We start from the raw sequence: 72,089 nt of genomic DNA on the forward strand, positions 1-72,089 counted from the left end.
TCCCCGATATATACATACATACATGCATGCTACAAATATTGCGGAATAATAAAAACAAATGCGCATCTTTATAAATGAATATTCTCTAACCGAATAAAAAAATTATTTTCATATTGATTAAAATTAATTCGATATATAAAACCATTATTCATAAATATTTTACAACAAAAAATAAATTTCTAAATTTTTGCTTTAAAAAAAGTTTATTTTCTATAAATATAGGCAAGCTTATATAAATATGCAAATATTTGGTAACATTAGAAGATAAAATATATCAAATTTTCTTTTCTCATTTATAAATTACTAAATATAACTATGAATAATAATAAATTGTCATAAAGATTATATGTGCCCAGCAAGCAAAATGATGCAAACTTTGCACAAAGTTTGCAGCAAACCCGAGCATGTCTTTGCAGCAAACCCGAACATGTCTTTACAGCAAAATTGTAACAAGGTGTGTCCGGATAAAGCTTAGCTTTTGCTGGCAAGGCTTGTCGCAATAGTGTGATGCACATTTTACGCAAATAATAGAGCAAACCTTGCCGTGCACGGCATGACAGCAAATTTGTGGCAAAAACAGGACTGAGGATGATTCAGAAACTCTGCGACAAACTCTGAGGAACGATAAATCTCGCAGAGAGGAATATTTTTTGTGAAGCAATCTATCATGTTTTCTGACGCATCGTTTAAGAATATGCGACCGAGCAGACAAGAGTCTTAGGTGACATTTATTATAATTATGAGATGATGATAATATATAAATAATTGAAAATGAATTCATAATATAATGAATATATGAATTTTATATATATATACATATATATATATATATTTACATTTTAAGTAAACAATAAACGGATGATTTAAACTTTTTTAGACATTTATCTGTCCGATCTAAGAGAGACAATTAGTTCAATATCTTAATTCCCTATGTTTGGGATTGTATTAGTAATTGAACTGATAGAGAAATAATTATATTTTTAATCTTCTGTCAGTTGCTTTTTGCAAGCTTTATATACTTCTCATGACTAAAAATCAAATACGAGATGGATGCATATAGCGCATAACGATGAACAAACGAACTATCGGCTGAATACTATATTTTTGTAAAGTTTGTAACAAAGTAAAGTTGTAAATTTGCTGTCATGCTATGCATGGCAAGGCTTGCTCTGTTATTTGCGTGAATTTTGCATCTCGTTGTGCCAAAGTATCCCAGGCAGCACAAAACATCCTCAAGATCATCCTGAATATGTCCAGGACCGTTCAGGACATTTGTAGAATGTTTTAAGATATATTATTATAAATATATTTATAAAAATTTAATATGCATACATAATTATTTTTAGTTGTATCGGCTATTTAATATAATTTAGAAATCTTAAGTATTATAATAAGTATTAATGTCCTATAAATGTCCACTGGATAACCCCTGGATGTCTGTAGGATATATCTGCCCTGTCTATTATATTGGATGTCTTTTGGATTTCCAGAGGACATATACATGTGCAATTAATTGTTAACGTTAATTTCGTTTAATATTAATAATTGAATTTGATGCGCACATTTTCATATATCCAAAATTATTATTTATTTAATATTTCATGAGTAATGTTACTGTTCGCAATATTCCAAAAACTTTACAAACAATAGTATTCAACCGCAAGTTCGTTTGTTTACCGCTATGCGACACGCGAACTCGTATTTGAGATTTGGTCATGAGAATTATATAAAGCTTGCAAAGAGCAACTGACAGGAAATTACAAATGTAATTATTTTCTATCAGTTCAATTTCTGATGCAATCCCAACATAGAGAGTTCAGATATTGGATTGTTTAGAAAATATTACACAACTCAAACCCGGGAGCCAAACCTAAAATATTCATGTACAGCACGAAAGCCTCAAATATTAAAGAACGGTGAACTATTTTTAATATTAGATTTTTAATATTGGCAGTAAATAACAAAACATAATTTTAATTTATATTGAAATTTTAAAATTTGCTCCTTGAAACATACGAAAAATATCCCTAACATATCCTATAAAAATTCTTAGGATGTTCCACAGGATCTCCCTGGATTCTCCAGAGGTTAATATATGGCTGTCATTTATTCTTCCTCAGGACATCCAGAGGAGATCTGAGGATTACAATGGGATATCCTGAGAATATCCTACATGTATGTCCTGGATGCCCTTTGGACGTCCTATGGACATCCTTGTGCTGTCTGGGATACTTTGTTCTGTTCTTTTCGTAAATATGTTATCATATTGTGTACAATAAGGTTTGCTCTGTTCTTGTCGTAAATTTGCTATTATAGCGTGTCTAATAAAATTTGCTACTAATTGATGTAAAGTTTGTGTTACACCATGAATAGCATCCTACATGTTCTTCTTTGCGTAAAATTTACGATCAAATCTTTTTCTATTATTTGTAGCAGTGCTGGGATTTACTTGCACATTTCGGCCCGATTCCGTGACTCACGCCTGTTGCCCCCCACTCACCGCTCGTGCGTTAGCGACTGTCTGGGTATATATATATATATATATATATACCCAGACAGCACAAGGATGTCCTTAGGACGTCCAAAGGGCATCCAGGACATACATGTAGGATATCCTCAGGATATCCCATTGTAATCCTCAGATCTCCTCTGGATGTCCTGAGGAAGAGTAAATGATAGCCGTATATTAACCTCTGGAGAATCCAGGGAGATCCTGTGGAACATGCTAAGGATTTTTATAGGATATGTTAGGGATATTTTTTGTATGTTTCAAGGAGCAAATTTTAAAATGTCAATATAAATTAAAATTATGTTTTGTTATTTACTGCCAATATTAAAAATCTAATATTAAAAATAGTTCACCGTTCTTTAATATTTGAGGCTTTCGTGCTGTACATGAATATTTTAAGTTTGGCTCCCGGGTTTGAGTTGTGTAATATTTTCTAAACAATCCAATATCTGAATTCCCTATGTTGGCATTGCATCAGATATTGAACTGATAGAAAATAATTACATTTGTAATTTCCTGTCAGTTGCTTTTTGCAAGCTTTATATAATTCTCATGACCAAATCTCAAATACGAGTTCGCGTGTCGCATAGCGGTAAACAAACAAACTAGCGGTTGAATACTATTGTTTGTAAAGTTTTTGGAATGTTGCGAACAGTAACATTTCTCATGAAATATTAAATAAATAATAATTTTGGATATATGAAAATGTGCGCATCAAACTCAATTATTAATATTAAACGAAATTAACGTTAACAATTAATTGCACATGTATATGTCCTCTGGAAATCCAAAAGACATCCAATATAATAGACAGGGCAGATATATCCTACGGACATCCAGGAGTTATCCACTGGACATTTATAGAACATTAATACTTATTATAATACTTAAGATTTCTAAATTATATTAAATAGCTGACACAACTAAAAATAATTATGTATGCATATTAAATTTTTATAAATATATTTATAATAATATCTTAAAATATCCTACAAATGTCCTGAACCGTCCTGGACATATTCAGGATGATCCTGAGGATGTTTTGTGTTGTCTGGGTAACTATAAAAAAATTTCGATGTACAAAAATATAATTATTATGGCCGGTAAAACAGGACAGTCCGGCATTCTCTTAACCACACGATATAAAATATAAAAGAAGATATATATTTTTTGTAAATAAATTATTACAATACTATCACGGTGATATCACGGGAACGTGCTTTCTCTTTGGTATTTCCGGACGGAAGTGACTGGAGGAACTTTGTTTCTCTGCGCAGCAGTAAAACCGCATAGCTCAGTGTGTCGGCTGCTGATTGGCGGCTTGCGTTGGTCAGTTGCGTCTCTGGACTGCATCTAGAGATATTCCTAGGGAAGTTTCTAGTGGCGTCGCCACGGCTCGGCTGTTACCAAGGCACGAAATTTTAAGTGAAGCAATCGCACGAACGCCCTGACGCGTTCGCTGATCGGCTGTCGTCACACCTGCCGACCCTTAACGATACCGAAAATTGTCGATAGCAAGTTATTGAATCTCGCTATACAGAAATACAGATCCTTTGACAATTTGATTATGACAGTGAAGTTGAATCATACAGCTTATCTTGTCCAATCGATGCCAATTCAAATTGTAGAAAAAGAAAGAAACGATTTTGATTGACGGACTGATAGGAGGATAGGACTGATCTCAGTTAATCAATTTAAAATGACGTTTGTCAAGTGAAGAGAAATCTTAAAACTTTTTCTTTTTATATATTTCTATTGCACTTAAAGCGATATAATAGTTTCCACATAGGCTATCATGGTAAATACATTGTAGTACTCTTATTACATCCATGCGACAAAATCGATCTATGCTGACACGATCTGACGGAGTGTGCATCTAAACGTTTTATCTTTTCACGCAAAATTCGTCAAATATATACAATCGAAACAAAATTTGCAAAAGATGTACATAATATATATTTAAAATAGGTTTAAAATTTTTGCAGGATGACGATGTAGCTGCTCTGCAGAATCTGGAACAGCTTATGACAGAATTTTTTTCTCCAGAAACGACTAATGAAAAAAAACGTACGATTGAACGTAGTTTTCAAGAATTTGCCACGCAGATTGACTCCTGGAAACCATGTTTGCATTTCTTGTCCTCTACAAGCAATCACTATGTCAGTATGTTTGCTTTGTCCACTTTGGAGGTAATTGTATATATAATATTATTTTGTATGTAACATTGTGACTTTCTCTAATCTTTAATCTGTGAATTATTTGATAGACAACTATAGGAAGACGATGGCCCATTCTCCCATGGGAGGATAGGGCTCTCACGAGATCTACTTTGTATACATTATCGTTAGAAAGAGATGTTGTGCCCTTTGTAAGGAATAAAGTAGTGAAATTGGTAGTGGATATAGCAAGACATGATTGGCCACATTTTTATCCTGATTTTTACTCCAACATTTTACAGGTTTGTATGAACAGAATAGTTTTTTTTTCTTTTTATGTAAATGGTTTACAGTTAATGAATGTGACTGTTTAATATTGTTGAATTTTTATCACAGCTGTTAGATCACAAACATACAAGATTGTTGGGACTTGTATATTTGAGAACAGCTTCGGAGGAATTAGCCACACCGAGAGAAGATCTGCCGATGCACAGAAAAAGCGAGCTATTTAGATTATTGAGTTCACAAGTGCCTCTGACTTTGGATACACTTACTGGTAATTGTTATTGTTGGAATATAGAGTATACATTGTAGTATTATATATTAATGATTTTACAATCTCTCTTTTTTTGTTATACTAGTTCTTCTAAAAGAAACCACAAAATTGCAAAATCGTTCTGGAACTGTGACACCACCCCCATCACCTATTAGTGGACAAAGTCTTGCACCTGCGCGTACAATATTAGATGTTGAGGGATTGGCAACAGGCACCAGTGAAGTTTGCACAGCTACTCTTGAAGTTTTAGCACATCTGTTTAGTTGGATAGATCTATCAAGCAATATCTCTACTAATTTATTGGATGCTATTTTTTCTTGTGCGAAATATTATGATGCAATGGTAGGATTTTACTTATACAGTAAAATATGCGTTAGCAGGAAGAAAAATAATAAATTTGTAAACGTTTTTGTAGAATAGCAAACAAATAGAAATGGCTGTTCAAGCTTTCACAACAATTAATGAGCTTTTGTATAGACCGCTCTGCTCGCCTGACGCAACTGATATATTGTTACTAGAAATATTTCAAAATGGTGTTGGTTTATTCCAATTAATGGAACGTCTAGATTCTATAGAGGAGAGGTATGGCTTCTTAGGAAGAATCTGCTGTGATATTTTCAACATAAAATGCAAGATAAAATATGTTTTTTTTAGCTACATGGAGAAAATGACAGAGTTTTTACAATTATTTGTAACAAATCATCTGAAAAGAATGGAATCGAGCTCAAAATTTCCAGTAAATACATTATTGGAAATACTGTGTCATCATACATTTCAGCAAGCTTCTACTGTGAACAGTTATTTGCATTGTTTAGACATTTGGACTACACTTTTGGAGAGTATTCAGTCACGATATTCTGCCATCGCATTAGCCCTCGCCGAACGGATCTTGCATAAAATGAGTTTTAAATTTAACTCTCGAGTATTAAGGGAACTCGATACGGAAAGTTTAGACGAGAACGTAGGTGTAAACCTATATAATTTGTATAAATATAATTTAGAGATCAGAGATACATATATAATATCAAACGCTTTATTAAATCTTATAATTTTTCTTCTTGCAGGAAGAGACAGAGTGGCAGCATTTTCTGAGATCCAATGTAGAATGTTTAGCAAAAATCGCCGACATCTCGCCTGTTCCAGTATTTACACTATTGGTAATTTATAATAGTAATATACATGTCTTATATGTGTATTTTTATATATGACAAAATTATTAATATTGGATATTTTTGTTTCAGTATCGTTCGTGGAGAGAAGGATTAATTATTTTCGGAGAATTAGGCGCTGCTATCGTCAATGGCCAAGTTATTTTACTAAATGATGTGGAGGCATCAAATGTACATGCGCATTTGAGAGATCTTGCATCAACTACACAAGCTTTAACTAGACTATATTCTCTTTTCATCGGTAAGCTATTGTGAGCAATTTTATTAATTTTTGTGCGAGTAACAATTATTTGTATCGATAGGAGATCAAACAAATATTGATCAAACCTTAGCGGAGGAAGTTGTATCACAAACTCTAGGCGCATGTATATTCGCAAGAGATAATCAATTATATAAAGCGGCACTTCAACCAGCCGCCATCGTAATAGATCTTATAGAAGTGTAAGTTCTAACTATATCTCGTACATAATTTTTTAAGTATATATAACACACAAAACCCATTATATATTATAATCATATGAAGGCATTTGTTATATCTTTATTTGCGCTATTAGACATTCACAGCTTTTGGCTTCTCTTCAAGCATGGTGTCATTGGATAGTCAGGAAACCGGAGAAGACAAAGGAGACACTTTGTCAGCGTTGCATCGATTCGTGTATTTGGGCAACAACGTATACTGCATCCTGCGATCATCCACTTCCTTTAAATCTTGTCCATTCCGCCGTTCACCTTTTTCAAAGTATCACTGCCATTTTGAAACCAATCTTGTGGGACCAACCGATTTTTAGGAATTTAATTTCTACGGGCACATATCCGTATTTGAAGCCAGATACAATCAAAGTTCTGCGAAGGGCATTAATAAATGGAATTGTATTACCACTTGGTGATGCAGTGATAAGACAAAGATTATTGGGTAAGTTGCCAGATTGTAAAATCTATAACTATTGATATAAAATATTTATCGTTTTTGTTTTTATGAAAAGATATATAAAAGAAAAATATCTCATCTAGATACTATGATATTGGCATTATCTGCACCTCTGGGTATGCAAGGACAACCAGTGCCTTTAGAATCGACAATTTCAATTACAGTAATGCCTCTAACTCAATTATTAGAAGATTGTGCATCCTCATCTACGACTATAAAAAAAATGTTACATTCGTGTTTGGAATCGATAATAAATAGGACATTAGAGTTATTGTCTTATGTGATAAGGTGTCAGATTATATGCGAAGTGTTACTTGGCTTCCTACACTCGACATTTTCAGTATTACAACAACAATTAGGCCCCGAGTTTATGCAAAATGCAGTTCAAGGCATGCTGCAGCTTTACACCAGGTTTGTATGAAGTATTACATTACAGAGGCAAAGATATTTAATCAAAATGTAATAGTAGATTTTGCGTTATCCAAGATCATAATATCCAAAAATATGCCTTTTATTTTTCTTATTTTAATGAATTTATTTTTATTTATCAAAATTTTTCCTAAGATTTTTTAGAATTAAAATCAAGCTTTCTTATCACTTTTTCGTGAACAACAGATGTAAAAACTATATAATCAATATGTAATCAATATTATATTTATAAATATATATATTTATATGGTTTTATATAGAAATATACATATATATATATATTTTTTTTTATATTATGTTTAAAATTTTTCAACAGTTTTTTTCAATAGAGCATCAATTGCTTCATTTACAGGGAAAATATTTCTGCTGGTCCTGCATTGGATCAATTGCTGGAAATTTTAATACTTGTCGTATCAGCACCCAGCAATGCATTTAAGGCATTTGTCCCTTCTGTAACAAGTTTGTGTTTAGGTCAAGTATGGCCTGCAATCGGAAGCAGCCTAAGTGCTCATCCGGATACAACATTAGTTTTATTAAAACTCTTCCATAGGTAATATATTGGCAATGTATATTCTTTTATATCTATTTTAAAAGCCAGTTCTTTCACAAAATTATTAATTTTTAGTATTCTTATGCATCGATGGCATTATTTCTATAATACTTCAATATTGCGTACTCTTGGGCATCCCAATGAAGACGAACCTGTCGAGCATAAAGAAGAATTAGTGGCTATTTTAGAGGCATTTGGTCAAGCTCTACTTCAGTCAGATGTCAATATATTTCGACAGAGTTTGCAAAGCCTCGAGCAATTAAATATCAGGTGGCGACTTTATCAACGAGCCATATTTAAGGTTCATCTTCTTGAAAGATTTTTGATGGCATTGTTTACAGTTTTATTTCAACAGTAAGTATTATACTATATTATAACATATTCATTATTATTAAGAATGTGTTTGCCATTTAAAATCGTTAGATTTGTATTTATAACATACTATTTAATTTATACATACTAAATTTATATAGATCTCACAACTTGCTAGCAGACGAAATAGCCACGGCTATTCACAGTCTAGCATCTGTCAACATAGGATGGTTTTTTGGCAATTTTTTGCCAACGTTCTTAGCAACTTGTGAAGGCGTAGACGATATGCAAAGAGTCACATTGTTGGGAAACTTTGATAAATCCACAGTGTGTTTAATCTTTAACATTTTTTAAATATAAAAATATAACTGTAATACGTGCTTAATAATATTTTTTTTTCCCCAGGATCAACCAACTCTGACGAGATCAGTTCTTCAGCTTATTTCAGACTTAAGATGTTACCAACTGTGCAGACCAGGCTGAAACGTGTATTAGGACGAAAATTGCAATTTGAAGTTAAGACTTTTACGGTAGCATTTAAATGAAATCAGCATTTTTACCAAATCTCTTTTGTATTCGAGTGCCTCCAGATACAGATATAGGAGACATTAACCATGATAAAACAAAGAAAAACAAAACTTTTGTAAACATTAACTATTCTGTGTATATCACTGCCATACCATTTTTTTGTGATGTAAAAGCTATTTATGAAGCTATATTATGAATGAAAAATGTCTTTTTTGTTTATATGTCTATAAGAGCTTATATTTTTCAGATTTTCTCTTTATGTCTACTCTTCGACTTTTTATAGAGGTATGTAATTATAATATATGTATTAATAAAAATTGTAGCAAAAATAGAACTATTTACAACAGAGTTTGTAAACTGTTAATAACATGCCATTCATTACATATATTGTGATCATTAGTTGTTGGATTCGGATAAATTATCTACCATTCCTATTTCAAACAAAATTTTTGCAATATTGCATATATGGATTAATGTACATAAATTAAAAACAAATATTTGGTTCGTTCTTTTTAGCTAAACTGGTTGCACTAGTTTACGAAGTTTGCACTAAAGCGTTCTTTTTAGCTGAATCATGCAAGAGAAAGCGGTTTTTTTAGTAGTATAAACTGAACTAGTACAGCCAGTTCAGTGAACTGTCTGCACTAGATCCAGAGATACTTCTTCTTCTTCTTTAGTTGAATGGCTCCGGGCCTGACCACACTGGCCCACACGGCCAAGTCGATAGATGTTGGAGACAGTAATTCTGTAGAGATTAGATCAGATTATAACTTCAGATGTTCAAGTTACATTTCTTGAGGAAGGTGGCAAGGCATGAGATGATTCCAGCAGAAGGTGTTGAAAGAAGCTTGAAGACATCAGGAGAAGAAGGCTTCTTGGTTTTTTCCTCTAGTTTTTTAAGCAGGTGAGACCTGTGATCTTGGTAAAGAGGACAAAACCATAGAATGTGGTCTATGTCCTGTGATGGGTGTCCACAGTCGCATGCAGGCGAAGATGTAATGTGACAGCGAAATAGACTGGTCTGGAGATTGTAGTGATTGCTTCTAATGCGACAAGCCGTGACAATTTCTTCCCGGTCGAGGCCGAGCTTTAAGAACCAAGGACGGGGAAAGAAGGAAGGATGTAGGCTAAAATAATGTTTGCCTTTTAGATTAGCTTGAGCAGTTAAAGTACGGTTAGAAGAAGAGATGTAATGAGTACGAGCCAAGGAGTAAAAATCACTATGTGGTATGAGTTCTGAAACTAGTTCCCCTGTACGGATGGCTCTTTTGGCAAGAAGGTCAGCTGTTTCATTCCCTAGTATTCCTGAGTGGCTAGGGATCCAGATTATAGAGATATTGCAGTTTGAAAGATTGGCTGATCTAAGTCTCTCTTTGATTTCAAAAATTAGATAGTTAAGGTCTCTCAGGGGTTTCGCCGAAAGCAAAATTTCCACAAGGCTTCGGGAGTCGGTGAAAATAGAAGAGTTCGTTATTTTGTTTTCTAGAATGAAGTCGAGACATTTAAGGAGAGCAAGGGTCTCCCCTATGAAAATCGAGGCGTATCCGTCGATTCTATATTGACGACTGGTATGTGGAGAGTGAGAGTAAAAGGCAAAACCGACATAATCCTGGGAGTCAGTTTTAGAGGTGTCTGTGAAGAAGCATTTCCTTCCGTGGATGAGATGATTGTAGCCATGAATATTAATTGCGGGAAGGAAGCCTGCTTGATTTCTTCAACAATTGCCGGAGGAGTGATATGAATGTCTGCTGTGAAGAGAGTGGTTTCAAGGTCGTGATTGTACACGGGTAGTTGGTCAAAAGAAGCGATTTTGAATTTGTAGGGTTTAAGTTTAAGGAATGTTCTGTATAGACTGAAATTGGTCGAAATATCGAACTTGTTGTTGTTAATAAGGCTAATTTGGAGGTCGAAGAACTTGTCAATAACCAAGTTGTCATTAGAAGCAAAGCTTTTAAGTAAAAATTTAGAGGCTAGGTAAATGAGTCTGAATCTAAGGGGGCCAATACCAGATTCTGCAAGTAGAACGTTCGAAGGGGTTGTTTGTCTTAATCCGAGGCACAAACGGATAGCCTGTCTTTGAATTTTTTCTAATTTTTCCAAGTGGGTGAAATTATTGGAACAAATGTATGAAAAGCTGTATTCTATTGAGCCTCTAATCAAAGCTTTGTAGATGTTGAGAAGTAACCCGGGGTTGGCGCCCCACCAGACGCCTCGTAATGATTTAAGAATGTTTAGAAGCTTGGTGAATTTTTTAGAGAGAAATTCAGTATGTAAATTATTAAGAATAGCTGAGTTCAGCGCATTTCTGTTGATGAATGTACAGACACATATTCCCCTATGTGAATGTACAGAAAACGAGTCGAGCGCGACTCGGGTGGCTTCGGCAACTCTCGTGGCTCGAAGTTAGCCCGAGCGGCAATTATACTGTGTCGTCAGTCTCAAGTCTCAAGCCGATAAGAGAGGACACGCATAATACAGTTTTTTTAATAAAGAGAGTACGTTTATATTATACCGACTTAATTATTCCTCAGCCCGTTCTCACAATCCTGCTTTAACATTGCCATGGAGTTTAGAGTCTAGGATGATACTGTGAAATCTGTGAGACATGGATGATGTGATCACCGAGTCCTGAAGGTTGATTGAGTAGGAGAGAGGACTTTTTCTTCGTCTGGAAAAAACAATTAGAGCTGACTTGGTAGGCGAAATCGCGAGTCCTTTAAAGTCCAGGTGAGCGGCAAGCTTGTTTGCAGCTTGTTCTAGGGTCTTTAGAGATCGGTCGATATTTGAGGACCTGGAAAATATGGCTATGTCATCGGCGAATTGCAGAATTTCATATTTTTTATTGAAAATTTTTTGGTATTTTGAGATGTAAATGTTAAAGAGAAGAGGGCTTAGAATTGAGCCTTGGGGGACTCCCCTATAGGAAAATAAAGTGTTGGAAATTTCTCCATTGATCACGAATTGTAATTTCCTCATGTGAATGAGGTTGTAAATAAATTGACACAGTTTAGGAGGGAGACCGAGTTCGATTAAGTCTTCTATAAAGAGGTTAGGAACAACGTTGTCAAAGGCTCCGACAATATCGAGAAACAAGCAGGCTGTAGGTTGGTTAAGGGCAAATCCTGTGTAAATATCAGTGAGCAGAACACCGAGATTGTCGTGGCAGGATTTTCTTTTTCTGAAGCCGAATTGTCTTAATGGGAGTATCTTATTTTTTTCTATCCACCATTCGAAGCGAGAGTGAATAAGTTTCTCCATTAGTTTAAGAAGGCAGGAAGTGAGAGAAATTGGTCTAAATTTACCCGGTGAATTTTTTGGAATTAAGAATACAATGGAGTGTTGCCAACAGTCAGGGAAAATTCCCTCTTCAAATGCATTGTTAAGAATGTCTAACAGGATAGGAAGGTATTGGTCCGGCAAAAGGGAAATCATTCTGTAGTCAATTCGATCCATTCCTGGTGAAGATTTTGTTTTGAGGTTTTTGATGTGACTGATGAGTTCGGAGATAGTGAACGGTTTTTCGAACATGCTGCAGGATACAGAGTTAGGATAATCTGTAGGGGAAAAGTATTGTTTGCAGAGGGCGGAGGGAGGACAGAGAGCTGAAATTAAAGTTTTTATTCCTTCTGGAATCTCGAAGTTAGAAGAATTTTGAAAGAAAGGCAGGCCCAGATGCCTGGATTTGAACCTTTTAATCATTTTCCATAAGTGCTGTATAGGAGTGTGTTCGTTTAAAGTACTACAAAAATTTCTCCATCCCCTTCTCTTTGCTGATCGCAGAGTGCGTTTAGCTATTGCTTCCGATTTTTTTAAGTTTAGGTAATTGGGAATGGAGGGGTTTTTTCTATATAAGTTAAGAACGTTCTTGCGGTTAGAAGAGGCTGTTTCGCATTCGTCGTCCCACCATGGGGCGAGGAGAGTGGAGCGCTTGGGAAGGGGTGGAGGAGGTTTTTGATGGTTGGAGTGTCGGGGGTGAGAATGATGCGTTATGATATGTGAAATGAAATTTTCGTATGTCTATGGAGGAGAAAGAGGTGGAGATAGCATCTAGTAGAGAGGAATAGTTTTGAATGAGATTTGATGCGAATTGAATTTGATCCGTCTTTTTCATCTTGATTTTGTGGGAAAAGAAGGTACGTCTTTTTCATCTTGATTTTGTGGGTAAAGAAGGTACGTCTTTTGACTGCACAGTTTACTGAAGTAGAAATGGGGAAATGATCACTGAAGTAGAGGTCAGAGAGAACTTTCGATTCGCACAAACAGTATAGTGCAGGAGAAGCAAATGATATGTCGATGACGGACTTGGACTGATTAGGTCGAGTTAAGAAGGTGGGGGAGCCGTCGTTGAGACAGATAAAGGAATGGTCAACTGCTGAGGACAGCAGGGCTGCGCCCGAGTTTTCTATACGGTTAGAACCCCATTCCGTATGGTGACTGTTAAAGTCGCCGATTAGGAGGGAGATAGGGTAGGAATTGACAAAATTGAACAAATCATTCCATTCTGTGGCGCGAAGGGGAGAATGGGGAAATTTGAAAGAATTGATTTCCGACTGGAATGATTATGGATTGACATTCGAGTTTGTTGGGAATTTGAAAACAGTCGTTTAAAATTTTGAAGGGAATGTTGTGTTTGACAACTAGGGCTAGCCCCCCTGAGTTGCGTGACAGACTGTCTTTTCTGATAACGTAGAAATTTTGAAGAGGGAATATGGAACCTGAGTTAAACCAGGTTTCAGATAGAGCGATGATGTCGAATTCCTCTGCAATAGATCGAAGGGAGTCGATTTTGTTAGAGATAGAATGGCAATTCCATTGTAAGATTTTAAAGGGAGAGGAGGCATGTAAAGTTGTGTCTGAGTTAGAAGGATTCATGATAAGTAGAAAGCGTAGGAGTGGGGGGGCATGCAATATTTAGGTCTTGGAGAATTTTTATTATGTCGTCGTAAATCCCAAAGGCTTTTAGGAATGGGAAAATCTTTTCAAGTATGGTTTTTATGAAAGGTATAAAAGGAGAGAGGGATGACTGGAGCTCTGGGGAAGAGGGAAAGAAGTGAGGAGCGGGAGCGGCAGAAGGAGAAGAAGAATGGGTGGAGGGGGAGGGATCAGGAGGGTGGGATGGGGTGGAGGTGGGAGGAGGGTGGATGGCTATCCCGTTGGAGTATGATGGAAGACGATCGTCTGGAGAGATAAAAAATGAATTAGGAGGAAAGCATTGATTGTCAGTAGGGCCAGGACCCTGATTGCCTTGTTTGAAATAAAGAGGAGACGGAGAATTTTTGGGGGAAGAAGAAGAAGAAGGGTGAGTATGTGACGGCGAGTGCGGACGGGGGACAGAGTTATTAAAAGAAGGATGATGTAGATTAAAAGGAAACTTTTGTGAGTTACTAACGACATTCGCATATGAGCGCGGGGAAAGAGAGGGGGATGAGTTGGGGAGATGGAGTACAACATGTCGGTGGTGGGAGAGTTGTTGAGCTCAAGAAAGTTTGAGAAGTTGAAATGGATGGGAGTTCTAGTATTATTACCGCGAATGATTTTTTTGGCTTCTAAAATAGGAATATTTTTGTGGGCAGCCAGTTCTAGTATGTTCTTCTGTTTGAGCCATTCAGGGCAGAAAAGGTCGTTTGTTTTATGAGAGCCTTTGCAGTTGATGCATGAAGGAGGTTGATTATTTTTTGGGCAAGAAGAGATATTATCGTGGGATTTATCCCCACAGAGGGGACAGCGAGGTTGTCCTCTACATTGGGACTTGATGTATCCATAGCGATAGCAGGAGTAGCAAAGGGAGGGTTTTGAGATTAAAAGAGAAACTTCGTACCTGACAATATACAGGTAGAGAAACTGTGGAATATTCTGTCCCTCAAAAGTGATTGCAATGAATTTGGAAGGAACGTAGATCACCGATCTTGTCGATGGATCAATAACCTTTCTATTGAGTCTCCGCACAGAGTTGATCCCAACCGAGCAGTCTATTTCTTCCTTGATAGTACTTTCAGTGAGGTCAAGTGGTACGTTTCTTATTATCCTTGTCTCGAAACTCTGTAAGAAGGAATATAGGCGATTAGATTATTGGAATTAAGAATTGGATTATTGATTAGATTGTTTGCCGCCTCGCGCGATTTGAATTGGGCTGATATTTTAGAGAAGCCTAATCTTTAATTTCTATAATGTCTTTTTTGAGAGTGGAGCTGAGGAGACGGCCCACTGTAAGGGGTTGAATGGAAGTGTTGGCTGTTCCTGTGGACGTGATAACGATTTCAAATGGTCCTTGACAGGATTTAGTGTATCTGTTATTTAAGACAGTGTCTGGAATGTTCTTGGAAACGTTGAGTTTTTTTAAAACAGAGCTGTCCTCTTCTTGACATTTTTGAATTTGTCTCTTGAGAGTAGAGGAACCTAATTCTCTTGAGTCACTTGAGATTGCTGGCTCTAAAGGGACTGTTTCTTTGTCCATTATTATATCTCTTTCCAGTGTATATATCAATATATAAATCTTTGGTAATGACCCAGTAATCTACAAGAAAAACTCCATATTTTCTTTTACTCCTTATTTTTTCCTTGTCTTCTTTCACTCTATTCCATGCTTTTGTAATAATCATAGGTTTTTTTTTTTGGGTACGTACACTCTGTAATAGTTCTTCCTTGTTAAGTTTTTCAATATTGCCTTTCAAATCTTCATCTCCATATGCCATAGTTTTTATCATAAAATTTCTCGCTAAATATGTTGCTCTGTCCTTAATTGACATCACTTTTGCCTCTCCCAACAGAACGTTGTTTGGCGTACTGTTTCTAAATCCTAGCGCCGTTCTTAACCCTAAAAACTGCGCTCTTTCAACTTTCAAACTATTATTAGCATTCTGAGGATAAAATATATACGAGCCATAATCTATTGTGGATCTTACCAGGCTTTTATACAGCATTACAGCTGTATTGACCTCCATCCCTTTAGTGATGCCATTACAATATCTAAGAAGCCCATTAACTTTCACAGCTTTTTCCTTTATATATTGACATTGTTTTTCAAATTTCAGTTTGTTATCCAACCATATTCCAAGGAATTTCGCTTCTTTCTGTAGATATACGGGATTATCTAAAATATTTACTTCTATATTCTTAGGGATATGACTTTCTTTATTGAAATCCACAATTATAGGTTTTGTTGGTTGAAGTTCTAAACCAAGATATTTCAAGTTTGTTCCTAAACTTCTTATTGCCTCTTTAATTGCTTCTTTTCTTTTAATTCTCTTCTTATCTTGAACATAAATCGCAATATCATCTGCAAATTGAATTTGTTTTATGTTAGCTGATATATTTTGCATTATATTATATTTGTATACAAATCGTATAATATAGGACTCATTACTGCTCCTTGAGGTAATCCCTTAAATATATCCCTTGTTTCAATTTTTTCCTTATCCAATATAAACTTTACTCTTCTGCTTGACATCCATGATTCAATATATTTAAGTAATGCCACCGGACAATCTTCCTGAATTAGTTTGTATATCAGTGGATTGTATAAAACATTGTCATAAGCTGACGAGACATCCAGAAATGCTGTCATAATGTCAGTATTACTACATCTTCCAACTTTCACATCTGTAACTAATTGTGCCAAATTTTCCATACAAGATTTGCCCCTTCGAAAACCATTCTGATAATTATTTATTTTTCCTCTGCTTTCAGCCCACCAATTTAATCTTTCAGTCACAATTCTTTCTAAAATTTTTCCCATACAGGACGATAGGGATATTGGTTTAACTTTTTCCTTACCAGGTTTATCTATAAAAATAACTTGATACTCCCTCCATTGTTCAGGTAATACAGTTTTTTTAAAAATTTGATTAAATATATCCATTATGATATTGATGTATCCTTTAGGAAGTTTCTTAAACATTCATATTCAATTCCATCTAAACCTGGAGCCGAATTTTTTTTGCAGCAGTTAATAGCTCGAATGACTTCTTCTTTTTTTATATCATCATTTAGACTCATTTTTGTCCGCTTTTCTCTTTTCAATGTAAATTCTTCTCTCTTGTACCCACGGAGGACTGAGCTCGTTCATTACTTTTATACATTTTTGATTTCTATCCTTTTTTTTGCCATTTTGTCCATTCTACCATTTTCGAAGATTTTTTTAAAACTCTCATATTTTTCCATACATACGATATACTAGTATATTTGTTTATGCTTTCTATAAATCTTTTAAAATTTTCTCTTTTCTTCTGATTGATTCCCAGACAGCACAAGGATGTCCTTAGGACGTCCAAGGGGCATCCAGGACATACATGTAGGATATCCTCAGGATATCCCATTGTAATCCTCAGATCTCCTCTGGATGTCCTGAGGAAGAGTAAATGATAGCCGTATATTAACCTCTAGAGAATCCAGGGAGATCCTGTGGAACATCCTAAGGATTTTTATAGGATATGTTAGGGATATTTTTCGTATGTTTCAAGGAGCAAATTTAAAAATTTCAATATAAATTAAAATTATGTTTTGTTATTTACTGCCAATATTAAAAATCTAATATTAAAAATAGTTCACCGTTCTTTAATATTTGAGGCTTTCGTGCTGTACATGAATATTTTAGATTTGGCTCCCAGGTTTGAGTTGTGTAATATTTTCTAAACAATCCAATATTTGAATTTCCTATGTTGGGATTGCATCAGAGATTGAATTGATAGAAAATAATTACATTTGTAATTTCCTGTCAGTTGCTCTTTGCAAGCTTTATATAATTCTCATGACCAAATCTCAAATACGAGTTCGCGTGTCGCATAGCGGTAAACAAACGAACTTGCGGTTGAATACTATTGTTTGTAAAGTTTTTGGAATATTGCGAACAGTAACATTTCTCATGAAATATTAAATAAATAATAATTTTGGATATATGAAAATGTGCGCATCAAATTCAATTATTAATATTAAACGAAATTAACGTTAACAATTAATTGCACATGTATATGTCCTCTGGAAATCCAAAAGACATCCAATATAATAGACAGGGCAGATATATCCTACAGACATTCAGTGGACATTTATAGGACATTAATACTTATTATAATACTTAAGATTTCTAAATTATATTAAATAGCCGACACAACTAAAAATAATTATGTATGCATATTAAATTTTTATAAATATATTTATAATAATATCTTAAAACATCCTACAAATGTCCTGAACCGTCCTGGACATATTCAGGATGATCCTGAGGATGTTTTGTGCTGTCTGGGTTGTCTTAGTTGCCATCGCTCTAGCTTTTTTAAATTCAATGTAATCTTGTAATTCCTTGCTTTTCTTGAATTTTCTTAACTTTTCCTTTCTAGCTTTAATTATTTCTTTGCAATCTTCATCCCACCATTCAACAGGATTTTTGCTCTTATTTTTCCTAACTTGCTGAGGCTTTTCTATGTTATTATTTCTTCCAGAAGCTTCTTCAACTGCTTTAATTATCACATCTTTGAGCAGATTATATTTTTCAATATGATTTTTCAAATTATATTCTTTAGAAGAGAACATTTCCAGATTTTTTTCCATTAATACCTCAAACATTTTCCAGTCAGTTCTTTTGGTCGTTATTCTATTAGTGATTCTTTTATAGGTTTTTAATTCCTCATCAATTATGTAAACTATGGGATGATGATCTGATCCCCATGTGTCACTTTTTTGTTTATAGGACATTCTATGTACTAAATCCTTCGTACAAAACATACGATCTAAGTTCGACGGATTTCTCCCGCCTTCTCCTATTCTAGTTAGCGTGTCCGAGTTTATTAGGTATAAATTCGTCACATTCCTCTGCGAGGATAGATCCATTTTTGTCTGAGTTATAGCAGAGTTCCATGAGATATTGGGTCTGTTCTTTGCAGCTGAACTGGCTGCACTGGTTCAGAGTTTATCTTTTTCTGTCCTCAATAGAAGGAGAAGGATGGGCTCTGAACTGGTGCAGCCGGTTCAGCGTAAAGAACAGACCTCTTATGAGCATTAAAATCACCCATAAAGATAATACTTTCATTGATGTATTTATCTAAAAGTTTCTTTCAAGTATCTTTTTTTCCGTATGCCCTGGTTTTCTATATACCAGTATAATTCTAATATCCTTATCTGATCCGTGTATAGTTACTCCATATTAACAGAGGTTTTTTGTAAGTCAATAATTTGTGAATGTGCTATTGTATTTCTCACACACAATGCAACACCACCTGAACCACCTGTTCTTCCATATAATCCATCATTTCTGTAAACCGCATATCCTGAAAATTTTACATTATCCTTGTAACTAGCTTTAGTTTCAGTCAGACCAATTATGTCATATTTTTTAATCCTTTTACTTAATTCTGATCTTTTGCTTTTCCATCCTCTTATATTTCAGTTGATGATATTAATCTTCATTGTATCTAATTTCCTCCGTGTTACTTTCTCTGTTATCTTTATTTTTATTTTTCCTTCTATCTCTAAATTCCACTAGTCTTTGTAAAGCATATTTACAAACTAGATTACAATTAGATTCTCTTCTATTTCTTTTGCCGACCATTCCTGGTCGTGAAGATTATCTAGGTATTCTATTAGCTGACTTATATTTGATCTTCTCTGTATATTTCTACCTTTTCCTTCTTCTATTACAGCTATTCCACTTTTGTCTTTAGTTATCTCTTCCTCATAATTGTTGAATTGCTTCTAATAAGATTTATTGTTACATACTGGTTTACTACAATTATCTCTATCTATTTTAAATTTATTACTTATCTCTGTTCCTTCCTGAAATACTTGTTTATTTTCCGTAAATTCTCCTTTTCTATTATATTTTATAACATTCCTGTTAATAACTGAGGTATTGTTCTTTTGATTTGCTTTTGGTAAATTCGGCCAGTTTTCCGGTTGAATCCACGGATTTTGATATGCTTTATTTCTACCTGCAATTATTTTCTTTGCCTCATAAATTGAAATACAATTCTTTGCACTGATATATTGAACGTTTTTATTGAATTTATATATAGGACAACGTTTAAAGTTAGCTTTATGCTTGCCGCTGCGATTAACACAATTATATTCATTTTCACAGTTACCGTGAGATTCCTTACCACATACAACACATACATTATACTCTTTCCTGCAAAATTGCTTAACATGCCCATATTTATAATTATAACACTTGTAGCATTGCTTAACCGTTGGGATGTATGATCTTACTCTTACCATATATAAGTCAGCCCTTCGTAAAGGCTTAATTGTTCTGGTAGTTCATTACCCTCAAAAGTCACGACTATATTCCTAGTATCTTTCCATTCATATACCTTTAACTCATTATTATATACACGTTTTCTTATATTTTCGCGCAGATAATCTTATTTTTATCATCCAATGCTTCGCCAAATCTTTGTAGTGACATGTCCCAGTCTGAAATAATTCCATTTCTTCTTACGATCCTTTCCATTATGTCAAACCATATATCTTGTTCATCGCGTGGAATACCTTTATAGAAATCCAAACATTTATTAGCATTCAGAATATTATCGTAATATAAATCTACTGCGTTAAAGCCTGATTTTACCACTTTTATTGGTCTCACTTTTGTTTCCATAACCTTATCTATAATACGTAGAAAATTCCTACCTCCCTTTGTAGAGCATTTCCTTGGATTAAGCTTAGCTATAATGATTATATCTCCTCTATGACTTGATGCAAATCTGTTGACTTTTTCTATTTGTTCTAGACTCTTCTTTTCTGTTCCTTTTCCTTCTAACACTAATCTACCTTGAATTTTCACTAATCTGTTTACATTCCTAATAATCTTATCTTTATCAATTATGATATAATTATCACTATCATTTCCGTTATTTTTGATTGCATTAGACTCAATAATGGTTTCCTTAGCAGCATATTTGGAAATTTCTTCTTTTGTTTTTCTTCCTTCCGATAAACAAACCTTTGTCTCCATTTCGTCATTTTCTTCCTGATTTTTCTTCCTTAATGCTAAATCTTTTTTAAAAGTACTTTGTTTTGCCGTTTTCTTACCCATTTTCTTTATTGCACCACTTTCTAATTCTTTATCTACTTTCTTTTTTCTTTCGTTACTGCAAACTAATGATTTTTTATAGTCTAACATGAATTTATCAAATTCTTGTTCCTTTATATCTATTAACTGATTTACTATAACATTAACTTTCAGATTCTTCGTATTTATTTCCTGGGACTTCTTATCTAGTAGTATTCTTTGTTCTATCGTTCCAGTATACTCATCATTTCTTTCTTCAACTATATTACCTCTAACCTCATATTCCTTTTCGGCTAATTGCACTCTCCGATCCACCTTTAACAGGAACTATTGCTCCTTTTCTTATCTCCCCCTTCTAAATAGCTCTTAAAAGAGCTTTTTAAGTATACTTAGTAGTATGCAAATATCTTTAATATTTAAAAATATGTTAATTAGGAAGCACTCTCCTATGCCACCATCTATCGTCCGTCCTATCTTCTCTTCAAGTCATTACGAAATGGCACGCAAGAATAATCTGGGCTGCCAAACGTCACTTTTCACGCCTCATAGTTCATCAATTTGCAACGTGAGGCGCTGCATAAAAATTCTGACATGGGTAACACGCTGGTAACTTGTAGCTAACACGTAACATATATATAGTATATATCTTTTATATATCTATTATATAGTGTAGTATTCTATTAGAAATTACAACAAGTAATTACGACAAGTATCATCTGAATAATTGTAACCGATCTGTAGAGAATGTTGATGTTAATGATAATAAGGATGAATAAGTTTTGACACATTTGTTTGTAATTTTGTATTAAATTATAACTATGTTCAAATAGTGGCGTTTTATTGTTTGCTTCATTTTATATCGAGTAAAATGCATAAAATAATAAGATTGTAAGTTTAACAAAAATTATGCCCAGTTTCGTGAATAAATTAAAAGAAAATTGCCTTTCGAAAGTGCAAATTAAAACAAATTTAATTTAATTAACTTTATTTTACATGAATAAATATTCGTTGTTAGATTGTATGAAAAAAGAATGAGAAAAAGTGTGGCAGGGACAAAAATTGAACCTGGGTTGGATGCGTGATAGTCACGCGCTTAATGCCCGAGCTACACCGCCTTTTTGCTAATTGATATAACGGAGCCAGATATATGGAAAGCCATATTGTTTTAATTATTTTCTTGGAAATGGCTGAGCATTGCGCTCTATCCCTTTGTTCAAGTATTCTTCTAATAGAGTACACTATATAAATCTTTTTTAATTGATCCTAAAGTCGCGTCCTCCCCTGCTAGTCGCAGGAACGTGCGCATCATAAATATAATAGCACAATATTCTAGTAGTAGAGGTTCTCATTAAAATTTTCTATTCAATATTTTATTTTGTATTAATAACAAAAATAATTATTATTCTATTATTAATTAGGTATATGTACGTTCTATAACAATTCAAAATATTTATGTTTTATGGTTATCAAAGTGTTTGGGGGGTTTCGCCGATGGGAACCTCCTCGGTTAGAGTTTCCCCCCTCTCGGGAAATGGATCGGAACTGGATTGATCTCTCGAGTATTAGTTATTGCACTGACACAATCTATTTGTTTTTAATGTTCACTCACTGAGTCGCTTTTAGCGCGGCGGAAGGCCCCGCAAGGTCACAAGGAGCGCAAGTTCACTTCCTACTCGGAGGCGCACAACTATAACTGCGCGAAAGGCGCTCTAATCCCTATCCGGAAGTCGTACCGGTCACACACAGCCTTTAGCGTTGAAACTACTTAGTCCTAAGCGTATCGAATTATGGTCCGCACTGTTCGAGTTCTCACCTCGAAGTATTAAGCACCAAAGCTCGCGGAATATTCCGGCTGCGGAACCCTTCGTTCCCGCTACCCGCGGGCCTAGCATCTCGGTTTACCTCGCCGCGGGGCGCGGGCACCGAGGGGGACCGCATCTACGTGGCGAACACCTCGGAATTCCATGTCCCGAGCAAAACATGCAAAAATCAAGAATTCGGCCGAATACCTCAACGGCTATACTCGACGATCAGCCGAGTTCGCTAACCGAAACGCGAACACAAAGTATTGTGCTATCACATTTGTGATACGCACGTTCTTGAGACTAAGTGATGCGCTCCTTAGTTACGATTTACGATGCAGTGATGCTAAGGAGCGAGGGATAAGAGGGGAGCAGTTAGCAGTAAGCGTGAGCTAAAAAATCCAGCCGAAAGTTATAATACATATAAATCCCAGTTCACTTATAACTTATATGATAAGTCGTTGGACACGGTTCTTATTCCTACCGCAGCATCTTTATTCCTATGTCGCCACCGTCAACTCGTAGTTTCACGGTAACTATACTCAGGAGCCTTAACGCGGAAAATTTAAAATATTTATTGAAGAAACAATCGATAAGAAGGATTTAAGAAGCAAATATATAATTGATATCCGTAACAAAATAAATCACAATGAGAAAACAAAAAACGCGACATACATATTAATAAATTAGATTAAAATAATTAACATACAATAATTTACAAGACGTGAAGCGCTGCAACGTCTGCACTTTATTTTTTAACTTCGTTTTATTTATATTATAATATTCAAGTCTTGGAAATTATTATATGTTAATTATTTTAATCTAATTTATTAATCGACATTTGTATATTGCTTATATATTTGATCTTTTTTATTTATAATGAAATTTGTACATTGGAAATAATAAATTTGTCTATGGAGTGAATACTATTGAGATAATTTTGTAACTACATTATGAAAAAGTATGTTTAAGTTTTGTATGTTTTTACTTATTGAATTTAAAAGAAGAGACTAAATTGAATTTAAGGAAAAACAAAATCATGATGATGATAATTACATATATAAGTATGATTCCTTTACAAAGAAGAAAATCTTAATGTCTTGCTGTCTATTAATATTATATATGTTTATTTTGATTTTAACAGGCAACAGTAATAAATGAATATTAATTGGCAAAGCACGCACAGATCTAGCGTATGTCAAATACCAAGAAGAAATCCATTACAAAGCACGAGAATTTTTCGAACGGGACTTTAATATTATAGTCTCCGATAATAGAATTTTGTTATATGTAGTGGAATGCTAATTCATTAATTGTCAGTAATAGTTGAAATTATAATAACTTTGTATTGTTGATGTATTAGAATATTGAAATGACATTTGTATATTGATTTTCAGTTATTGAATAAATCATGGAAGACAGTTCTTTAACATATCACACTTTTATAAAGAGCATGTTGATTTTATATATTATTATATGTACTATATATGTGTATCTCTCCTTCATATATGTATATTATTGCACATAAATAAGTAATCCATTACAAAGCACGAAAAATCTTTTAAACTAGAGTTCAATATTAAAGTCTCTGTACATATAATTTTGTAATCTATAATGGAATGATCAACATTTATCTATGAACTTATATTATTCAATATTTGTTGAAGCAATAATGAAGTTTATCCTTTATAACTGAAATGGCTTTACTAGTTCAGAGTTTATCTCTTTCCAATCGTCGGATGTTGTTTTTTATAATATAGTTTTGTAATAATTAAAATTAAAATCGACTTAAAAGTAATTTTCATCAAAAGTAATTTTGTGTTGTTAATTCTTTATATTTTTTTCATTAATTCTTTTTTACTCGTTTATTGTGTTTGAAATTTACTTGTGTATTTTAAAATAGTTGATATATAGAATGTCGTTAAAATAATCGTTTCATAAAAAATAATAGTGTCGTCATATTAATCATATGATATATTATTGTAAATAGTTTTGTACTGTCGTTGTACTAGCCAATTGGTAATTTATTTCTTATACATATGTACTAGTACATTTTATGTTAAAAATAAAAGTAATGTATGCGTTAGAAAGTAAATGTACTCTTATGTATGCAATAAAATATTCATTTTTTAAATGTCGTCAAAATAGCCCTTTGACACACACACACACACACACACACACACACACACACACACATATATATATATTGTGACGTTGCCGTCTCGCGCGCATCCGCCGAGTCCTTCTCCGATCGAAAAGCGCGGACTAAAGGGCCGCGCCAGTCGAATCATTGCGAGAACCGTACCGTTACCTCCAGAGAGGAGTCATTAATTGAGATTTCGAGCTTAATATATATTTCGTTTATGATTTTCTTTCGTATGAATAATTCATTTGGGAGCCTCATCGGAAGAAGGAGCGGAGAGTCGCTGAAACGTCACGGAAAATACGATCGCCAATCAAGGAAGATCTTAGAGGGGCAAGGAGCCAGCAATTTGGAAATCCAAATTATCTAACGGCCAAGCTAGCTACGTCACGACGGCATCCGAACCCGCGCACGTGATGCGCGACGCACGGGACAGCGAGAAAATCCTCGCGCAAGGGCTTAGGCCCGTGCGGATCCGGTCCCCGCGGAGGGACTGCAATCCTGCACCCGATGGCGTGACGCGGCCCCGGAAGAGACGGAAAGAAAGGTGGCAGCGATGTTTCCGGCCAAGCCGTTCGCCTTAGACCTTGCGACGGCCCCGCGGAACGGGCTCCAGCGAATTATTGTTCGTAATACCGGGGGCGCGCGCACCCCCCTTACGACCGTGAGCGCGCCGCCCGCCGGCTACAACGCGTGATAACGCGTGATTGGTCGCGATAATACGCACCCCGTGTGCGCAGCCCCGGCTGGCCCACAAGTATCGATTTTGGATCGCGACGATCCAGGAGGAGACTGGCGTGAGCTGGCGTGCGAGTAACGGCGTAATCGAAAGGACTGTTTGTGGCGAGAACAATTGCGAGATCGTTGCTGCGTGAACGAGCGGAGAGGATCCCGGCGATCGGCGGCGAAGAATTGTGAGCGCGAGAGGACTTCGTCGACCCCTGACCGTCCCGACGGGAGGAAGAGTACCGGTGAGGTTGCCCTCCGCCATATTCGCCACTCGCGATTGCGCCCGGAATCGTTTCGTTCTGTCGTCGTCGTCGTGAATTCGTACTTTGGTGTACGGGCTAAGCCCGATTCTTTAATGTAGATTTTCGCGTCACGGCCACGTCGTCAAGCGATTCGGGCCCCGGAGCTTCGAAAGTATCGGTTTCCGCGGATCGAGGCATTACTTCGCGTTTTTAATAAACCGTGTGTCGTCTCTCTGGAGATTCGGATTCCGTGGATTATATTTGCGTCGGGTCTCGCACGTCTAGCGTTTAAGACGCGTTCGTACTGTATGTCGGTCGTCTGAGTGTGAGTGTGTTTCGCGTCAATTTGTTATATTCTTTTTGTCTCTCGTTTGTGAATCTTCGCGTCGAAACTGTGCGTACACGCCCGATGCAACTTTCTTTCGCGATTCTTATACGGGTTACGTGAGAGTGTGAATCGCGTAAATTCGACGTATCATATCGGCTGTAAAGCACCGCGTCTCGAAATTGTTAGCGCGTTTTGGTGAAACTTTCCTCGCGATTCTTGCATGAATTGCGTGCGTGTGTGTGCCGAGCATTCGATTCTGCGTAATATGTCCGTCCGAAATCGAAGCATGTCTGCGTTGTATTAAGTGCCTGTTAATCTTAAGTTGCGTCGTAATAATTTCGCGGTAATAGCGGGCGATAATATCGCCGTTGGCGAGGCAATATCGAGAATTGATGCGGTCTTGCACCCGAATTATAGAAGAACGTAATATTCAATTTCTTCGCAGTGCGAGGCGTAATTCAAGCCGAGCGAACATTCCGGCTGATCTAACGGGTCGGTCTCGGCGTACGCATTACGGGGTTTCGCGCCCCGCGTCTAACACCCAGTCTCGCAGCCGCGTTTCTTTTACTGCAGCCGTATATCCGCGTGGTTTATCGTTACTATTCTCGAGGAGCTGCGGCTCCCGCTATTATAATAAATCTGTTAATCTCTGTTTAATTGGCGAGTTTCTTTTCAGTTGTGTTTGTCGCTTCCGTAATTGTCGCCTCTTGCATAAATTATCGCGTTCGATCAACACTCGCCCTGCCCCTCTACCGTTAGGCGAGCTAGTCAGCCCGTGGCGAATTCCGACAAATTTCTTTCGCGTCTATTTCGCGTTTATTTCGCGTGTTTCGTGGATTGATACGTGAAAGATCGTATCTGGCGCCCAAGTTCGATTCTCGCGATTATCTCTCGGATCTCGTCACGGTACGCGCGGAACTCCTAACCTCCCGTTCCCACCTGGCGCGTGGATCTTTTTCTCCGTTTTTCCGTTTTTGTCAACGACCATTCCGCCTCTCCCATTCGGCGAATTAGCTCCGGTTCGTCGGCGCAATTTACACCCGCGCGACGGAGAGAACGAGTCGGCAGCCGCGTTTAACGCTCAGCCGCGAGACGGTAGGAAAAGTCGTCGCAATATATATATATATATATATATATATATATATATATATATACCCGGATAGCCAAGTCTGTTCGAACAGATTTTGCGAGCAGGATCTGCTAACATGACTTGACATCAGGTTGTCGGCAAAAATCGAGCAAGATCTGCGCGCGCGCAATCTGATGGCAAATCGGCGGTAGAAATCAAACAGAATCTGCAGCTTTTAGCATTCATATAATTTATTGAAATAGTATAGTTTATTCGCTTACAGCTATGCGACGCACTATTCACTTTCTGTATCCGTATTCAAGTTCTTGTCATGAGTATATATAAAGCCTGCAAAATGGGACTAATAATATATATAATTATATCCATCAATTTAATTTCTAATACGATTTCCGTAGAGGGGAATTCAGATATTGAACTGATTTTTGGGAAATCGGACAGATAAATGTCCGATTTTCACTTATTCGATCAATTTCTGTCCGAATAAGTAAAAATATTTTGTTATTATTTACTTAAGATATAAAAAATAGAAATTAACTTCTATTGTATATAAATAAAATCTTTAATTTTATAAATTAAATTATTTAAATTTTCCTATATATATTACATTAATATATGTTATTAATATTATATATTTATATGTTATTAATACAAACGTCAGCAAATGACGTCCCGTGAATGTGACATATCAATTATTGATGTCATTTTCGAGTCTTATGAGATCTAATTTAGGATGTCTAACTGGTCATTTTGTGACCAAAATTTAACATTTTTTGTCTCAAAAAAACAAAGATATATTACATACATTGTATATCTCATTTATTATCTTTTAAGCAAAACGTGCAATGTAAATTAATGAAACATTTAAATGTCCGTTATTCCATTTAAATTATGACGACAGATCCTGCTCGATTTTTGCCACTAATCTGACATCAAACTGCGTTGCGCAGATCTTGCTCGGTTTCTACCGCCAATCTGGCATTTAACTGTGTCGCGCAGATCCTGCTCGATTTCTGCCGTCAATTTGCTGTCAGCTTATGTCGACAGGTTCTGTCGATAGAACACAAGCTTAATGCGGACGCAGTTGATGCCAATCTGCTGCAATATTCTGCTTGAATCTGCTCGCAAACTGCTGGCAGACTGCTAACATTTTGCTTACGGGGACATTATTATAATGTAATCATAATGTTACAATTCATAATTTCATATAGAAAATGATTTAGAAGTTCTATATACTTTTTGTAAAACTAATGATTTGTATTTCTATAAACAGAAAAAAAATTTAAGAACGAGAATGTACAAAATGTATAAATATTCTATTTTTGCATACATTTTTTTGTGCATCAAGCTACTTATACTTTTACGAAATTTATATGATAAACAAGTACTTACATATTGTAATGAAGCTATGAAATCTTCTGTTATTAATTTGTTGAACTCCTGTAATCTTTCAGGCGTTGCAATAGGTAAATTTAAATTAATAGAATTATTTTGGATATTTGGATTTACGTTTAAAAGTAATTGTTCGATTGTAAACAGCATTCGTGTCATTTTGTGAATGCTGCTTCTACAAGCTTCTATTAAGGAAAAAATAAAGAAAACTAATCATTTTTAGTATAATACAAATTATTTAAAATTTGATCGTAATATACTTACTACAACATAATTCATTATGACCTTCTTTATTTTCAATATCGTTTTGAGTTTTTTCTTTATTTGTTTTATAAAGTTGTGAAGGTCCTGGTACGCCTATTGAAAGCACAAGAACAAGAAATACAAAATGTATATAACATAATAAAAAATCTACAATTTCTTACTTTCTACTTCCACAGATCGTTCATTTCTTTCAAGTAACCATTTTTCCATATTATTTACATCTGAAGTTTCACTTGGTATTATATATCTTTTCGGTATTATATATCTATTATATATCTTTTAAATAAGATATTATAAGGATATGTATAATAACACTTTTACAGATTGAAGAAATAAACATAAAGAGAGAATATATAAAAAGATTTTTTTTATTAGGATTATCCCTATAAGCACACAATATTCCTAGAATATTATATGAATATTATTAAAAATTAAAATAATATAATTATAATATTCCGAAAATATTATATAATATTTTTTAATATCATGGGATTATTCTGTTGATGTTATATATCTACTTTATATATTATCTTTCATATATTATTTTAATATCAGTGGAATATTATGAAAATGTTCTTAGAATATTATTTTGGTCAACAATTTGAGGTTCATATAATGTTCCTGAGATATCATTATAAAATATTCTATAATATTATTAGAATGTTCTCCGAATATTTTTCAAATGTATAGATTACAATAAATAATAATATGCTATTAAATAAATATTTCAATATTTTTATTTGAATACTAATATACAAATTTTATAAACACACACACACCACACCACACACACACACACGCACGCACGCACGCACACACACACACACACACACACACACACACACACACATATATAGATATATATATATATTGTATTAACGAACTTGCAAAATAAATTTCTTTGTATTATATTCATTATGCAGCAATGGTAATACAACGAATTTGTTTTCATACGGCAATACAAACATTTTATTCCTAATTTTATCCAATGACCACATTTTTTCTTGCGAAAACTGAGAAACGACATAAATTTGAAATAAAGAAGATTCACATGGAATTGTAAATAAATTTTCTTTTCGCTCGTATCTTTTCCCACCAATGATTGATTCTTCCTTCTCAAAGTCGTAAGAAAATTTTGTTATTTTTACAATTTCTCCATTTGTCAATAAACAGTTAACGCTTTACTTTTACTGGCTTTGCGCAACACATCTACGCTTCTCGGTTTAGTAAGTACTCTAAATAAAATAAGATAGTATATTGCATAAAATAATTATTAATGATTGTTATGGATTGCGTAATAAAGATTGTGCAATATATTGTGTAGATGTAGAAGAAAGGCGATATATCTGTTTGTTTTAAATGATAATTCGTGTTTGAAAACAAAATTAAATCAATCTGCATTATGAGTGTCGTAGGTAAGTACGATATTGCGTAAAATAGACCAGTAAGCAAAAGCAGCTTACGCGCACACTTTTACCATTTTTTCTAGAAAATGTACAGAAAAAAGATATATTTTACATAATTTTACTAAAGGATGGCTTGGTTACAGTACCGAAACAATGGTTAACAGATGATAAGAAATACACATTTTGGCCATCTAATGTGCATACAGCACAATGTATCAATTTGATTAAATCTTGTGCTGAAGTAAACATACAATGGGAAAAATACGAGATAGAATTTATATATGGAACAGCAGGTTTGTATCTAATCTTAAATTATGTATGCATTCATTAGACTTGCAATAATTTCAGTCACTTGATTTTAATTATTGATTTAAATTTAAATTTTAATCATGCATATTTTATGCTGAATCATTGACTTACATAAATATTATTTTAAAAATATCAGTTTTACAACTGTCTTAAAATAAATTATTTAGTATAGTAAATTCTTGTAATTATATTTCATGTTTTTACTTAATCAGTAATATTAAAATAATAGTACTTTAATATTGAAAAATTAATATTTATTATTTGAGTACAATAAAGAAATCTAATTTTGCAATAAATAATTAGAATATATTATATTTTAATGCTACAATTAGATAAAAGCCCGGGAAAAAAGTTCATTTAATCATATATGTGGCAGATAATCCACCACTGAGTATAAGCGCATGCCGTATAAGGCGCGCGAAATACTCACGAGAGAAAGGTCCACGCGCTAATCACGTGCCGCGCGCACAACAAAGACCACACGCTAATCACGTGCCGCGCGCAGGATGAAAAACCACGAGCTAATCACGTGCCACGCGCAGGAAGAAGAACACGCGATAAGCACGTGCACAACAGCTCAGATAGTCAAATACCTAACCGCAAGGCGGCAACTTGAGAAGACCGAAATCTCGCTATTAGAATACCATCAACAACGATATATAAGGTAGCGAAACGACAAGGCCGGCAGTCTGCTCACGCTTTCGAGAGCGCAAGCATCATATACGTGAGCACGACTCTTTTGACATCCGCCTAGAGCGGCTGAAAGCTGGTAGACAGCACTCCGACAGGTTCGCCTTCACGACCGCTGCCGCCCCGATCACCAGGGGCCGACCTACAGCAGAGAGCGGACTAGGAGAGCAACTACCGAACGAGCGAACGAGCGACCAAGAGGGTACAGTGGTGACTGCTGTCCTGGAAGCTGGAGCCGATTGAACTGCCGGCCGTCAACTTCACACGGCCTCCGAGGAGCCTACTCGCTACCTGGGACGTCCGGGTACGGAGGTACAAATCGCCCTCCTATCCAGGGACGGTACCAGCGTTACTGTCACCACCGGCGCTAACACCTCCCAGGAGCGGCACCACCAGAGGCAACCGCACGGAACGGGCCACGCAGACGGATCGTCGCAGCCTGGTGCATCGCGGCACACAACATCTTAAGCCACGCACACAGACACGGGCCACGCAATCCTCTGACTCTGACTGGGAGGCCACAACTCGGACAGCGCCACACAAATGGAGCCAATACCTCACAAGGCCTCCAAGCATCTCTAGCGAGCGGTTTCAACACCAGCGACGCCCCGGGCCTCATATCAACGAGGGCCCTTAATGTGGACCGCGACCACACCTCAAATCTCGTGGCGAGAAAACCTCGCCACGCGTAGGAGTCGCTAAACGCGACACAATCGGCCCTTTTCAGGGCCACACAAAATTGAACACTTGTACCTATAACCAGTAGAATATATTTATTGTTGATACATAGAACGTGCATTCTACCTTTCAATCGACATCCTTTTTTTTTTTTGTAACGGAGGGGAAATGCCTTTACGCATACCCCGCCTCGATGGGGTTCGAGGCGGGGTTATGTGGGACTACCCCCGGCCTAAACAAACGGCCGGGGACTACCCACTAAAACCCCTCCGGGTGGCCTATCTCGGGCGTTTCAGGGGGCCTCTCTGGAAACTGGCGTATGCACTACATCAGAGAGACCCCCCGCCCACGGGCCGTGCCCGCTGGGGGAGCGGTTTCTGTCTCCCCCAGTGTCCCCGTTGTTGATGGGGACATCATCCTATCTTGGCGAGAGGGGGACCACCGCCCCTCTCGCCGCCATCCCGGTGTTATTCCCGGGGAGGGCGTGGTCGGGCCCAGGTACCCCACCTGGGTTCCGACCACCGGGCCCATTTCGGGGTGAGACGTCCGCGACGAAATAGCGGACGTCCCCCCGAGTTGTCCGGGCCCCGCGCATTCGCTGGGGGAGTTCGATGGGGACGGTTGCGACCACGTCCCCTCCCCCTGCGTGCGCCCCCCCTTTGCTGGGGTGGGTTTCTGGGATGCCCGGAGGCTTGTGCTGCCCCGGCTCCCATCGGCCCACCCCCGGGGGCCCGTCGGGCGCGATTGCGGCCCCCCGGGTGTTCTCCGGGAAGCCGCTCTCGCTCCCTTTCGGCTTCCTCCTTCTGGAGCATAACTGCTTCACAGAAGGAAGAGACCGCCCTCCAGGACTCCTCGCTCTCGAGCATAGCCGCTACGAAGCTCGAGAGCGAGAAGTCAATATCCCCTATTACGTTGACGAGAACACGGCGCTCTTCTGCTTACGCTGGGCACACCTCCAGCGTGTGCTGCGCCGTGTCCTCGTCCCCCCCCGTACAATGGTGGCAGCGTGCGCTGTCCTCTTTACCGATGCGACACAGGTACGAGCCGAAACACCCGTGGCCCGTAAATACCTGTGTCGCACGGTACGACATCTCGCCACCCGCCCGTGTGACCCACTTGATCAAATGAGGGCGGATGGCCTCGACGACGCGCCTCCCCGATGTATCTTGGGGATTGGAGAGGTGTTCGTCCCACCTCTCCAGAGCGCGTCGCCTAGCCTGGAGTCTCACGGCGGCCTTGACCTTAGGGGTCAAAACCACGCCGAGCCCGCCGAGCTCTCGCGTACGCGCGTAAACGTGCGCGTACATGTCTGCGTAGAGCTCGACGGGCGGCATCCCCGCCAATAATGAGGCCGCCGTGTGCGACACCGTCCTATAACCTCGGACTACCCTGATGGCCACCCTCCTAAATACTCTGCGCAGCAGCATGCTGCCGCGCCGATTGGCCACCAGGGCGTCCGCCCACACCGGTGACCCGTAAAGGGCCACCGCCCGGACGGTGTTCGCGTATAGGCGCCGCACCCGGCCATCCGGACCCCCGAGATTGGGCAAGAGTCGGCCGAGGCTAAGTGCCACCGACTCCGCCCTGGGGGCCAGAAGCTCAAAGTGCGCGCCAAAACTCCAGGCCGCGTCCAGGTAGAGACCAAGGTATTTTAACCTGTCTCCCACCCGGACAGAGACGTCACCCACCATGACATGGGCCTCGGCGGGGGGAGCCCCATGCTCCCCCCTATGCATGAATAGCGCCTCGGTCTTATGAGGCGCTACCTGCAGGCCCATGCCACGGATCGCGCGGACAGTGCACGCTACCCCGACGTTGGCGATATGAACCGCAGCCCCCCAGCTCTATCCCCCGGCCAACAGCAAAGTGTCGTCGGCGTAACAGACGACACTGCAGCCGGGGGGGAGGGCAATACCCAGCACCCTATTATAGGCGAGGTTCCACAGGGTGGGGCCCAACACGGACCCCTGTGGAACCCCGCAATATACGCCCCTTCTGCTTAGGAGTACCCGGTTGTTGGGGTACTCCAGCCACCTGTCCCGGAAATAGCTTCTCAGGACCTCCATGATGTAGGGGGAAGGCCGAAGGTGTTCACGGCCTTCCCCACCATACTCCAGGACAGGGTGTTAAATGCGTTGCGGATGTCTAACGACACCGCAAGTACCACCCTGCCCTCCTCCATAATGGACTCCGCGAGGGACCGGACGCGCAAGATCGCGTCAACGGTCGATCGCCCCCCGCGGAATCCATACTGGTCTTGGTGGAGGTCCATCTCTCCCCGGGACAGGTGTTGGACGAGACGGTTCGCCAACACTCTCTCCAAGAGTTTCCCCGCCTCGTCCAACAGGCAGATAGGCCTGTATGCAGAAGGGGCGTTGCTGGGCTTGCCCCCCTTCGGGATGAGGACCAATCTGGCCCTCACCCATGCTGGGGGGGGGGAATATGCCCTCCCTGAGGCAGCTGTTAAACAGCCACCTCAGGCGCCCGGACAGTTGGGCCAAAGCCAGGACCCAGACCCGGCCGGGGATCCCGTCGGGACCTGGGGCCTTGTTGCCCCGGAGTCTCAACCGCCGGATCACCTCGGCCATCTCTTCCTCCGAAACCTCCAAGTCCTCCGACCACGGGATGGTCGCGTCTTGGCGACCACCCGCGTCAAAAGGGGGACCCTCGGATGGGAAGAGGGTCCCCAGGATATTATCGAGGACTTGGGGTTCCAGAGTTTCCGTCGCGGGGGGCGCCCAAGCTTTCAGCTTGTTCATAACAAGCTTATACGGGCGCCCCCATGGGTCTGCGTCCAAGGAGCGCAGGAGCTCGTCCCATGCTCGGGCCTTGGCCCTCCTGATCGCGGCGCTGAGGTCGTTCCTAGCGGCACGGAACGCCCCATACGCCTCTGCCGTCCTCTCGGCGTCGGGTCGACGCCGGGCCCGGGTGAAACGGCGTCTGGCGGCGACGGAGATTCGCCTGAGTTCGGCGATCTCCTCGCTCCACCAGTACGCCGCCCTTCGCGGGCGGGGGTTGATCCGGGGCATCGCGAAGTCGCAAGCGTCGCTGAGCGCGCCCCGGAACCATTCAACTTCTTCATTAATCCCCCGCCCTTCCCCCCCGGGACACGGCCAGTCGGCCGCAAGGACGGCTGCGATCAGCCTATCCGGGCTCATCTTCTTGAGGGCCCATCTCCTCGGCCGGGCATCTCCCCGGTCTTGGGCGCGGCTGAGCACCCCGTGGCGGGTGGCATTTAGGACCACCTCTATATAGAGGTGGTCGGAGAGCGTCTCGCACTCTGCCACCCGCCAACTTACTATCATTCGTGCGGCGGAGGGGGTGGCCCACGTAAGGTCCAGGACCGATTCCCACCGCACTAGGGTGCTCCTCGATCCTGTGTTTATAAGACACAGGCCGAGTGCCGCCGCCCAATCCTGTAGGGCCTCGCCCCTGGCGTTCGTGAACCGGGAGCCCCAACGCGTTGACTTTGCGTTGAAGTCCCCGGCCACAATAATGGGACGGGGCATCTGTCGGCGGAAGCATGCCGACACCCCGTCCAAGAACGCCTCAAACTGGGCGAGGCCCACGCTGGGGGAGATGTAAACCCCCAGCACGGAGATGGGCCCCCACCTGACCACCACCACTCCCGCCCCGGCCTCGACCGGTGTGCAAGGCGGGAGTGTGGGGTCACACCTCCACGTGATCGCGACGGAGTCTGCCCGGTCGCCGATCCAGCATGGATTGGCTTCCGGGACATAATATGGCTCCGCCGCGACTAATATGGCTCCGCCGCGCCAATCGACATCCTACCACGAACACATCCAAGCAACCTTACCACAATATATATTTATATACAAATTATATACAATTATAGATAATATATGACCATACATAATTACAATATATAATTGTATATAATTTTATATAATTATATATGATTATATATGGAATATAATCACTTACCAGAAGCATTTTATGTAAGATCACATATTGTAATCTTACATCTAATGCTTCTGATAAATAATTATGTTTGATACATAATTATATATGATGATAATAATCAAAATAATTAAGATTACAATTGTCAATAAATATTATATACGTAAATGCAGGGTTGGGAAAGTTACTTTATAAAAGTAACTCGTTACCGTTACCGTTATTTTTTCTAAAAAGTAACTCGTTACCGTTACAGTTACTAAAAAGTAACGAGTCGTTACAATTTCCGTTACTTTTTTACAATACAAACTAATAAATTATTTTGCATAAGAAAAACTTTTAAAAAATTGTAAGCAAGATTTCATTCAAGGTTTACTACAAAGTAAATGATTAAATTTTATCGAAATTCTTTATTAATTTTTAATAAAATTTGTTGCTCCATAGTATCATCATTTAAATGCCCTCTTTGTGGTGTTAATACAGAGCCACCGATGCTAAACATTCTTTCTACAGATGCACTGCTTGGTAGAGCTGTATTATATTTAATAAAAAGTTTTTTAAGTTTTGGATAGTCGTTTAACATTTCTATATTACAATTATTTGATTTTAAAAACCGTTGCAATTCTTATTCAGATTCATTTTGCACCGTTTTTTGCTCAAAAATGAAAAAATCATCGTGGTCGTCAGATTTTCCAGCTTTTGAAGAATTTTCAGTTGATCGGATTCCCAATAAATCCTCCAAGTAATTTTCAGCACGTTTTCTTTTTTCTCCGGTTAACCAGTTTAACTTAAATTTTGGATGTAAACATGCTGCTATTATTAATTCTTTTGTTTCAAATATTGTAAGAAATTTAAAATCAAATATAGTAAATTAAGCGACATTGTTTGTTTTATTGAAATTAATACTTTTGAATCAATAATTTAAAATAAAATAATATTTTTCAATTAAATCCTTATTTAAAATTAAATAACATATGTATTAATCAAATTAATAAGTTACCTTTTATTTAAACCTTGCTGAATAGCTTCAACTAATGAATGGCAATCTATAAGGTCAGATTTATTGAGATTTTCAAATTTTTGTTGCAAGGTACTTAGAACTGGTAGTAAATGAGAGCTCTGCTTTTCCGAAAAGATAAAGCTCTCATTGGATATCGCGCGTCGCGTCATCGTACTGGTCTGCAAGAGCCATAAGTTGATCAATCACATTCAAGCATTTTTACAATATAATAAGAATGCTAATTGGTCGATTTGCTTACGGCTTTACGGTTAAGATAAAAATTTTATCACGCACAATAGCAAGAATAATATCTTAAATAAATCAAAAATTTGAAAAAAGTAACGATAAAAGTAACTGTTAAATTCGTTACTCGTTACCGAAAAATGTAACGAAGCTACTTTTTCCGTTACAAATAAAATTTGTAACGCCATTACCGTTACAGTTACCGAAAAAAAGTAACTGTAACGGTAACGGCGTTACAAGTAACGCGTTACTTCCCAATCCTGCGTAAATGTATATGTATATAAGTATATAAGATTATATATAGGCATATTTTATATATATTTATATATGGACGTTTTTTTCGCCGAGAGTTTATCAAAAGAATCATGATTTTCATCAACTATAAATTTATTGAAGTACAAATAAATAATTTTCTTTGATTAAAAGAAACTTATAAAAGGGCTCGAGAAAAGGAAACATTAGTAGAGAAAGTATCCGACATTAATACTACTTCAGATGAAGAAGAAAACAAACGTAAAAGAAAATTACGGAGTAAGAAAATATTTACTAATTCTGAATCTGAAAGTGATGATGTTTCTGTTGTTGCAAAATTGCCAAGGAAAAATAAATCTCTACCTCTACAATTAATGTATCCAAAACCGCCATCTTTAAAAGCTACATCTGTATCCAGTATAATGAAAAATATGGATCATATTGAAAAAAATAAATCTGATTCCGATATTGAGAACGAAGAAGAGATTGGTAAATATCAGACATCAAACAATTCAGGTCCTCTGAAAAATACAAATGACAACTCTTGTGAAAAAAATGTGGCACATAACACAAATCAAGCTACGGGTAAAAATGTTTTCATGTTTGAAATATTATTATATAACAATAATTAAAATTTAGTTTTCATATGTAATTATAAATTTAAAAAAATAACATTATTTATCTTTTTTTTGCAGAAGACAAAAATTTCAAAACATTTGTTATTAAAAGTTTAGTAGATATTACTAATCGGATAAAGAGATGCGAGTTTTTATTGAAGAAAAAACAGAACAATTCTTCTGAGCAATTGGAAAATCAGATTTATGATACTGAGAACAATATTTTAGATGCAAAATTTCCCATGAAAAGTCTTGATGACGTAAGAAACATTGAACAGCACTTAAAACATGATGAGACATTTAAAAAACATGTTGTAAGTACAGATGAAAATATTATTGAATAATTGTATTTTTTACTTGTCTTGAAAAGTTTAGACATTTTTTAAATTTTATAACATTTCTAGTTATTATTATTTAATTTGCCCTCTTTTTTTTGAAAATGTATATGGTATAATATCATTACAAATACCCATTATCAGAATTAATTTTTTTTACAGAAATCGGAACTTTATTTCTGCTCACAAAATACTATGAAAAAAACCGTTACGAAGATTATGAAAATATTGTTTACAGACGAAGTAGCTGCAAAATTCAGTTGGACCGGACAAAAAGAAAACAAATAGAAATTTGAAACATTGTTTTTATGGAAAATTATATTTGGTAAGTATAGATTTATAATTTATTTAAATATGAAATTTTATTCAAAATTTCGTTTATTTTTATAAAAGTAGGGTTGCTAATATATTACAAAACATTTGTAATATTTATATAATTTTGATAATTATATCAATTTATTCAGTTTTTTAGTAAACTATCTTTAAGAAATTAAAAAAATATTATTGGTTTAGATATATAATTAAATAATTGTATTATTTAATTTCTATCAATATTGAAAGATAAATATCCTTTAAAAATATATTAGTAACGAATATATTTTAAATTCTAATAAAAATAATTTATTTTTATATTGTTTTATATAAAAGTAATCTTATGAAAAAAATTGATTAAAAAATCGATCTTTTTATAATAAATTATCAATCATAAATAATATAAGATAATAAATATATAATTTAACTTAATGAAACATGCTTATAAATATTATGTTTTTTGTAAAGTGAAGAAGGATAATGCCATTTTTTAAATTTTTGTAATTATTTTTTAATTATTAATAAAATAAGGTAGAGAAGATAGAGAAATGAATGTTTTTGTCATTAAAAATATACTTTATTCTGTTCTCTCCATTCCTGTCTTATATTTGTGCCAACGATTTTCTTCATTATAGTTGCGATTGAGCGTTTGGTGATTGTTGTTATTTAGCACTCTACGTGCTCTTCCTCCTCGTCGCTCGGTTTGCGTCGCTACGTCGATTCCGGTTTTGCAGGGGCTCGTTTGCGTCGTACTGTCCCGTTTAATGGGTGTTTGTCGTAGAGGCGAAACAAGCGGCGGAGGATACCACGGAATCGGCGGTGTGATACTCCGCGATTGTTGGATGTCCGGCGTGACTGGTCGGTCCCTCTTGGCTTTTGAGCCGGAATGCCCGTTAATTGGCTTTGGCGGGCTAGCGCCGAATAAAGCCTGAAGCCGGTCCTTACGCCTTTTCTTCCTGTGTAGCAGGGCTCCTGGAGCCGGTGAGTTGTCCCTGGCGGATGGTGGACTGGCGACGAGGGTCAGGTCCACAGTGCCCAGATTAAGCGGCGTCTGAGCGCCGGTAGTTGGAGGCGACTGAGCGCCAGTTGTTGGCGGCGACCGAGCGCCTGTAGCTGGCAATGGCCGAGCGACCGTAGGTGGAGGCGATCGGGCGCCTGATGTTGGAGGCGGATGGGCGTCGATTCTTCTCCGTTTGGCCGAGGTGACGTGTAGTGGCGTCGGGCGAGTCTTGCGCCGGAGGGCGATCTCGGCCACCGTAGGTAGCGAGATGATGCTCTCTATCCGCGGCGTCTTGCGGGGTTTCTCGGCGACTGGCGCCGTGTCGTGTCCCAACGTTTTTAAAGCGACTTTGCGCTAGAGAGCAGGCGACTGGCGCCTAGAACTCTCTTCGTGATTTGTCGTCTTAAAGTAGGCGACTGGCGCCGAGAACTTTCTCCAATGTTTTAGCGACTTGCGCTTGAAAGCAGGCGACTGGCGCCTATGACTTTCTCCGTGTTTTCTCTGCAGGGGGTCTGTCCTATATTCCGGCTGGACGGCTTTCTACTTGCAGGTTGGCCCGGGCGCCTTGCGCCGCCTAGCGGTGCTGCCCGCAACTACGCGCGGACGCGCTATATGCCCGCCGGACTGCTTTCCACATTCTTGTTGGTTCGAGCGCCTTGCGCCGACTAGCGGCGTCTCTCGCACTACGCGCGGACGGACGAGCGTTTGCGAGAAACGATAATATTTCGCGAATATTGTGTTATCGCAATTTTGTGGTTGCCGTAGGCCGCCACATTACCCCCTTCGTTGTCTTTTAGTCCGGTGACTGGAAACGTACAGTTTTGCGTGACATTCTGCCACTCCTTGTCTTTGTTTCCGTGGGTGCTGGATCTTTCTGCTTTTCCTGCTGTTCTGGTGTTGGTATCGGTTCCGAATCTGCCAACATGTACGCAGGTTTTAGCCGGTCTGTAGATACGTGGACGGATTTTCCGTTAATCCGAAGTTTGTAGACTTTCTCTGTTTTATCGAGGACTTCGTATGGGCCATCATAAGTTGGCTGTAAGGCTCGGGTAGGCGCATCGTGTCTGAGGAATACATGCGTCGAGCTCTTTAAGTCCTTATATTGAAAGGTAGCAGGGGTTCCATGTCTTCTAATTGGTTGTGGTCGTAAGTCTCTCATTGCTTTTCGTAGTTTAAATAAGAAATCGTTCATGTCGCCTGTTGTTTCCTGCGTTTCTTGTAGGAATTCGCCTGGAAGTCTTAGTGCCTCTCCATATACCAACTCAGCTGGCGTTGCGCGGAGATCTTCTTTAAAAGCTGCTCTGATCCCCATCATGATTATGGGTAAAACGTCGGTCCACGCCTCTGTTGCGTGGCATTTGATAGCCGCTTTCATTTGGCGATGAAGGCGCTCGACCATGCCATTGGCTGCAGGGTGGTAGGCTGTCGTGTGAATGTGCGCTGTGCCTGTCCACTTGGTTAATTGTCGAAATAGGTCAGCCTCAAACTGCCTTCCTTGATCCGTCGTAATTCTCACCGGTGTGCCGAACCTTGCGATCCAATGCGTAAACAGATTTCGAGCCGTTGCTTCTGCGGTTATATCTGCCATCGGTATAGCTTCAGGCCATCTTGTGAAACGATCGATTACCGTGAGGCAATATCTGTAGCCTCTTGATAGGGGTAGTGGTCCTATCAAGTCTATGTGTATATGTTCGAATCGTTTCGTTGGACCTATGAATTTGCCTACAGGGGAATGATTATGTTTGTAAATCTTTGCTTTCTGGCAGTTGATGCAGGCTCTTGCCCATTGGTGGCAATCCGCCTTAATCCTTGGCCAGACATATCGTTCTGCAACCAATTTTGCTGTCGCTTTGGTTCCTGGGTGCGAGAGGCTATGCAAAGATTGGAAAACTTGTTTTGAACTGTTTGGTAACAAAGGGGCGTGCAACCGGTGTCGAGACATCGCAATACAGCTTAGCGCCTGTTCCAGGTATCTGCATTTTCTGAAGTTTGAGTGAAGAGTTCCCGTCTAACATTCCTTGAACTTCGGTATCCTCCTCCTGTGCTCTCGCCAATTCTTCCAAATTTATTGCGGCTTTGATTTCTGCTATTCTCGACGAAGTATCGGCGACCGTGTTGTCTTTACCGGAGATATGACGGATATCGGTAGTGAATTGCCCGATATACTGTAAATGTCTCGCCTGCCTGGGGGAGCTGTGTAATGGATCTTGCTGGAAGGCGTATGTTATCGGCTTGTGGTCCGTAAATACTGTGAAAAATCTCCCTTCGAGCATGTGGCGATAGTGCTTAATTGCGGCATAGATCGCCAAGAGCTCTCTATCATACGGGCTGTACTTTTGCTGTGCTGGATTTAGTTTTTTGCTGAAGAAGGCTAGTGGTTGCCACTCTTCTCCGTCACGTTGTTGTATTACTGCCCCTATGGCTTTGTCAGATGCATCGGTAGTCAGAGTTATGTCTGCCTCTGGTTTGGGATGTGCTAGCAGCGTTGCTCGGGCTAGACTATCTTTACTTTTGACGAAAGCTTCTTCTAACTCAGCGTTCCATGTTATCGGTGCCCTCTTCTTCATTTTTGGACCGCTGAGTAGGCCACTTAGTAGGAACTGCTCTTTTGCAGCACTGGGGATGAATCTGCGGTAGAAATTCAATGTCCCCAGATACTGTCGCAATTGTTGAACGTTCTCTGGTTTGGGAAAATTTTTGATTGCTTCTATTCTTTTGGGTGGAGGTCGCGTTCCCTTCTCTGAAACCTCATAACCAAGAAAGAGCACTTGACTGGCCCCGAAAACACATTTAGCCGGGCTTAATAATATTCCATTTTCTTCTAATCGTCTGAAGAGTTTACGTAGATGTTCCTCGTGTTCCTGTTCATTGTCGGACGCAACTAAGATGTCGTCTATGTATGCGTAACAGAATTCCAAGTCATTTGTAATCTCGTTGATAAAACGCTGGAACGTTTGTGCCGCATTGCGTAGACCGAATGGCATAAATAAGAACTCAAAAAGGCCAAAGGGAGTAGTGATGGCTGTCTTTGGTACATCGTCAGGGTGTACCGGTATCTGATTATATGCCCGAACCAGATCTAATGTTGAGAAGACTTTCTTGTTATGGAGAGTCTGGGAAAAATCCTCTATATGAGGTATCGGATAGCGATCCGGTATTGTCCTGGCATTTAGTCTTCTGAAGTTTCCACACGGTCTCCATGTATCCCCTTTCTTTGGCACCATATGTAAGGGGGCTGACCATGGGCTCTTTGATACCTGGATAACCCCTTCCTGTAAAAGAAAATTGAATTCTGCTTTGGCGGCCTGGAGTTTATCTGGGGCCAATCTACGTGGACGACATGCTTCCGGAGGGCCGTCGGTTGTCTTCATAAAGTGTACCGTGTTGTGCTTCACTGTACGCATCCTGGCAGTAGCCCTCGTTATGTCGGGAAATTCTGCCAGAATCCGGTGGTACTTGTTCTCAACTGCCAAAACCTTTATGGATTCTGTCACCCCTAATTCTGCTGTGCCTTTAGCGTGGAGATTTGTTTTTCCATCTAATAGCACCCCTTTTTGTAGATCGGGTAGCAGGTGGTAATACGCTAGGAAATCAGCTCCGATGATGGGTGTCGTGACGTTGGCGATGACAAAGCGCCATGGGAATGGTCGCCGTAACCCTATCTCCGGTTGGATCGTGATCCACCCATATGTTGCAATTATGGAGCCGTTCGCTGCAAATAGCTCGTAATTCGTAGGTGTGACGTATCCGGCTGTCATCGAGCGGGGAAATACGCTTACGTCTGACCCTGTGTCCACAAGGAATCGTCTCTTGGTTATCTGACACGTTACATACAGGCGGCGGGGTTTTAGGGCGGGTCGACCGGCCGCCATCAGCGACTGCCCTGCTCTTTTTCCGAGATGTATGTGCACGGCTGCGTGCATTTTTTTGCTTTGTCACCAAATCGATTATGGTAAAAACAGTGTCTTTTGTCATAATCCTTTCTCTGATTGCGACTTTGGCTCCTTTTTCTATCATGTCGTCTATCTCTCGACCTGCTTCTAGTCAGATGCGTAGAGAGGGTAGCAACCCTTTTAGCCAGTGCTTGAATTTGTGTTTCAAGCGATTCTTTTGGCGCAGTGGTAGCCGCCACTACTGCTCTTGATGACATCTCGTGAATGCGATCGGCCTGTTCAGCGACGTCGTTCAGGCAGTCTTCCGCTCGTGTGGCCAGGATCATTTGCATCTGATTAGGGAGCCCTCCTAGCCATAATGTGCGTAATAGCGAGTCGGGAACATTATTTGCGGCCAATGTTCGTAGATGTCTCAAAAATTGTGACGGTTTGCGATCTCCGATTTCCTCCAGTTCTAGGAGTTGTCGTGTGCGTTGTTCCTGAGAGACTGACAACCGCTGGATTAATGCCCTTTTGATAGCCTCGTACTTGTTTGCGTCAGGAGGATGCGTAATAATATCCTTTACTTCTTTGATCTGGCGTGAATCTATTTGGAAGAGTACGTATGAATATTTGGTGGTATCTTGTGTGATACCGCTAAGTATGAATTGCCCTTCCAACTGGGCGAACCATAGCTCGGGTTCATCATTCCAAAATGGCGGTATTTTTATTGCGAGTTTATTTACGGCATTTTCTTCGTTCGCATTCATTGTTTCTACCTTATCGGATCACGTCGGGGTCACCAATTTGTGGGTAGGTACGGGATCGGAGATCTATCGCTTAAGGATACTACCCAACTTATCTTATATGAAGGTAGAGAAATGAATGTTTTTGTCATTAAAAATATACTTTATTCTGTTCTCTCCATTCCTGTCTTACATTTGTGCCAACGATTTTCTTTATTATAGTTGCGATTGAGCGTTTGGTGATTGTTGTTATTTAGCACTCTACGTGCTCTTCCTCCTCGTCGCTTGGTTTGCTTCGCTACGTCGATTCCGGTTTTGCAGGGGCTCGATTGCGTCGTACTGTCCCGTTTAATGGGTGTTCGTCGTAGAGGCGAAACAAGCGGCGGAGGATACCACGGAATCGGCGGTGTGATACTCCGCGATTGTTGGATGTCCGGCGTGACTGGTCGGTCTCTCTTGGCTTTTGAGCCGGAATGCCCGTTAATTGGCTTTGGCGGGCTAGCGCCGAATAAAGCCTGAAGCCGGTCCTTACGCCTTTTCTTCCTGTGTAGCAGGGCTCCTGGAGCCGGTGAGTTGTCCCTGGCGGATGGTGGACTGGCGACGAGGGTCAGATCCACAGTGCCCAGATTAAGCGGCGTCTGAGCGCCGGTAGTTGGAGGCGACTGAGCGCCAGTTGTTGGCGGCGACCGAGCGCCTGTAGCTGGCAATGGCCGAGCGACCGTAGGTGGAGGCGATCGGGCGCCTGATGTTGGAGGCGGATGGGCGTCGATTCTTCTCCGTTTGGCCGAGGTGACGTGTAGTGGCGTCGGGCGAGTCTTGCGCCGGAGGGCGATCTCGGCCACCGTAGGTAGCGAGATGATGCTCTCTATCCGCGGCGTCTTGCGGGGTTTCTCGGCGACTGGCGCCGTGTCGTGTCCCAACGTTTTTAAAGCGACTTTGCGCTAGAGAGCAGGCGGGAGTGGTGCACTTGGACACAGTATAATTGGACACGGTGCAAATGGACACGTTACAAATGGACACGAGATTTTGCACACGGTTCAATTGGACACAGTGCATTTGGACACAGTAATTTTGGATACAGTAGCTTTTGGACACATAAGAAAATACGCATCGTTTACTTGGACACCGCTCAATTGGACACTATTCATTTGGACACCGTTCGTTTGGACACAGAAAGATGCGCACCGTTCATTTGGACACCGTTCGTTTGGACACCGTTATTTGCCCACCGTTCGTTTGGACACCGTTCATTTGCCCACCGTTCGTTTGGACACCGTTCATTTGCCCACTGTTCGTTTGGACACCGTTCATTTGCCCACCGTTCGTTTGGACACCGTTCATTTGCCCACCGTTCGTTTGGACACCAAAATTTGATTTAAATTATACGACGTAATCCACACCAAATTTTTGTTTTAAATAAGAAATAGGTTTGGGTTAGGTTATATCCTCCGGAAGTGGAGCCCCCCCGCAGGGGGGGCGGAACCCACTGTATCCATGCATGACATCCAAATATGCGAAAGGCTAAACAAAGTGCTAAAAGCAATGTAAAATTAATGACATCAGTATCAGAGATATATAAGTATGAATATATTTTATTTTGACAGATATTATAACCTTCAAATGTATCTCCTTTTCACGATTTCATATTTTACATAGATTTACCAGTATAAAGTGTTATAAGAATACTGATTATATTTTCCCAAAATGATTTTTATTTCTCTCCATCTGTTACATATTCAAACAAACAGTGCGCATGTTTCTGTGTACAAATGAACGGTGTCCAAACGAACGGTGGGCAAATGAACGGTGTCCAAACGAACGGTGGGCAAATGAACGGTGTCCAAACGAACAGTGGGCAAATGAACGGTGTCCAAACGAACGGTGGGCAAATGAACGGTGTCCAAACGAACGGTGGGCAAATAACGGTGTCCAAACGAACGGTGTCCAAATGAACGGTGCGCATCTTTCTGTGTCCAAACGAATGGTGTCCAAATGAACAGTGTCCAATTGAGCGGTGTCCAAGTAAACGATACGTATTTTCTTATGTGTCCAAAAGCTACTGTATCCAAAATTACTGTGTCCAAATGCACTGTGTCCAATTGAACCGTGTGCACAATCTCGTGTCCATTTGTAACGTGTCCATTTGCACCGTGTCCAATTGTACTGTGTCCAAGTGAAGGCCACTCAGAGCAGGCGACTGGCGCCTAGAACTCTCTTCGTGATTTGTCGTCTTAAAGTAGGCGACTGGCGCCGAGAACTATCTCCAATGTTTTAGCGACTTGCGCTTGAAAGCAGGCGACTGACGCCTATGACTTTCTCCGTGTTTTCTCTGCAGGGGGTCTGCCCTATATTCCGGCTGGACGGCTTTCTACTTGCAGGTTGGCCCGGGCGCCTTGCGCCGCCTAGCGGTGCTGCCCGCAACTACGCGCGGACGCGCTATATGCCCGCCGGACTGCTTTCCACATTCTTGTTGGCTCGAGCGCCTTGCGCCGATTAGCGGCGTCTCTCGCACTACGCGCGGACGGACGAGCGTTTGCGAGAAACGATAATATTTCGCGAATATTGTGTTATCGCAATTTTGTGGTTGCCGTAGGCCGCCACAACATTAATAATATCTAAATTTATTTTTTAATACATTCTATGATTGTTTTAGGTGTTATAAGAAGTAAGTTCAAGGATGTCAGTGAAGGGGATATAAGCGCACCTCTTAAAATTTGGTTATCTCACGCACAGGACCGAATAAAAAACAAGAGACAAGAATGATTATTTTCTTAAAATAGAAGTTAATTTGGGACTTAATGTTATGCATTCACATTTTATATGATTTCTTTTTAAAGTTAAAATTTCTGTTTATTAGATACTTTATTTGTTTAATCTTAAAATTATAAAGAAAGGTTTTATTTAATGAAAATAATAAAGTAGTGATACTATGCGGGTTCTAAGCCGTGGTCCTCTGGGGGAGAACCGGCGCGGGGGGTATGACGTCACGGGGGGGTATGGCGTCACGGGGGGATGACGTCACGGGGGTGGGAATGACGTCACGGGGGTATGACGTCACGGGAGTAAGAATAACGTCACGCGGGGGTGACCGCGGCGGAACCGTCTGCGCGTGGTCCGCGGAGGGGGGAGGGGGACCGCGGTGGAACGGTAAGCGCGGGAGCCGCGGGGAAGAAGGAACGCGAAGATACGTTGCCGCGAGTAGGTGTGACAGAAATAGCGCGAGGCGTCCGCAATGCGTAAGAGAGGGATAGCGCGAGGCGGTGCGAGAGAGATCATATGCGAGGCGGTGCGAGAAGGATAGCGCGAGGCGATCACAGGCACAAGGGAGAAGGATAGCGTCCGCATTGGTGTTGGAAAAGGATGACGTTCGCGGGAGAAAGAGATAAAGAGAGATAGCGCGAGGCATGCATGTACCGATGAGATAGCGCGAGGCATGCATGTAGGAAAAGGAAAGAAGAAGGTGCAGAAATTATTGATACTTTAATTATAATAATAATAATAATAAGTTTATTTAATAATTGTGTACATTACAATGTGTGTGTGTGTGTGTTAAAATAAAAATAAAAATAAAAATAATAATAATAAAAATAATAATAATAAAAATAATAATAATAAAAATTTATATATAGGCGGCGCTCCTTCTGAAACAGAAAAATATTAAATATTAAAAATTAAATTTATATTAATATAATATTTTTTAAAATAGATACTTACATTATCCTCCTGGAGCCGCAAGCTCTTCCTCCCAATCCTCCTCCTCCTCTTCCTCCAAATTTTCTTCCTCATCCAATACCTCTTCCTCTTCCTCTTCTTCCGGCTCCCAAGTCTCCTCTTCTTCATACGGCTCCAAGCCGAAAAGAGGCCGTAAATAAAATATGTCCTCATATTGTGTTGGGTGCACGCATGCACACTCGCGGGCTTCGCGAGTGTCACCCCACAAGCTTGCGTGCGCCCAACGCAAATTTCCTCTCATCCACCGCATGTATCGGCGGTGGATGACATCAATTTGCACGAACTCAAATATATTATTAATTAATACATATCACACATAATGTCGCACACGCATGCCAAAACACTGAACACTACTTACCAAATTAAGACGAAACATTTTTATTCGTCGTTCTTTAACTTAAATGTCACTCACTTCTGACTGTCAAACACTTTGTAACGAACATAACGGGATAGACATTGTCTCAAACATTTTAGAGTAGGAGATGTATCACTTACGAAGAACGCTTACTCTCAGCTCTTGATAAGAAAACAAAAGTAAGCATGTTTCCACGAGCAAATATCTAAAGTCTTTTAAATATGAATAATATATTATTATAATATGTAAACCACTATCGAACGGCAATCGAACGGCTATTGAACAGCTTTTAACGACTATCGAACGGCTATTGAACGGCTATTGAACAGCTTTGAACGACTATCGAACGGCTTTGAATAGTTTTGAACGGCTATTGAACGGCTATCGAACAGCTATTGAACGGCTTTGAACGACTATCGAACAGCTTTTAACGACTATCGAACGGCTATTGAACAGCTTTGAACGGCTTTGAATGGTTTTGAACGGCTATTGAACGGCTATCGAACAGCTATTGAACGGCTTTGAACGACTATCGAACAGCTTTTAACGACTATCGAACGGCTATTGAACAGCTTTGAACGACTATCGAACGGCTTTGAATGGTTTTGAACGGCTATTGAACGGCTATCGAACAGCTTTTGAACGGCTTTGGACGACTATCGAACGGCTTTGAACGGCTATCGAACAGCTATCGAACGGCAATCGAATGACTATAAACGACTATTGAACGGCTAACGAACGACAATTAAACGACAAAACAATTATTTATACACCATTCAAATATTTAAAGTCTATGTGCATGTACTGAAATGTAACATCCTGATAAGGTGGCTGACGCCGCTATCTAATGTCACATACTAAAATTTAATACTCGCATACTGGGATAAGAAAGAGGAAAAGGGAAGAATAAAAGAGAATAAAATATATTTTAACAATAGTTTATTCTAAATAATGTTTGGGTGAATCTTTATGATGATTCGTCCACCAATTGAATATTTTAAATACATTTAGTAAAGCGCAATTTTTCAAATGTTTTTCACAGCGCATAGTATTAGTAACATCTAGCTTGTTTAACGAAGTGATATCTTCATAGTCCGCATCCAAGGTCTCAATAATAACGTCATTTCTCGCATCATCGTCAAGTATATCGACCAACCATTCTCGTTTTTCGCATCCTTTAACGATAGGAGATGCTCCATCTTCCTCTTCCGTCGCACCCATCACAGCTCTCGTAATCAAACACCTAGCGAAGCTGTATGGAACGTTTCCATCCTCCCATTGAAGTCCATGGTGATGTCCGATTAGCCATGAAGCTTGACATCTCTCAGATTTTGTAAGCGCACGCCATGGTACGGGACTTGCAAAAAAGTAATGAGAGAGAACAGATCCATTTTTCAATATCGCTACTTCCTTCACGACAAAGTTTCTCCCGATAATGAATCCTTGCAGATCCACAAAGGTTGGCGCGATCATGCTTATAATATTACCGTACGATTGCAAGAATGATGTACGACTGTTGCCGATCGTCAAAATCTCAATCTTTATATATTTTGACATTGGAGGGGATATTTGCTGATTTAGGTAATTTTACGAACTACGTTGGTCAATGGGCAATATTCGACAACGCGATCGTGTAAGATGAGACAATAGGCGGTAGTATTTGTCGGTATATCCTCCTTGCACTCAAACTCTAATCTCACGTCCACGGTGGAATTTTTGACAGACTCGTTTTGTCGCGAGCAATCGATAACTGCGAGAGGACCGCAATGTAGAAATTTTGAAATGTTTAATAGCACATCATCATTATCACACCCGTAATAAGATTTGCGAAAACGAGAGTACATATCGAACAAGAGGGCGAATCTATTTTTATTGAAATCTAAATTCAAATCATCGTAGGAATAAAATTCCGAGTTTAGATAGAGTTTAACGTTGGTCAATTTGCAGTCGTCGAATGTAGTAATATCTTTTGACACAGCATTTTTTCTACCAGTCTGCAGCGCAAAGATCACGTATCGCGGCTTCTCCAGCTGAGAGGCGGCTTTCACGGTCCATGAATGCTTGGTCGTATTATGCAATAGAGGAAATTCGTATAGATCCCAAGAGCGAAAACTGATATTCAAGTATCGCCCGCTTTCCAACGCGCGCAGCAAAGATAGTTTATTGACCTCGCTCAATATTACATGTGGCATACGCCATTGTATCTTGAATAATTCGATATCAGCTTCAGTCGAAGCATGTCCAAATATGCAATTGTTGTCGTTGCGCGAACGTATCAGAATTAATTCGTGACGAGCGTTGATCACAATTCGCTTATAATCTTCGCAAAAACCCAATAGTATGTTTAGCGGCACGCAAAAATTGAAGTAAGATTCAACAGCATTATGTGACATATTCCACGCAGCATTCCCCAAGATTTTACCTTTCTCGGTTGTTAGAGTGATATAGTTTTTAATCGTGGAAGTTATTCCAACGTTTCTGTTGCGGTCAATCTCCACACCGTCGCGTTCATATTGAAGTTCATCAAACATAAACGCGACACAATTGTTTCCCAATACCACTCTTCCCTCTTCAGCAACTTTACGCACCATCAACTTTCCTTCGACGTATAGAAAACTTTCACATGGTAACGTGTACAAATCTTGATGTTGTATCGGTATCCGTATCTCGTCGCTATATCCAAGCGTTGTGTTGGCGTATGGATTGTACGTATGAGTCTCAATCTTGACGATACGGTTGTCAAAGATCAGCTCACCTCCGATATTCAAGATGTCAATCATATTGTTAAGTATTTCGTACGACGAATCCCAATGATTTTAAAAACTCATGATTCAACGCGCTTAGCTTTTTTTTAGCGTAACCAGATATCTGATTATTGTCACCCGATACAGCAGTCACTCGCCTTCTCGCAAAAATATTGTCCCTCGCAAAGATATTGTCTCTCGCGTGCTCCGTGCTTCCGTTCAACACAAGCATTTTATTTGTCGAACGCTTTATTTTTGCCGCCGTCGTATATGCAATCTTACGGTAATTTCCTCTCTTCGAAAATCGAGCAAATGTCCTTCTTGATCAACAATGCGTATCGTTAAATCAGTAATGCTCCGTGCGACGATCGGTAGATCTGTAACTGCTCGGTGGTAAGCTCGAGAATATCGCTGTTAACCGATAGAAGAAGAAACATTTTTGAGACTGAGCGGTTTCGATTCGATGCGCCTCTATAAATAGGGTCCCAATGACTCATTTTCCAGAATCTGATTTGAGATTCGCGAGAGCAAACATGCGGTTCGCGCGACAAGCGACGATAATCAAAGTGATAAATTTTGATGATAAAACACGAGTTATGTCCGAGAAAGAAATACGCAAACATGGAAACATGCTGCCGACTACTATACGCGGTATCATTTGCGGTCCTTCGAATTGCGGTAAGACTAACGTGTTGATAAGTTTGATAGAAAGTCCACACGGTGTACATTTCGAGAATGTGTACGTATATTCGAAATCGCTTCAATAACCGAAATATCGATACTTGGAAAATTTGCTATTCGATCGATAAAATTGGTTATTTTACATTCTCTAATAATAGTGACGTAATTCCACCGAGCGAGGCGCTTCCGAATTCCATTTTTATCTTTGACGACGTGGCGTGCGATAAGCAAGATACGATAAGAGAGTACTTTGCAATGGGTCGACACTCGAGCGTCGACTGTTTCTATCTTTGTCAAACGTATGCCAAGATACCCAAGCATCTTATACGGGACAATGCAAATTTACTGATTTTATTTAAACAAGATGGTACAAACTTGAAACATGTATATAACGATCATGTAAATACTGACATGTCTTACGGCGATTTTCGCGCATTCTGTCAGAAATGTTGGCAACACAAGTATGGATTTGTAGTGATTGATAAAGACAGTTTACAGACTAATGGAAGATATCGAAAAGGATTTAACGATTTTGCAATACCGTAAAGTGGTTAGTCGCTATCGATACATCGATCGAGCAACGTCTAAAAATTTTCGTCCGAGCGCAACAGTGACGATCGTGAGAAGATTGCGAGAGAGATTGTAAAAACGAGCGAATCAATCCGCAAAAAATATCGTTCTTTAAAAACCGGTCAAATAGAGGAAGACGTCGCATTGGAGAGGCACTTTAAACCAATTATCAAACCTCTAACACAACTTGTCGAAAATACAATCAATGTGGAATCTAATGAAGCGAAAATCGAACCATTGAGTATGCTCGAAGACAAGCATCTGAAAAAGGAGTCTGGAACAAAGCGAACAAGGTCAAATATATCATTGAACGATTCGCTAATAACTTTTACTCCAAATCAATCGAAACGTAAGCGAATGAAACAATTATCGAATGTGGTTACTTCTACTCCGATAAAAGATGTACAATCGAGTCAAATATTGCACGAAAGATCGTCTCCATATATGGAAGAAGTTTTCGAAACCACGCCTGAAACGCTTGTGACATCGGTTCAACATCTGCTACAAACGTCTGAGGGTCAAAATACATTGCGCAAACATCTGGGTCCACTAGGGCAAAAATATGTTGGAGCTATTTTGAGTCAAGATAAAAATAACAGTATGGATTATGTTTACGGTGTTGAATTTTGCAACAATGGAATGATGCTTGGTGATAAAATTTTTGATGTGGATAAAGATGACAATATAATTATCGGTGGAATAAGATACGTGGGAACACCAGGTCTCTACGAGTTGATTTTTAAGAGAATACGGTGATGTATACAATGATGTATACAATGAAGATGATAAAGTTAAATACAAAAATATATTACTGGCGACAAATGCGCATAGACGTGGCAATGATATGCGTAATCCAGTGTTAAGTAACAAGGGATACAAGTCTAAAAATATAAGAGCGCCATTAATCTCTATTAAAAATATAATAGCGCCTGGAAAAAAAGCTGGAAGAGGTATAAACATATCGCGCGCTATGACGTTAAACGATAATAAGATTGATTACGTGCATTGGAATGATCCCAACGAGTTGGTAGATCGCTTGCGATTGCTGGAAGCTTCGCGTCAAGCCGGCAACAATGCCCACGACAATGAAATATTATCAATTATCGAGGAACTTTACGAAGCTGGCCTTATTATAAATTAATCTATGCGTCGGCGAAACAAGTCAGTCTGTCATTATTGTTTGTATCGAAATGTCGATTAATAAATTTGGATTATCGTTGGGAACACCCAACAACTCATACTATCAATGGAATGGATTACTAAGAAATTACGTGCGCGATAACGCTCTGTGTCAGACAGCCTCCGGCTTTGACGCAAGGTCGCGCAAGATACGACGCGTAGCGCAACCGGAAGATGATACTGATGCAGCAAACAAACAGTACGTGGAAATACGTGTCAAGCTTTTGGAAGACAGACAGGAAGAACTTGAGAAAACAATAATCACGCTCGAGACGAATGTGCAAACGCTGCAAATAATGATGGATGAGATGCAAAAAATGCTTCGGTATGCAACTCACGCGCAGACTACATCTAATTCAGCGCAGGAGAAGAAAGATATATAAAGAATATATGTGGAGGAATTATCTCATTATTGCAAATTATGCCTCGATCAAATATGTCGCAAAAGACCTCTGAAAAACAGCTGCTCGTGGAAGAATTGCATACTCCAGCGAGAAAAAATTTCCCACGTAGACGTGTCATAGTACGCGGATACGACGATCTGTGGCAGGCAGACGTGGTCGAGATGCGTCTATATGCACGATTCAACAAAGGCTACAACTATATACTCACGATGTTTAGTTATCGATGTGTTGAGCAAGTATGCGTGGGCTGTACCGCTCAAGAGTAAGAGTGGAAACGAGACGGCTGATGCTATCGCAAAGATAATTCGAGACGATGGAAGATGTCCGAAAAATTTTCAAACCGACAGAGGAAAAGAATTTTACAACGCAAATGTACAGAAACTCGTGAAGAAACACAGCATTAATCATTATTCGACGTACTCTATCACGAAAGCCTCGGTCGTGGAACGATTCAACCGAACGTTAAAGAGCAATATGTGGAAAATGTTTACGTTTAATGGAAATTACAAGTGGATCGACGCGTTGTCCCGGCTCGTCAGAGAGTACAATGCGCGAAAACATCGCACTATCGGCATGAGACCTATCGATGTTATCCCCGCGATCGCCGATAAACTTATAAATACAGTATACAACAACGTAAAGATTGCGGCACCGGCAAGATTCAAAGTAAGCGATCCAGTACGCGTGAGTAAATTCAAGACCATTTTTGACAAAGGTTACACACCAAATTGGTCGACCGAAGTGTTTAAGATCGTTAAAGTGCAGAAAACTAATCCCGTGACCTCAAAGATTCACGCGGAAATCCCGTCGCCGGCGGATACGAGTTACAACGCGTTGCCAATCCTGACATACATCTCGTGGAAAAGGTAATACGCAAAAAGGGCGACGAGGTTTATGTGAAATGGCTGGGATTTGATGCAACGCACAATTCTTGGATACATAAAAATAATATATTATAAATATGTTAACAATAATACATAATATTAAAGATATTTTCCAAATATATAAACAAAATTGTACACTTTATAAAATATACATATAATTTACAATAAATATACATATAATTTTAATTTACAATAAATATACATAATTTTTTATTTACAATAAATATACAGGATTTTTATTTACAACGGTATTTTGTAATGTCCCCACGGTAGCGTGTCGGTGGTTTCGGGTACGATATACCGCTTGTCATCGTACGGACTTAGAGCAATTTTTGTCTCGCGAATAGTGTATACTTCGTGTAATTTAGATCTTATACAAGACTGCTGACGCGTCATTTCAATCTCTTCGTTCAAACACCGCGTGTAATCGTTGAACGTTATCGTTCTCGCGACGACGTTACTCTTGACACCTTTTACCTTTTTCGTGTCTTTCTTACTATCTACTCGCAACGCGTACATTTTTGCCCTAAGCCCGACGAATTCGGTCATGATGGCGCCATTATTTTCAGCCTTCATTAAACCCGGTATCTTTTTATTCGCGAGCGGTATACCGTACACATTGTCCACCGCATAATCGCTGGTATCGAATCTGTCGACGTTGCGCTTTATATTCTCATATACATCTTTACACTCGATGTGATATATGAGACTGTCGGTGTCGGTGTACATGACTTTACATTTCTCTCGATACATAGGTATCATATAATCGTGGTGAAACTCGTACAAACATATCTTGGATATGTCGAGTATACACATACCCACGTAGATTGGTTTATTAAATTTCACGAAAACACGTTTCTACTATGAAAATTTGGTTTTGCGATCATCGCCTCTGCGCCATATCTTCCATCCCAATGTGTCACGAGCTTAATATTAACGTGATTGCGCACATTTTCCATCGTTTTGCTAAATACCGCATTATTCATTAATTTATATAAATTTTTTTCAAAATCATTTTTCGCGAGTGTTCGGAATTGTGTATTGAGTTCGATATAACTGCGAAGCCATGGAGATTGCGAAAACTGTAAGATTCGATGTATTTTTGTAACGCGAAGTCCGTGTCGCGTGCATTGCTGCAGGTTGCGGTAATGTATTACGTAACGTTTCTTATCGTATAAGGTTGCGAGCAGCTTATCCTGCCGCTTACCAGGTGGTTTGTCGCGTGTCGGGCAAAACGGTAGGTCAGTGTGCGCATCGTGAACACGTTGCGGATACTCGAGATCGACTTCAAGGATGTAGCCTATAGGCGAATCGAGCGCGATCGATGGTGTATCAAAATCGGATACGTCGTCGACCCATCGAAAATCTGCATAGGGCAAGGGTTGACACATTGCCCATCCGTACAAATTATTTATATCAAAGTACGTGAGATACGTTGAAGGTTTCGATGGATCGTACGACTGCATATACTTGTTATTAGCATGTGCGTATCTGTTGGAACATTGACTCAAGCATATTCCGCGTTCGATAAATAAAACCATGTCGATATCCGTAAACAATTCGAATGTAATATTTGTATGCTTCAACATGGCGTCCCACGTGTATCCGGGAAGAGTGTAGTAATACGCGGGGTCGAGCCCATAACTTTTAATACAACTCTCGCGGAAATTTTCAAAAATGTCTGCTAATAACAAGACATCAATTTTGAGATACAAGTCGCTATATTCGCCCAGCGTTCGAATGGAGAACCGCTTCCACACGTTCTCGGCGTGCGCGTAATTGCTCTCAGATATCGTGTCACCGGTCAAGGAACTGTAAAATGATTCGCGCGGTGGTAAACACGTATCTTGCAACCTGTCGACGCAGTCAATATATTCGTACGGAAAGACGCCCTTCCGTGTTAATAAATTGAAATTGTCATTCGATAAATTTTGAAATTCAGATTTTAAAATTGTGAGTTTGTCTTTATTCAAGAATGATGTCAATTTATCGAGACTAGCTGTGAGAAATTTATACGAATCGATAAAACGCAATTTAATATGATGTTTTGATTTCTCTTCGGTAAGTTTAACATTTTTCGTAAATGATATATATTTTTCCTTTGTTATCGGAAGTAACTCGATTCCCCCTTCGAACGCTGTAGCTATTTCCTTGATAATGAAGTGCGCGTCGTAACCGGATAAATTATGAAAAACTATTGGAATGCAAAAAGAATCTTTATAATTTAGATTACAATTTGAATGCGCGGGACCTCTGTATCGCCCGGTCAGATAGCAATAATCGCGTACGCGTGTATCGTCTTGTACAAATGGTTTCTCGCAAATGTGACATTGTGTCGCGCTATGAAAATTTTCCAATTCATCAGATGTTAAATTTACCATGGGGACATTAGCTGATAAAATACTTTTTACACGCATTGCTAAATTTTTAAATTCTTCGACGAACCATGATATGCAATCGATATCGCGACGAGAATGATACGCGGATAACGAATCATCGTACGAACAATGTACATAATATGATAAGCTAAATACTTTGTGATGTTGGTAGTTTCTCTCTTCCTCCGTCTTCTCTAAAACGCACTCCAGATCGGCCTACACGACGAAAGGAAGCCGCTCCTTCCGATTATAATGGTTGAACGTGAGCCACTTGTCCTTATCGCTCGGTAATCGGATAGCGCACTCGTTCATCTCTCGACAGTCCACCGTATGTGATTGTAACTTGTCGGTCGAGCCAAAGTAGTGCAAACATCTGTAAAAGAAATAATTTTTAATTTTTGTTCAAAGATTTCTGTAATATAATTTATTAAATATATACGTACCGATCGCAGATATATTGTCTTCGTTTGCCACAACTCAATTGCGAGCTCACGAGGCGGGATAGATTCTTGATCCACGCGAAATGTCCAACGTTGTTGTCTTCCACGTACAACAGGTTGACGTGTTTGTCTTTTTTCAGCTCACTCAGACGTATCGGGACAATGTTCTTTTCCTCGATACTATATACATTGATTGAGATATCGAATTGAGAAGCTCGAATTTTTTAATTTGATTCACAGTCACTGGAAACTCAATGTCCTGGAGATTCAGCACTGTCGTGTAATGCGGGTACGAAGATTCCCGATAAACATGATCTTCAGCTGGATATAGAGCGGCGACCACAGACCACGCGAAACACGCATTGTCATTAGATTGCACGTTTATTACCGCTCTCTTCATCGTTATTACTCGCGGTAATTTAATGTGGCACCCCGCGCGCATTGGATTATATTTATTTATATTTACATTTAAATCGAGTATTCGCGATAATGCCCACCCGCTATCGCGTTCCTAAAATTCTTCGAGCGATACTAGAGTGGGCTCGACAACGCGCCGCTCGTACCATTCGCGTAAATCGGATGTGCGAAAGAGTTCATTTTTTTCTCGTATTGATACTTTTATTTGCGCGTTTATCACCCGTCACAAATTCACCATTGAACACTGTATTAATTTTCACATTAAAGTGTTTTTTCAGCACGGTTTGCACGTGTTCGAGCACAATATCTTTAGCATCCTCGAAAAATTGGCGAGGCTCGATGTGATTATAATTTATAACCGCACCAGTCAATATGCGGCTCTCGAACGCCGTATCGATCTCTCGCTGTACAAAACGCGTGCGTAACGAGTGCTTCAATCCCTCGAGTCGTGCAATTCGGGCAATCAGCGATTGTCGAATCCCAATCGATAATCGTGGACGTTTGATTCGACTTTGCTCTTCCAATGATTCGATATATTCGTCGCATCGTTGCTCCCACGCAACGTACTCCTCTATCGAATTCACCCTTGCAGATTGCTCATACAGATTTCGTTCGGCATTGTTTTCCGCCATATTTCCAAATTTATGCCGAAAATTTTTGCTAACAAGATGTGCTTATTAACAGCTCTTGTCTCGGAACTCTTTGCGAAAATACTGACAGGGTGTGCCTCTTTACCATGATTTTATATTCTATCTTGATGTCTCTTTCCATCATGTGTATGTATCTAAATCTTTATTTCGCGATTTGTCACGTACATTTTGGCTAATGTCGATTATTGCATTTTGTCGTCTAGAGATGATGTCAAATCCCAGATGTATCGCAAAAGTTTCAAATTACATGCAGCTGTCCAATGTTAGTGCAATTTAATCATGAGGATTATCCTTATATTTTAGGATTTTGTCATGTTTTGACACGCGCGTTTGAAATCTGATATCTATAGGCGATGTCATCGGGAAGCAGCCGCACATCGGCGCTTGAAAATTTTATATCACGTTGCATTTTTGTGCATTCGGCTAAATCTCACACCTGGTGATGATGTCATCGCGAAACAGCCGTATATCGGCGCTTGAATGGAAAAATTGAAAAATAAATATCGCGTCATCAATAATCCCCACCACATTGCAATTTTGAAACGCTAATACATATTTTAAATATGTTCAATACGTTCAGTATTGCATCAACCACTTGTGTGAAAGGTTCATATAAAAATGTATCCCACTGAAGGAAGCCGCATGAATTATTACGTTCCGATTCAAAATGCTGATGAAATTTCACCGTGTAAGAAGAAGAAATGTAACAAGTAAGTTTTAATTAACTTGAAGAATTTTTATACTTTTTAAATATTTTTATACTTTTTAAATATTTATATAAATAATATTGTTTTTACTCCCTAGCATTTCATCCGAGTCTCGTCGCGCGGTTCGTATACTCGGAAGACGATACGCCTTAACTCCGACGTCATTCAAATATTTGGACATTGGAATAAACGTTGGAGCTGTATCTTGCGTGAAATTGGTTCTCGGCGATAATCGGGGCAATCAAATAATATTGCCCTTTGAAACGTGGAAATCGCTAATGCAGAAACGTGCGGACATTGAACGGCTTCTACAATCGACTGAAATCCCATTGCAAATTCGAGATTTGACATTCGAAGTGGTTAAAATATCTGATTCGAATATTATAAAAATTGAATTATCAAATAATTCTTTATATATGAAGCGGCCAACTCTATTCTATTTATTCGATTTTGGAAAATGTATAGATCATATGTATTACTGGTTATGCTAAAATACGCATATTGTAAATGAAAAATTCAAACAATTTATAACTGTTTTACAACAGAATAATATCGCTAATGTATGCGACGCTACAAAAACTATACATGAAAGTGATATGTTTAACAGCGAATCGCTCATAGATTGCGAGTTATTGACATGTTCTGTAAATGATATTCTTCACGAGGCTTGTAATAAATAAGTTATTTTACTAATTATCTGTGAATTTAATTATTTATCCCATCCTTTATGTATGAATAAAACTGTGTAATAGATATGCACAGTCTGCAAAACTTAAATCTTTCTCTCGACACACTCTGCTAAAGATGTAGAAAAATGATGAGGTAGATGAGACGTGATACTCCAGTTAGAAGGAGACAAAAGATATGAAACTAAAATATATAATCGAGAGGAGTGTGTAACGTTATAATACGCAACCGTCTTCATCCTTACGACGATCTTAACAATATGTGTTATGGCTGATCAAGAAGTTATTGTTATTGAAGATGAGGATGTCATTCTCGAAGATGACAACTTGATGGAAATTGAGATTTTGTCGGACGATTCATCAGACGAAGACCGCATACTTTCGGAGAATTCCGATTACAATAGTGATTGCAGTAGTGTTATTACGGACATAAATCAACGTACTTTAAACCGAGTTGAAATAAATAGTTTAGGTGCGGAAAAAATGTGCTGTATATACTTATATTATAAAAATGAAAACAAAAAAATTTGCACATGCTGTTTTATGCGCATTTCAGATTTATTTTCGAATATTCGTGTTGTGCGAGAGCATGAAAGTGCAATCTATGAACTAATCCTGGGATCGTTTTGCGGAAAATGTGGAAAACCGTTGTACCAGATAATGCCCTGCAATATGTGCCCAATTTGCATTGTATAAGCTGGACAAAACTTGTGTTGTGAAAAGACTTAAATAGGAAATATGGGGGCCTCCGAACATTTTGCAGAATTAGAACAATTTCTATGGGAGGATTTCATACAGGTGAACTCGGTGTGTGCATGTGAGTTATGGGAAAGAACATGCCTTAAATGTCTCGAGTGGTTGAAAGAACAGTGCCGACGCGAGATGTTACAACAGGGGCATGGAATTCAATCCCTGGATAGCCGAATCGCGCGACTTGAAAGTTTAAGACATTCGTTACGCAAAAAATACAAACCTTTAGATGTCCGTGTCCCAGCGCTATCGACAAACACTCCTGTCACTTCAATTGTACAAATGGTGCAAGGTCAAGCAATCTGTTTGAAGAAATCTCGTACAATAGATTTGGATCATTGTCTGCGAGATCATTATACAGTGATGTCCAAGGATTGGGATTTTGATATGTAAAAATGTAAGTATCTATTTAAAAAAATATTATATTAATATAAATTTAATTTTTAATATTTAATATTTTTCTGTTTCAGAAGGAGCGCCGCCTATATATATATTTTTATTATTATTATTTTTATTATTATTATTTTTATTTTTATTTTTATTTTAACACACACACACTCACACATTGTAATATACACAATTATTAAATAAACTTATTATTATTATTATTATTATTAAAATATCAATAATTTCTGCACCTTCTTCTTTCCTTTTCCTACATGCATGCCTCGCGCTATCTCATCGGTACATGCATGCCTCGCGCTATCTCTCTTTATCTCTTTCTCCCGCGAACATCATCCTTTTCCAACACCAATGCGGACGCTATCCTTCTCCCTCGTGCCTGTGATCGCCTCGCGCTATCCTTCTCGCACCGCCTCGCATATGATCTCTCTCGCACCGCCTCGCGCTATCCCTCTCTTACGCATTACGGACGCCTCGCGCTATCTCTGTCATACCTACTTGCGGCAATGTACCTTCGCGTTCCCTCTTCCCCGCGGCCCCCGCGCTTACCGTTCCACCGCGGTCCCCCTCCCCCCCTCCGCGGACCCCGCGCCTACCGTTCCGCCGCGGTCCCCCTCTCCCTCTCCGCGGACCCCGCGCCTACGGTTCCGCCGCGGTTCCCCCCCCCGTGACGTCATACCCCCCGCGCCGGTTTCCCCTCACCCCTCACCCCCCCTCAGAGGACCGTGGCTTAGAACCCGCATAGTATCACTACTTAATAAAATTTATAATTTTTTTCATTTTCTCATATATCACACTGATTAATATAAACAATATTTATAACCATTTGTAACATTAATTTTAGAATTATTATTCATGAAATATTCATAAATTTTTAAATTATCAAATTTAACATAGTTATGATATTCCCGATAAATTAAAATATTGTTATAATATTAAATAATATTACTTTTTTAATATTTATAGAATATGATTATAATATTAAAAATACTAATACTTTTTAAGTTTATATAATATTACAGTAACATTAAATAATATTATTTTTTCAATATTCATATAATATTATCAGGAGCTGACATATAACCATCTATTAATATTTCAGAAATATTATTTAATATTATATAATATTACTAGAATATTATATTTAATATTCTCAGAATACGCCTAGAATATTACTTAATATTAAATAATATCACGCGCTTATAAGGTAATAGTGTAATTTTATAAAAATAAAATGCATTTTAATTTTCTCGAGAGAATCTAATATTTCTATAAATGCAAAACTGATTTTGTCAAACAAATACTATTTCAAATTACGAACTCTCACAAACTGAACTGCTTCTATGTACTTGGCTAGTTAACTTGATTTCATATTTAGTTTTGTGTTTGGCGCTCACATTAGTTGATAGTTGTAATCTTAATCACTTGACAATTAGTAGTAGTAATAAAATATTAGGGTTCTGGGTAATTGTAAGCATTTGTCTGTGCTTTGCTTAATTTGCATGTTTGTCGATTGTCGCGCGAGAAGTTGGTGGATCGAGATCGGGCGCCGGATCTTTATCGACTCACTAATCGGTGCTGCCCTCATCGATCCATCAATGAATCCTCGCGCCGAAAATCAGAGCTTCTACTCGGCTTACAAAACGCTTGCAGGACCAGTGTTGCCAATTCAGTAGGATTCCTACTAAATCTGGTAGTATAGGATTGGCGGTTGAAGGAGAATTACGCAGACTGTAGTTCGTAGGAAATCTGGTAGTTTTTAATTTCTATGATTGGAGGAAAGCAAAAAATTTCCTACTGTTTCCTATCTTATTTATATAGAGCGACATTGTGTCTGAGTTCCTTTATTGCCATTAGGAGCCCTTAAGCCCGTATCAGACTACACATTGAAGATTGAGATTGGAAATTCAAAATTGAAATTTGACCAATCAGAATAAAGAAATTTTAGTCCTTTTTGTTCTGATTGGTCAAATTCCAATCTTTAATCTTCAATCTTCAATTTTCAATGCGTAGTCTGATACGGGCTTTAGGAATAAACGAACGCAAACTGTATTGCTTACAGTAAGGTTATATATAAGAAGGTTAAGTCATAAGCTCCAATTACCCATAACGCAATGCAAAGAATCGATATGTGAGTTGTCGCTATTGAAAAGAGATATTAAATAAGGTAGACTGTTATTGATTCACACATCGATTCTTTTGCATTGCATTATGGGTAATTGGAACTCATGACTTAACCTTCTTATATATAACTTTAGTTTGCAGAATTCTCTGATTCGTTACTCTAATAAAAAACTCTAAGCACCGGTCGCTGTGAGTGGTTGTTGGCAATAGTAAATGAGATGCTCCTTTTATATATCAAAATCATTTTTTACATATAATTGTCATCTTGTCAATACTCGACGTTGATTTGTTGGTTCTAAAAACAAGAGTTAATCATATTTCGATTGCTAAGTGGTTACTAAATAGTTTTTGTTCTCCTGAACGTGCCCAATATCTGTAGTGAATTCTGTTGGATGTACTTAGCACACATTGATGGCGCGTATTGGTACGCACCCAGTCAGCCAGGTCTGTTCTAACAGATATTGCCAAGTGCTTGCTACAAATTATTGTCAGCAAAAAGGCTACAAATTTGGTACAAGAGTTGTTATTACCGATTAAGCTGGCAGATTGCCGGCAAGAATCAAGCAAAGCTTGCTGACATAACTACACAGCAAATTGGCGGCAGAAACCGAGCAAAGCTTGCTGACATGACTGACATCAGATTGTCGGCAAAAACTGAGCAGGATCTAGAGTGCGCAATCTGATGGCAAATTGGCAGCAAAAACCGAACAAAATCTGCAGCTTATTACAAAGTATTATAAAATAGTTCAGTCGCTTATCGCTATGCGGCGCGTTATTCATTATCTATACCCGTATTCAAATTCTTGTCATGAGTGTATATAAAGCCTACAAAATGCTAATAATATTATAATATATATATTTCTATCAGTTCAATTTTTGACACAATTCTTATACAGAAAATTCAGATATTGAATTGATTTTTTGCAAATCGGACAGATAATTGTTCGATTTTCACTTATTCAAACAATTTCTGTCCAAAAAGATCTTTAATTTTAGAAATTAAGTTATTTGAATTTACCTATATGTTTTAACATATTAATATATGATTTTATATAATGTCTAATTATCTAATGGTCATTTTATGACCAAAACTTATCATCATTTTGTTACTTAGAGTTAAGGCTTTAAATCTATTTAAATATATACTTTTATATGAATGGCCAAAAGCTGCAGAATTTGTTCGGTTTTTGCTGACAATCTGCTATCAGATTGTCTTGCGCAGATCTTGCTCGATTTTTGCCATCAATTTGACGTCAAATCATGTCAAGCTTTGCTCGGTTTTTGCCGTCAATTTGCTGTCAGGTTATGTCAACAAGCTTTGTCACCAAAACACAAGCTTAATGCAGACACAGATGGCACTGGATTTGTTACCAAGTTTTGAGCGAATTTGATGCCAATTTGGCAACAATTTGTTATCAAATTGCTTACTGGGAAAGTGTTTTTCGTAAACTTAAGGAAGAAGTACCCCATTTATTATTGATTCGTTGTGTGTGCCATTCCATCCAGTTAGCTGTTTCAACTGCAGTAACAGATACACTTCCTAGAAATTTAGAATTTTTAATCAGTGAAACATACAATTAGTTTTTAAGGTAAATGCGTTGCTGATTTTTTTATTTTTATTTTTTAAATGGTCTTTTTGGATAGAGTCATGATGAGTTTAATTTATATTATGCAATTTTTTGTTTTTTTTGGATCACCAGAACGGCGAGAACAATATAAAGTTCTCTTCAAAACTCTAAATGATGGTTTAGAACCTTTAAAAATTCTTCAACTTGCAGCTACTCGTTGGCTATCAATCGCAAATGCAGTACGAAGAATTCTTCAACAATGGTTAGAGCTTAAAACTCATTTTCAGTTAAAAAGAACTGCTGATAAATGTTACACTGCAGAGCTTTTGTACAATATGTACACAGATATTCGTAACGAGTTATATTTTATATTCTTGGAACCTATATTGAATGAAACTCAGTCTGTCAATAAAGCATTTCAGACTAATAATGGGGACCCTGCAAAACTCCTAAATGATCTGATTATTCTTATTCAAGGACTTGCCCAGCGGATTGTGATAACTGGGTGTAAAGAAAATCTTCTAAAAGTTAATGTGAAAGATTATCTTCATCCATATCCATATCTTGGATATAAATTTGAAGAAAAAATGAAAGAAGCTAGAATAAATAATTTATTGACAGTTGATGATAAAATGAAAATTAGAACTAGATGCATAGATTTTATAATTGCTTTGGTCAATCAACTTCAGCAATGTCTTCCAGATAATATAGAGATTCTTCTCAACGTTTCATTTCTCTCTCCTAAAAAATGCCTCCGCGTTATAAAACCATCTGTGATTCCTCTCGCACAACTCATGAATGAAACAGAAGATACCATAACAAAGATCGACTATCAATGGTCAAAGCTCTCCTTTGTTCAGTGGCAAAATATCACAAATACAAATTCTTTCTGGGCCGAGGTGCAAGAATATCAAGATGCATCGGGTGAAAATCCTTTTAAAGATCTTGTTAACTTAGCATTAAAATGTCTTGTGCTTTCATGGTCTAATGGTGAAGTAGAAAAGGCATTTAGTCAAATGAAGATTGTCAAAACTTCTTTGCGGAATTGTCTTCATCAGGATACAATTAATGCTATTCTTATTACGCGAGCGGGACTTCGAAGAATAAACAAATGTTGTTTTGATTATGAATTTCCGCCTTCAGTTCTTCGTCAAATAGGAACTATGACAGCATATACAAAACAAGATAAATCTTTTGGTGACATCCAAAGTGTTCCACAAACTATCACAAGATTAAATAACTTCATTTGGAAATCTCCATTTAAAGAAAATTTGGATCCAGATGATTCAGATGATTCAGATATTATATAATCCAACTTCATTATATATAATAATCTCTATCATAACTTATGTGCAATTTTCAATGTACAAATAAAGAAAATTTTTATTTCTTACAATTAATAAAGTTTTATTTCTTAAAATTGTATTTTATTAAAAAAACAAATATATTTAATTTTATAAAGTATACTTAATAAAAAATATAATATAAAAAAAAGTTACATTTTTATTAATAAAATTTTAATTATATGAAAATATATGAAATATATAATAAATATTATATAACATACATTTATTTATATTTTAATAATTAATTTTTAAATTATTTAATTATTAAAATGTTTTTATGCATAAATTAAAATCTTAGTAGGATTTGATGCCTGCGTGTAGGATTTCAGACATGCCCTAGTAGGAAAGGCTTAAAACGAGTTGGCAACACTGTGCAGGACCCACGGCACTCGCTCGCCAGTGGTCCTTACGAAGAGACGCAGTGCTCTAATCGGCCCATGCCAGTTTGAGGACGAAAGTTCCAGGCCAAGAGGGACATAGCTTGTGGTGCACTCTTCGACGTGCTGGCATGATTCCTGCTTGCTTTGGCCTGATTTATCCTGCTTGCTCCCCTGCATTCTTTCTGGCTCACCTAAGACGAGGAATTCGGACAGGCAGGACGAGGAACGAGACACGAGACTATAAGGTACACACCGTGCGGTGAGTCACTTTCGCTTGCGTTACTCAAATGTTCGTTTGCAAATAAAAAATACAGTCCACTCTCTTTTTCGTGATTAATTCGCAATATCGCATTCGGGGAGAATTAAGAATACCCTCCCCATACATTTTGATTTTTGATTTTTTAAAGATTTTTATTTTTTAGAGGAAAATTAATTTTTAGTTTTTTATTTTGTATAAAAATTATTTTCCAAGGAAAAATTTTTTTAAATGTTATTTTTTAGGGATAGATATTAAACTTTTTTTGCGTACAAATTGGGATTTTTTTATATATTCATTGTTTTCCACACTTGTTACACAAGATAATATTAATAAATTGACTGTCGTCTTAAGTGAAAACATCGCATAAACATAGCTTAGAAATTTCTCTTACCTACCAATCATGAGTACATTTTCCAATGAAAAATATGCCGATATTCATTTTATTTATGGTTTCTGTAATGGTAACGCACGTACAGCAGTAACAGAATATCACCGACGGTTTCCGAATCGCAGAGTACCAGACCGAAAAGTTTTTAACAACATCTACCGAAGCATTAAATTTACTGGTAAGGTCCCAAATAAAAATTTTGAGAGACCATTAAGGCGACATCGTCAAGTCGAGGATGCGATACTAGCAACGGTGGACAGAACTTCTACTATTAGTATCAGAAGACCTTCGGCGCAAACTAACATCTCTAAAACGACAATTTGGAAAATACTTGGTGATTATGATTTATACCCATTTCATTTTATGAATGTTCAAGCTCTTCAAATGATTATCCTGCATGCGTCAATTTTTGTCACTGGCTTTTAAGAAATCGGCAAATACATACAAAAATTTTATTTACCGATAAAACTTTTACGAGAGACGGCATTACAAATAATAGAAACTTACATGTTTGGTCACCACGAGAAGAAAACCCTCATGCTATTACTGAAACACATTTTCAGAATCGATTTTCAGTGAATATCTGGTCCCATACAGCACCGAAAGATTGCAGAAACGTTGCATAGACCTTGCATTGAAACATTGTAATATTGCATGGAAATTGCGAAATGTTTCTGCAATGTTACTGCAAGTCTGCGGCAACGTTGAAATGTCCGTCCTTAGAAATATTACAATGTAATATTACAGTAATGTTACGGTGCAATATATTTGTAATATTGAAATGCGTTGCTACAAATATGCAGAACGCTTTAAATTTGATAGATAAACTTTGAAAATATATAAAGACATCTAAGAGAAATAAGAAAAAAAGATTGTGAATTTACGCAATTATGAGTTTTTTCTCTCTTGGATGTCTTTATATATTCTCGAAGTTTATTTATTAAAATCTGAAATATATCGTGCATATTAAAAAATTATTATCAAATTTTTGGTTTTATATAGGAATGGAAACTATTTAACAATTTCCTGTTATCTAGTTAACATCGCTATTTTATAAATAATTTACAAGTTTAAGAAAATAGTAATGATTAAATAATTTCATTCATAAAAGTTAAAATTTTACTTATATAGATATTAGACTCTATTTTATCTTAAGTAAACAATTAACTAATAATTTTAACTTTTTTGGATATTTATATATCCGATTACTGCACAATCGGTTCAATATTTGAATTCCCTGTGTTGGGATTGTATCGGATAAATTAAACTGATAAAAATAGTTATATTTTTAATTTTATTAGCCGCTCTTTGCAAGCTTTATGTAATCATCGTGACTGAAACTTAAATGCGGGATAGGTAACGCAACACGCGCCGCATAGCGGTAAACAAACGAACTAGCGATTACCGAAAACTGTTTTTTGTAATGTTTTTGAAATGTTGCTGTAACATTCTCATAAAATATTACAATTATATATTCCAATAATGTCTCAACAATATTACATTGCAACTTGCAAGATTGTAATATTATTGCAATGTAATTGCAATGTTCTGTGCTGTATGGGGTGCGATATAATCGGTAATCGTCTAATAGGGCCGATTATTATTGAAGATCATTTAAATGAACGATACTTGCATTTATTACAAGAACAGTTGCCCGAACTTCTTGAAGATCTGTCTTTAAACATCAGAACACAAATGTGGTTTCAACAAGATGGAGCACCACCTCATCTTAGCAGAATTATTACGAGATATCTAAATGAAAAATTTCTTGAGCGCTGGATTGGCCGGGAAGGTCCAATAAATTGACCTGCAAGATCTTCCGATCTATCTCCTCTAGATTATTGTTTGTAGGGGCACATGAAATCTCTAGTCTATGCAGATAAGCCTATGCAGATGCAGTATCTGTTATTTTATTTAATAACTGCTATCAATCGACAGCAGTTATTAAATAAAATAACCGATACTTGTAATAATATACGTAACGATGCGGAACTTCTTTTGCATTCTACATCAGTAATTCAAAGAGCAGAAGTGTGTATAGACCAAAATAGTGGTCACTTTGAACAATTTATAAAGTAGTTTATAAAGTAAATTATTCTTCAATTATTGTTTAATTATCAATAAATAATATTATCTTTAATAAATAATATTGTTCTTATTTTATGCAATTTTGTTTTTTCGCTATAACTTTGAAACAATTAACTTTAGGACATATGTATATTAAGACTTTTTGACTTAGAATGACAAAAACAATACACAGTTTCAGTGTAGACATTATGTTGCGGGATACCTTATATACAGGGTGTCCCATTTTAAAGGACCCACTAAATATCTCAGAAATCCTACGTTAAATCGAAAAATGTTTCAAACAAAAGTTTTGTGGCTTCAAGGCGGCCATAAGATGGTGACAATGATTTGACCTTGGAAAATCATTTGAAGGTCATGTGAAAGTCAACTTTAAAATCTTAAATAGAAACCCCCATTTTTTATTTAATATTCTTATAGCTGACATCGAGAGCTTTCCAAAACACTATAATAAAGTATTTTTTCATTAAGTACTTTTTGAGTTATTTTATATTTTAATCTGACATATTTTGATATAAAAAATAAAATATTTCGTAAAATATTGAGTTTTCGATCATTTTACCGTAATACTTCTATGTACAAAACAATAAAACAAATTAATTAGTGCCAAAAAAACAAATAATTGTTTAAAAAAATACATTGTAAATAATTTTCTTAAAAACAATTTTTTTTTATACTAATTAATTTGTCTAATTGATTATTCTGTACATAAAAGTATTACGGTAAGATAATCGAAAACTAAATATTTTACAAGATATTTAATTTTTTATATCAAAATATGTCAGATTAAAATACAAAATAACTCAAAAAATATTTAATGAAAAAATACTTTATTATAGTGTTTTGGAAAGCTCTCGAGATAAGCTATAAGAATATGTAATGAAAAATGGGTGTTTCCATTTAAGATTTTAAAGTTGACTATTACATGACCTTCAAATGATTTTCCAAGGTCAAATTATTGTCACCATCTTATGGCCCCCTTGAAGCCACACAACTTTTGTTTGAAACATTTTTTGATTTAACGCAGTGTTTCTGAGATATTTGAGAGGGTCCTTTAAAATGGGACACCCTGTATATGTATACAGGATGAGACATCTAAGACAGGCCACCCGAATAACTCCCAGTTTTGGAGATAGAAGAAAATGTTTGAAATAAAAGTTGTATGGTATCGAGGGAGAAATTTTGTGGGAGTAAACAATTTTTTTTAGGCGGAGACGCTTAGAAGATTTGAAATTCATGTTTATTTTTTTAAATAGAATAACCCTAATTTTTTTAAACAAATCGATTCCTCGCAATATTTGGCACAAAAAATTATAAGGATAAGATGGCCAAAAAGTGAATAGTTTACGAAATATTTTGCACTTTATTTTGATATAATTTTATATAAACTATAAAATATTTCGTAAAAATTTAATATGCATACATAATTATTTTTAGTTGTATCGGCTATTTAATTTAGAAATCTTAAGTATTATAATACGTATTAATGTCCTATAAATGTCCACTGGATAATCCCTGGATGTCTGTAGGATATATCTGCCCTGTCTATTATATTGGATGTCTTTTGGATTTCCAGAGGACATATATATGTGCAATTAATTGTTAACATTAATTTCGTTTAATATTAATAATTGAATTTGATGCGCACATTTTCATATATCGAAAATTATTATTTATTTAATATTTCATGGGAAATGTTACTGTTCGCAACATTCCAAAAACTTTACAAACAATAGTATTCAACCGCTAGTTTGTTTGTTTACCGCTATGCGACATGCGAACTCGTATTTGAGATTTGGTCATGAGAATTATATAAAGCTTGCAAAGAGCAACTGACAGGAAATTACAAATGTAATTATTTTCTATCAGTTCAATTTCTGATGTAATCCCAACATAGGGAATTCAGATATTGGATTGTTTAGAAAATATTACACTACTCAAACCCGGGAGCCAAACCTAAAATATTTATGTATAGCACGAAAGCCTCAAATATTAAAGACCAGTGAACTATTTTTAAAATTAGATTTTTAATATTGGCAGTAAATAACAAAACATAATTTTAATTTATATTTAAATTTTAAAATTTGCTCCTTGAAACATACGAAAAATATCCCTAACATATCCTATAAAAATCCTTAGGATGTTCCAGAGGATCTCCCTGGATTCTCCAGAGGTTAATATACGGCTATCATTTACTCTTCCTCAGGACATCCAGAGGAGATCTGAGAATTACAATGGGATATCCTGAGGATATCCTACATGTATGTCCTGGATGCCCTTTGGACGTCCTAAGGACATCCTTGTGCTGTCTGGGCAATTATTGGCGAACAAACGGGGTTTCTTATCAAAAATAATATTAGAATAAGGTTTCTAGCACATTGTATGAATGTTAATGGAATTTGGGCGAACATTTTCATGTTGCTAGGAGGTTAATGGCAGGTTTATTAATCTCCGTGG

At 38.2% G+C, this 72,089-nt stretch overlaps 3 protein-coding genes and 1 long non-coding RNA gene across 4 annotated transcripts; 1 reads left to right on the forward strand and 3 right to left on the reverse strand.

The window, feature by feature from the left end:
• Positions 1–3,938: 3,938 nt before the first annotated feature.
• On the forward strand, positions 3,939–9,438 carry Ebo (ellipsoid body open). Its single transcript, XM_070295774.1, has 16 exons — positions 3,939–4,307; positions 4,495–4,698; positions 4,776–4,967; positions 5,062–5,221; positions 5,307–5,563; positions 5,637–5,803; positions 5,876–6,182; positions 6,286–6,378; positions 6,463–6,631; positions 6,693–6,831; positions 6,945–7,303; positions 7,402–7,729; positions 8,100–8,297; positions 8,373–8,651; positions 8,771–8,936; positions 9,015–9,438. Exons 1-16 carry the CDS (start codon positions 4,305–4,307, stop codon positions 9,090–9,092), a joined length of 3,099 nt encoding a protein of 1,032 aa, XP_070151875.1. The 5' UTR covers positions 3,939–4,304; the 3' UTR covers positions 9,093–9,438.
• On the reverse strand, positions 7,305–10,338 carry LOC138933210 (uncharacterized). The gene is made up of 2 exons (XR_011446937.1): positions 10,281–10,338; positions 7,305–9,882 (listed from the first exon to the last, which is right to left on the reverse strand). It is a non-coding gene; the product is annotated as an uncharacterized lncRNA (long non-coding RNA).
• Positions 10,339–15,285: 4,947 nt separating this feature from the next.
• Positions 15,286–29,335, reverse strand: LOC138933340 (uncharacterized). The gene is made up of 11 exons (XM_070295957.1): positions 29,287–29,335; positions 29,126–29,218; positions 28,862–29,046; positions 20,566–21,453; positions 20,340–20,437; positions 19,911–20,253; positions 19,644–19,820; positions 18,314–18,965; positions 16,040–16,413; positions 15,761–15,994; positions 15,286–15,651 (listed from the first exon to the last, which is right to left on the reverse strand). Exons 1-11 carry the CDS (start codon positions 29,333–29,335, stop codon positions 15,286–15,288), a joined length of 3,459 nt encoding a protein of 1,152 aa, XP_070152058.1.
• A 14,421-nt stretch (positions 29,336–43,756) lies between these two features.
• LOC138933341 (uncharacterized) lies at positions 43,757–44,527 on the reverse strand. Its single transcript, XM_070295958.1, has one exon. It carries the CDS (start codon positions 44,525–44,527, stop codon positions 43,757–43,759), a length of 771 nt encoding a protein of 256 aa, XP_070152059.1.
• Between the last annotated feature and the right edge of the window lie 27,562 nt (positions 44,528–72,089).

The sequence above is a fragment of the Polyergus mexicanus genome, unplaced genomic scaffold (genome assembly GCF_030449975.1).
Source record: "Polyergus mexicanus isolate NDT 795.1 unplaced genomic scaffold, iyPolMexi1.0 SCAF_5, whole genome shotgun sequence".
NCBI classification, from domain to species: domain Eukaryota; kingdom Metazoa; phylum Arthropoda; class Insecta; order Hymenoptera; family Formicidae; genus Polyergus; species Polyergus mexicanus.

Excerpts from the sequence above, each read along its gene's own strand:
- LOC138933340 (XM_070295957.1), bottom strand. The coding sequence starts at position 29,335 with ATGGAAAAATGGTTACTTGAAAGAAATGAACGATCTGTGGAAGTAGAA. Across the intron at positions 29,047-29,125 it reads TCATAATGAATTATGTTGTA|AAGCTTGTAGAAGCAGCATT; the intron begins GTAAGTATATTA and ends TTTCCTTAATAG. Across the intron at positions 20,254-20,339 it reads GAAGGGCTGACTTATATATG|GAAAGAGTATAATGTATGTG; the intron begins GTAAGAGTAAGA and ends GCAATTTTGCAG.
- LOC138933341 (XM_070295958.1), bottom strand. The coding sequence starts at position 44,527 with ATGAATGCGAACGAAGAAAATGCCGTAAATAAACTCGCAATAAAAATA.
- Ebo (XM_070295774.1), top strand. Across the intron at positions 5,564-5,636 it reads CGAAATATTATGATGCAATG|AATAGCAAACAAATAGAAAT; the intron begins GTAGGATTTTAC and ends ACGTTTTTGTAG. Across the intron at positions 6,832-6,944 it reads GTAATAGATCTTATAGAAGT|ACATTCACAGCTTTTGGCTT; the intron begins GTAAGTTCTAAC and ends TTGCGCTATTAG.